Source organism: Manis pentadactyla, chromosome 10, assembly GCF_030020395.1.
Source record: "Manis pentadactyla isolate mManPen7 chromosome 10, mManPen7.hap1, whole genome shotgun sequence".
Taxonomy (NCBI): Eukaryota; Metazoa; Chordata; class Mammalia; order Pholidota; family Manidae; genus Manis; species Manis pentadactyla.
This window is the reverse complement of record NC_080028.1, coordinates 109,943,373-110,015,461: the sequence shown is the minus strand read 5'-3', so window position 1 is coordinate 110,015,461 and position 72,089 is coordinate 109,943,373. Positions and strand designations below refer to the sequence as shown.

Genomic DNA, 72,089 nt, shown 5'->3' with positions numbered 1-72,089 from the left:
TAAGATTTACTTTCCTTGGCCTGCACTTACAATTAGCTGTGTCTTGCACCCACCAATAAATGCGAGCGTAAGTAACGTGGGTCATTTCTAAACATAAGCTTTTAGTGCCTATGCGTGGCTCTCCACATCCCCTTCTACCTGTCAAGGTTATTGGCCACACTCCAGGCAAGGGAATCTCTGAAGGTTCACATCCCTGAATGCAGGCTGCATGCAGCAGAGCTTACAGTCAACCTGTGGCAGACACAGCGTTAGCGGGAAATAAATATTTGTTGTCTTAGGCTGGGAAAGTTAATAGACTGTTACGGCAACAAAACCTGGTCTTATCTTAGATGACTTGGAAACTGACAGCTTGTAGTGGAGCATTGCTGTATTAAAAAATAAATAAAAACACTAAATTATTTGGCACTGGATTAAGGAATGAGAGGTAGATGGCAAAGAAAACATTGTTAGAGCATGGAAAGATGAAAATCTGTTTTATACAGCGAGAAGCCATTTGGCACAAGGTAAAGAAAACAAAGACCTATAGCAAATATGAGAATTGTGACCAGAAAAGAGCAGACCAATCGGTACACGGAGCTGACGGAAGTCAAATAGGAAAGAAGGCATCGATGTTTTTGAGAGATTTGTACTGCAAAAGTACCACCAGCCTGGACTAAAAATGATAACGACTATTCTAGACTTCAGACAACCATCCGTCCCAATCCATGAGCAGGCAGCTCGGCAATAAAGCTGCTTGTCCCCCTAAAAGACACAACCTCTGATGCACACTTCAGTTACGACCAAAGAGAATAATGGAAAAAGGAAGGGTCTCTTGCAGGTAGAAGCTAGGAGCCATCAGGGCGAATGGATGATGGAGGGAGCCCAGTCAGGCTTCGATCTAGGAACAATCCCTACAGCCATACAAGGGGATCTTTTCCTGTTACCCAGTTCCTGTGTACATTGCATGTGTGAAAGGTAATATTTTAGTTCATAAGTCTCCAGATCAAAAGAAGCCATATCTAGGCTGATAGAGACCATTAGGCATTACCTCATTCCTGATGAAAAGACCATCACACATCACCCAGAGACCCTGGACTTTGAGTCAGCTTTTGTTAGGCCATTGGAATTTTGAGTAGTCTCCCTTGGAGAGAGGACAATTATATTTTGAATGTAGAAAGAAGAGGGAACCAAATATTTGGTGACCAGAAATTAGTTCTTGGGTGATCACTAGGGTGTTTGCAAATATTCCAGACCTTTCTATTTCCAGGATAAAGGTAGGATTGTTCTTAATTTTTAGAAGGTAGAGGCTATAGATATCTATTCTGCTATCTAAGTAGAAATTACATATACCATCTTTGTGACAATGCATTAAGAGCCAGAATACGATCTCCTTGTTTCCCTCCTCTAGTAGCAACCACTAAATAATTTTCCAAATGGGTGACACCCTGAAAGCCTGTATCCCTATATGAGGAAATCCTCAGCTGACCTAAGGTAGAGTAAGCCAAAAATAAGATTCACTGTTGTAAACCACTAAGAATTTGGGGTTGTTACCACAGCAAAACCCTGTATATCCTGACAGATATAATGTGATTGGTTTTCTGAGTAAACCAGGGAAACGGGTGAGTTCTGCACTGCATGGTACAGTGCCAAACAGAGCTGTCCTGTGAGGACAAGGAGAGAGATGTCTTCTGGGTTACATTCAGGATATATGCATCCATATCCATGTATATTCATTGTTTTCTTTTTGTGCTATGAATTTTCAGTTTTTATATCAGAGTTATGCCAGTCTTAAAAATGGGTAGAACTATGCTTTGGTATTATTTCTCCCTTAATTACTTTAAATTCACCTATGAAACCATTTTGATCAGAGGGATTTCACTAGCAAGGGAAAGATACTCAAGTTAAACAAGCTTTGGTAGAAAAACAAATTTAAAGAAAATTATTGCTTCACATGTAGGAAGAACAGGAGCAGCACTAGGGATGCAATGTTGGAATCTTTCTCTTTTCTTTCTTTCTCTCATGGAAACATGCCTGTGTCTGAATTCTGTGTCCGCAGGTGTGTGCCTGTCTCTCTCAGTCTCCATCTCCCAGTCAGAGGTTCTAACTATGTCCATCAGGTGTCACAACACCCCTGCCCCCATCCCTTGCTTTCTCTCCTTCTACCTTTCTCTATCTCTCTCTCTTTCTTGTATCTTATTGCAGTTGGGCTTAATTTATGTGGGAGATGGTAGCTGTGGCCATACCCAGTTATAGGTTTACATCATCCCCATTCAGCAAACCAAAAGAGAGGTTTTCCCACAGATATGAAATTAAAATGACAGATCAGAACTCTGATTGCCTCTGTTTGGGTCACATGCCCCACCCCGGATCAGTATATATGAGGATATATGTCAATGTGGTTCAACATGATGGGTTTACGTCTGTGGCAAGAATCAGTGTACTGAGATTTCCTGCTATCATAGTATCATATAATTGAGATGGGGCAGGATCCATCCCCAAAGGGAGGGGTGATACTGACTGATATAAGAAAAAGACAGAGAAAGACATAGGGAGAGCTGTAATTGTTAGGCAAATAAGCATAGTAGATATCTATTCCCCCCAAAATGGGCTTCACTCTGGAGGGGACTAAATCCTTGGTGACCTTGTGTAACCCCCTTCATAGTCATTGGTCTATTCAGGTTCTCCTGACTTTGCTTGAGTCCATTTTGATAATTTACATTTTTTTAGAAAATCACCCATTTTATCTAGATTTTCAAATTTATTGGCAAAAAGTTGAACAGGCTTTCCCTCATAAAGCCCATCAAAATGAAAGTCAATGGCATAATGCCAAGGGCAATTCTGTAAGAGCAATCCTCTGGGGAACTAAACCAAAAGTATTTCAGGCTATAGTTCTCTCTTGATTTGGTTTAACCCAGGAATAAAATTGAGTGCATCTAGAGATAGATGAACTGCATATCCTTCAGGCAATCCTCCATATATATTACTTTCCACACCTGAGCTTTTGATAGGTCCTGGATAGCAGATATTCCTAGGTTATAACCTCTGACAAGAACTTGGAATACAACTTATTTTACAAGGCTCAATTTTGTATGTTTCCTTGGTCCCTCAAAATGGAGAGGGTTGACATTCACCTAGGAAACTTGAGACATCTAAACAGGACATATGTCTGAAGTGAAGACTCCTCAGGATCACACACAGGTAGGTCCAAGAACAAGTACTCATGGGTAGGGCCAACCTTTTCTCAGAACAACTAAACAGCTGAATAAAACACAGGACAGAATGACACACATGCCAAGGATGGAGGACTGTAGGGGCAGAGAAGAAAGATTATCATGCAAGTTTCATCAAGAAAATGGCCATGGAGATGGACATAGTAAGTGAGGGATTTCAACAGGCAGAAGGTAAACAGAAGGGCAAGAGAACTTCATGAGCATGTCTTATGAAACATATTTCTTTAAAGTTTAGGGAATGGATGAAAGGATGAAAAAAAGTCTGGATAAAAAGCTGAACCAGAAGGAGAGGGCTCAAGATGGCGGTGTGAGTAGGGTGGCAGAAATCTCCTCCCAAAACCATATATATTTTTGAAAATACAACAAATGCAACTATTCCTAAAAGAGATACCAGAAGATACAGTACACCAGCCAGGCTACATCGACATCTGCGAGAACTCAGCATCTCATGAAAAGGGTAAGACACAAAGCTGTGACCCAGCAGGACCCGAGCACTCCCCCCACCCCAGCTAACCAGCAGGAGGAAAAGAATCAGAGTGGGGAGGGAGTGGAAGCACAGGACTGCTAAATAACCAGCCCTAGTAATCTGCACCAGGAGCACAGACACACACTGCATGGTGTACTGGATATTAGAGAAATGGAAAAGTAAAATTCGAGATGGATACTGCAAGTGGGTCCCCACAGCCTGCTCCTCAGGGGCAAAAGAAAAGCAGGCGCTTTTTAAAAGTCTTAAAGGGACAAGGGCTCAACAGCTGAACAAAACCATCCCAGCACACTCAGCACAGCAGACTGGGAATCTTCAGGAACTTCAGGCTCCCTAACCACCTGACAGGTAATGCAGTCCCAAAGCCCCTTATAGTGATAAGCAGCCTGCCTTCATTCCCCCCAGCCAGTGCTGCAAGCAAACCAGCTGACCCACCATAGCTGCGGAGCAGCCGGAGAACAGCCCCACCCACAGCAACCACACAGAGTCTCCTCCCAGCGCACAGCTAACCGGGATAGACAGAGGAATCCAGGGCAAGGTCAAGAAGGCACGAAGGGTCGCCATTCTCACAGGAGAACACACCCGGCGTGGCTGCGACCTCCTGCAGTGCACTAGGCTATCCCGAGGGCCACCCTGCCCATGGAAGCTCAGGAAATTAACCCAGAGATTGCTCCCAGTGTGCAGGCAGATGGTACAGGCAGCAGAAAAAGGCAAGGTGACCAGCAAGCAGGAAGGGACTTTGTTTTCCCAGCTGACACATGTACCACCTGCCTGCAACCACTTCTATCACCATGAAAAGGCAGAAGAATCTGGTCCACTCAAAAATCACTCAGACAACCCCAGAGAGAGGGCATGGTGAGATAGATATAACCAATCTTCCTGAAAAAGGATTCAAAATAAAAGTCATAACCATGCTGATGGACCTGCAGAGAAATATGCAAGAGCTAAGGATGAAGTCTGGAGGGAGATAGCAGAAATAAAACAATCAATAGAAGGTCTTAAAAGCAGACTGGATGAGGTGCAAGAGACTGTTAATGGAATAGAAATCAGAAAACAGGAATACAGAGAAGCTGATGCAGACAGAGATAAAAGGATCTCTAGGAATGAAAGAATATTAAGAGAACTGTGTGACCAATTGAAACGGAACAATATCCACATTACAGGGGTACCAGAAGAAGAAGAGAGAGAAAAAGGGATAAAAAGTGTCTTTGAAGAAATAAATGCTGAAAACTTCCGCAAGCTAGGGAAGGAAATAGTCTCTCAGACCATGGAAGCCCACAGATCTCCCAACAAAAGGGACCCAAGAAGGACAATACCAAGATATATAATATTTAAAAAGGCAAAGTCAAAGACAAGGACAGAGTATTAAAGGCAGCCCAAGAGAAAAAAAAGATCACCTACAAAGGAAAACCTATCAGGTGATCATCAGATTTCTCAACAGAAACCTTACAGGCCAGAAGAGAATAGCATGATATATTTAATGCAATGAAACAGAAGGGCCTTGAACCAAGAATACTGTATCCAGCATGATTATCATTAAATTTGAAGGAGGGATTAAACAATTTCCAGACAAGCAAAATTTGAGGGAATTTACCTCCCACAAACCACCTCTACAGGATATTTCTAAGGGAATGCTCTAGATGGAAGCACTCCTAAAGCTAAATAGATGTCACCAGACAAAATAAAATCACAGCAAAAAGCAGAACAGCCAAATACTAACTGAAGACCAAAAATAAAATCAACTATTCACAAAAGCAGTCAAAGGAAGCACAAAAGAGTACAGAATAAAATACCTAACATATAAAGAGTCGAGGGGGAAGAATAAGAAGGGAGAGAAGTAAAGAGGCATCAGACTGTGTTTATAATAGCTGAATAAGAGAGTTAAGTTAGATAGTTAGATAGTAAAGAAGAGAACCTTGAACCTTTGGTAACCATGAATCCAAAGCCTGCAATGGCAATAAGTACATACCTATCGATAATCACCCTAAATGTAAATGGACTGAATGCACCAATCAAAAGACAGAGAGTAATAGAATGGATGAAAAAGCAAGACCCATCTATATGCTGCTTACAAGAGATTCACCTTAAACCCAAAGATATACACAGACTAGACGTGAAGGTATGGAAAAAGATATTTTATTCAAAAAATAAGAAGAAAAAAGCAGGGGTTGCAGCACTTGTATCAGACAAAATAGACTTCAAAACAAAGAAAGTAACAAGAGATAAAGAAGGACATTACATAATGATAAAGGGCTCAGTCCAACAAGAGGATATAACCATTATAAATATATATACACCCAACAGAGGAGCACCAACATATGTGAAACAAATATTAACAGAATTAAAGGAGGAAACAGAATGCATTGCATTCATTTTAGGAGACTTAAACACACCAATCACTCCAAAGGACAGATCAACCAGACAGAAAATAAGTAAGGACACAGAGGCACTGAACAACACACTAGAACAGATGGACCTAACAGACATCTACAGAACTCTACACCCAAAAGCAGCAGGATACACATTCTTCTCAAGTGCACATGGAACATTTACCAGAATAGACCACATACTAGGCCACAAAAAGAGCCTCAGTAAATTCCAAAAGATTGAAATTCTACGAACCAACTTCTCAGACCACAAAGGTATAAAACTAGAAATAAATTGTACAAAGATAACAAAGACTCACAAACACATGGAAGCTTAACAACATGCTCCTAAATAATCAATGGATCCATGACCAAACTAAAATAGAGGTAAAGCACTATACGTAGACAAATGACAACAACAGCACAAAGCCCCAACTTCTGTGGGATGCAGTGAAGGCAGTTCTAAGAGGAAAGTATATAGTAATCCAGGCCTATTTAAAGAAGGAAGAACAATCCCAAATGAATAGTCTAAAATCAAAATTATTGAATCTATAAAAAGAAGAACAAATGAGGCCCAAAGTCAGCAGAAGGACAGACATAATAAAGATCAGAGAAGATATAAATAAAATTGAGAAGAATAAAACAACAGAAAAAAATCAATGAAACCAAGAGCTGGTTCTTCGAGAAAATAAACAAAATAGATAGACCCCTAGCCAGACTCATTAAGAGAAAAAGAATCTATACACATCAAAAGAATCAGAAACGAGAAAGGAAAAATCATGACAGACCCCACAGAAATACAAAGAATTATTAGAGAATACTATGAAAATCTATATGCTAGCAAGTTGGATAACCTAGAAGAAATGGACAACTTCCTAGAAAAATACAACCTTCCAAGACTGACCAAGGAAGAAACAGAAAATTTAAACAGACCAATTACCAGCAAAGAAATTGAATCAGTAATCAAAAAACTACCCAAGAACAAAACTCCCAGGACAGATGGATTCACTGCTAATTTTATCACATATAGAGAAGACATAATACACATTCTCCTGAAAGTTTTCCAAGAAATAGAAGAGGAGGGAATACTTCCAAACTCATTCTATGAAGCCAGCATCACTCTAATACCAAAACCAGGCAAAGACCCCACCAAAAAAGAAAATTACAGACCAATATCCCTGATGAATGTAGATGCAAAAATAATCAACAAAATATTAGCAAACCGAATTCAAAAATACATCAAGAGGATCATACACCATGACCAAGTGGGATTCATCTCAGGAATGCAAGGATTGTACAACATTTGAAAACCCATCAACATCATCCACTACATCAACAAAAAGAGGGACAAAAACTACATGATCATCTCCATAGATGCTGAAAAAGCATTTGACAAAATTCAACATCCATTCATGATAAAAACTCTCAACAAAATGGGTATAGAGGGCAAGTACCTCAATATAATAAAGGCCATATATGACAAACCCATAGCCAACATCATACTGAACAGCGAGAAGCTGTAAGTTTTTTGCCTAAGATCGGGAACAAAACAGGGATGCCCACTCTCCCCACTGTTATTCAACATAGTACTGGAGGTCCTAGCCACAGCAATTAGACAAAACAAAGAGATACAAGGAATACAGATTGGTAAAGAAGTCAAACTGTCACTATTTGCAGATGACATGATATTGTACATAAAAAACCCTAAAGACTCCACTCCAAAACTACTAGAACTAATATCAGAATTCAGCATAGTTGAAGGATACAAAATTAGTACACAGAAATCTTCTGCTTTCCTACAGTGGAACAGAATAGAGAGTCCAGATATTAACCAAACATATGTGATCAATTAATATACGATAAAGGAGCCATGGATATACAATGGGGAAATGGCAGCCTCTTCAACAGCTGGTGTTGGCAAAACTGGACAGCTACATGCAAGAGAATGAAACGGGATCATTGTCTAACCCCATACACAAAAGTAAATTCATAATGGATCAGAGACCTGAATGTAAGTCATGAAACCATAAAACTCTTAGAAAAAAACATAGGCAAAAATCTCTTGGACATAAACATGAGCGACTTCTTCATGAACATATCTCCCTGGGGCAAGGGAAGCAAAAGTAAAAATGAATAAGTAGGACTATATTAAGCTGAAAAGCTTCTGTACAGCAAAGGACACCATCAATAGAACAAAAAGACATCCTACAGTATGGGAGAATATATTCATAAATGACAGATTTGATAAAGGGTTGGCATCCAAAATATATAAAGAGCTAACACACCTGAACAAACAAAAAGCAGATAATCCAATTAAAAAATGGGCAGAGGATCTGAACCGACACTTCTCCAAGGAAGAAACTCAGATGGCCAACAGGCACATGAAAAGATGCTCCACATCGCTAATGGTCAGAGAAATGCAAATTAAAACCACAATGAGATATCACCTCACACCAGTAAGGATGGCCACCATCCAAAAGACAAACAACAACAAATATTGGCAAGGATGTGGAGAAAGGGGAACCCTCCTACACTGCTGGTAGGAATGTAAATTAGTTCAACCTTTGTAGAAAGCAGTATGGAGGTTCCTCAAAAAACTAAAAATAGAAATACCATTTCACACAGGAATTCCACTCCTAGGAATTTATCCTAAGAATGCAGTAGCCCAGTTTGAAAAAGACATATGCACCCCTATGTTTATTGCAGCACTATTTACAATAGCCAAGAAATGGAAGCAACATAAGTGTCCATCAGTAGATGAATGGATAAAGAAGAGGTGGTACATATACACAATGGAATATTATTCAGCCGTAAGAAGAAAACAAATCCTACCTTTTGCAACAACGTGGATGGGGGCTAGAGGGTATTATGCTCAGTGAAATAAGCCAGGCAGAGAAAGACAAGTACCAAATGATTTCACTCATGTGTGGAGTATAAGAACAAAGAAAAAACTGAAGGAACAAAACAGCAGCAGAATCAGAGAACCCAAGAATGGGCTAACAGTTACCAAAGGATAAGGGACTGGGAAGGATGGGTGGGAAGGGAGGGATAAGGGCAGGGAAAAAGAAAGGGGGCCTTACAATTAGCATGTATAATGTGGGGGGGGGGCACCGAGAAGGCTGTGCAACACAGTGAAGACAAGTAGTGATTCTACAGCTTCTTACTACACTGATGGACAGTGACTGTAATGGGGATTGTGGGGGGGACTTGGTGAAGGGGGGAGCCTAGTAAACATAATGTTCCTCATGCAATTGTAGATTAATGATACCAAAATAAAATAAATAAAAATTTTTTGAATTATTTTACTTTTAACCTTGCTTAGTCCCTATGTTTCAGATGTATCTCTTATAAACTCAAAATTGATTTATACTTTTATATCTAACAATCTATCTTTAAACTGATGAGTTCAGCTGATTTATAGATATTGTTACTTGGACTTGTTTTTATCATCTTGTTTGTGCTTTTTCCTTTGTTGTTTGTATGTTTCTTTATTCTTTCTTCAGGCAAATTATTGGTTTGCTTTAATTTTTTAAAATTTGAGATAAAGTTTTAGGATAAAAAGTGTTCTTAGGATTTTAGGATAAAATACATGTAACATAAATTAGCCATTTTAACCATTTTTAAGTGTACAATTCAGGAGCATTAATTATGTTCCCAACGTTGTACAACTATCACCATTATCTATTTCCAAAACTTCATCATCTCAAAAAAGCACTCTATAACCGCTGAGCAGTAACTCCATCATTCTTCCCGTCCTCCAGCCCCAGGTAGCCTAATCTACTTTCTGTCTTCGTGAATTTGCCTACTCTCCATATTTCATGTAGGTGGAATCATGCAATCTTTGTCCTTTTGTGTTTGGTTTATTCCACATAGCATAAATTCTCAAGGTTCATCCACACTGTAGCACGATCAGAACTTGATTCAATTTTATGGCTGAATAATATCCCACTGTCTGTGTTTACCCCATAATAAGCCAAAGATCTGTACACCTACAAGTGGAATTGTGGTTTGAACTCTTATTTGCTTATTTTCTTCTACTGGTTGGAGATTACAGACTCTGTTTCTGCTCTTTATTGGTTATATTTTAAATAATATCTGGAATTCACAATAACTAATGAAGTCTGCAGCTAATATTGTAAGCCCCTCAGAACAAAACAAGTTTAGAAACTTTATAGATTTTCTCTGTCCTTTTTAACCCAACAAAGTATTTATTATCATTATTATAATTATTATTACTGGTATGCTGATATGCTTAAGTAACAACTACTAAAAGAGTATTAATAGAGTGTATAACTTAAAAAACAGGAGCATAAAAAAGTGAAATCTAGATTTTTTAATGAAAAATTTTCAGTTTTTAAAATTAGCCACTAATTAAAAATAAATAAAAGTTTTTATTTCTCAAAAAAAACTTTCAGTACTGTACAGAGCAAACAAAATATCAATCTGGCAAATTTCAGCTCAAGTTTGAAATTGGTGGTATAAGTTGACATTGTCATTACATCTAACTCTGATTTGCTCATACCTATGTACTGACACAATATGCTATATCACTTACCCTAACTATACTAATGAGTTTCTGAACTACGTTGTCTCAAGTGCCCTAAGGTCCTTCCTCTATCCCCTTTTCAGCAGCCCAGGAAGGCTGAATCAGCATCAGCGCCCAATCCTCAAGTGCCTACTACATGGCAGCCTGGTTCCAGGCACAGGGAACACAGTGCTTGGTATGCAGGCAATGAATACTTCAACCCGAATGGGCGTTTCTCCAAAGACAACATCCAAGTGGGCAATAAGCACTTATAAGTCTGCTCAGTATCACTAATCATTAGGAAAATGCAAATCAAAACCATAAAACACCAGCTCACACCCCTTAGGATAGCTACTATCAGAAAACCAAAAAACAACAAGGGTTGGCAAGAATGGGGAGAAATTGGAATCCTTGTGCACTGTTGGTGGGAACGAAAAATCGTGCAGCCACTGTGGAAAACAGTGAGTATGGTGATTCCTCAAAAAAATTGAAATAAAACTACCATGCGACCCAGCAATTCACTTTTGGGTGCATGCTCAAAAGAACTGAAATCAGTCTTGAAAGAATATTTGTATACCCATGTTGAGAGCAGCATTTTTTAAAGTAGTAAATTATAGAAGCTACCCTAGTGTCCACAGATAGATGAGTTGATAAACAAATTGTGGTGTCAATACATACAAAGGAATATTGTTCAGCCATAAAAATGAATGAAATTTTGACACATGAATCCAGTGTGGCAGTGTAACTGGTTTCTCTCAAGAGAATGTGAGTAGAAGTGATGTGTGCCTATCCACTGTCTGCTTCCCCTTCCACTAGCTAGAAACAGAGGACTCAGGGACTGCCGAAAGAGACTGCAGAGCCACGAAGGGAAGGAGCCTGGGTCCCCGAGTGCCCACTACAGGAAAGCCACCTCCCACGTAGGAGCACCATTATCAGGTTGTTACATGAGTGGGAGAGAAACTTCTGCTTTGTTATGCCATCGAAATTGTAAAGTTTCTCTGTTATCGAAGTTAACATTACCCTAACTAATGTGCTCCTGAACGAAGTGAAGGAGAGAGCTCTGCAGCTCTCTGGATGAAACACACTGCAGGCAGAGAGAATATGAAATGCATGACCCTTGAACAGGAGAGTAGCAAGTCCAAGATTAGCAAGGAGCCAAGTGTGGCTGAAGCACACGAACAAGGAGAAGAGTTGAAGGTGATAAGATCAGAGCTGTGAAAAAGAGGACAGATCCTAAGACCTGGTAGACCATTTCAAGGACTCTGGCTCTTACTTTGAATGAGTTGGAAGACCATTGGAATATCTGGAGAAGAAGGAGATACTGCCATTTTAATATGGATCACTGTAGCTGGTGCTTAGGAACAAATTACAGAAGGACAACAAATAGACCAATTTTGAGATGATTGAAACAGTCCAGGGCAAGGATGAGGGAGGTGGAACCTGGAGGCTGTGCTGGGGGTGGTAAGCAATGTTTGGATTCCGGATGTATCTTCAAGGCTGTGCCAAAGGCTCCTTGTCTGAAACTCAGGCATAAATGATATCTATGCTTCTGGGTGGCTTCAGTCAGAGAACTATATATATGCATCAATAAATTGGCTCCCACATATCATAAAGTGCTCAGTGTCCTTTATAGCAAAAAGGGCTCTGCTAATGCATAACAGTACTATTATTTCATCACAGGCATTAATAATTAATGCATAAAAAGTAAATGAAGTCAACTGATATCTTCTGAATGCCTCCTGAGTTACTCAGCCCATAAAAGCTTTTCATTGAGATTCAATGCTTTTAAAGCATATTTGCCTTCGACTCCATCTTTAATATTAACCAGGACATTGCCGTTGGCCTGACAGACAAGATTGCTGTGTTCTTTCAAACAGCCAACAGTGATTGTCCCAACACACAAACAAAGAAACAGGCTACAACTTTCAACAGGAAAACCATCAAGATGTCAGTTTCACAGCCAAGAAATTCAGGGAAGCTCACCTCATGCACTATACAGAGACTTCCTTCTCTAGCTTTCTAACAGCATTTTAAGCAAGAGAATCATTAGAAAATGGTGAGACCGAAATTACTTGCTTGCTATTGTGCAAATTTTAATTCATCTCTTCCGTTTACTTTTCTAACTTCAGCCCTGTATTTATAAGATACGGTCTCCACCACTAGCAATGTTGTCTGCTTTCTTCTCTACAATATGTCTCAGTTATGTTTCAGTTAAGTTTGTAATTTTTTACTCCTTTAGCAGAGTCACTGGAAAAAAGGTGAATGATTTACATAATTGTATTGTTCTTCAACTGGCAACTTTGCTTGGTTTTTGTTGACACTGATTAACATGGAATCTTTTGAAACTTTTAATTATTTTTTAAAGAATCACAAGATTATAAAAAGTTTGGGAAAAGAAGAAACACAATTACCCTAAGTGGATGGATGCTCTAGCATCATGCCACTATAATTGCAAACATCAATAAATTATTTAACAACCATGAGACAAGTAAAGAAATCAGTAAGGTGGGAAAACAAATTTCTGGAGGAATTTCAGTAAGCTTAAGAAAGAAGTGGCTGCCTGGGAACATAATTGAACAATAAGAAACCAAGTAAACTGGGTGTTGAAAACAGAAAGAAACCTTCCTTGAGTCAAAAAGATAGGCAGAATTTATTTTCATCAGCCAAAAAAATGTTGAATAACTGAAATAAAGAGGAATTAGACACACACACACACACACACACACACACACACAAAACCCACAGGCTATTAGACCAGTTTACAAAATACGTGTAGGCCAAAGAGAGGATAAATAAATGCAACCAAATATTAGTTATTATTTGCAAAAAACAAAACACATAAGGAATAGGAAAACATAATTACTTTACTTAAACTACATAAAGTATAAAATAAAATAAAGGGAACTATGTTCTTTTATGGATAAAAGCCTACAACTTTTCAAAATAACACTGAACAGAAGAAACATATTTTTTGGTATTCACATTCGCAATCATTCTTGAAGGGAATTTTATAACAGAGAGTATCTGGAGAAAAGAGAAAGAAAACTTAAACTAAGTGTGTCATTAAAATGTAGACCAAATGAGAGTGTCCTAATTTGTAGGGATTTAGCTCCCTGTGCTAAATGTATCATTCTTTATATGTTGTGCAGCTGAATATAAGAACAAAACAAAAGCCTCTGTCCATCTACCTGAGAAGTGGCAGTTTCTGTGGCAGGCATGCTCTAGGAAACCACTGCAGACTTTATTCAGGCCTACTAAACCTTTGACAAGAGTAATCACCCAGGGATCCCCAGCAATCCTATTAAATTAGTCACATAAACCACTGTTTTCCACACTTCTTTCTGAATCCTTGTCCTTTTATCAGGAGATGCTTTCTCTTCCTACCCTGTAGGAACACAGATTACCTCCCATTCATGCCTCTCTCCTGGAAGAAGAAACAGCTCCTGTCCCCAGTCGTACTTCATTCCACTCGCATCTGCCCCACTCAGCTATGCCTGCCCTGAGTTCTTCTTCTTGGAGCCTTGTACCTTCAGGCACCTGTTCTCTCCAGCCACAGGGACACACACTTCTCTGAGTATGGGAAGGCCATCAGTGAATGACCAAGAAGTGACCATCTACCTTTGAAACTAGAGTAGAGTGGAACATCTTGGAGATAAGTCCAAACACATCATCTCAGCCATTGGTGTAGGAGAGAATTTATATCACCATGACTACCACCCAGATTTGGCCACTGGCCAGGGCTCCATGACTGAATGCTTAGGGAAGGGGTGAGAAGTGAAAAATCCCAGAATTCACTGGGGAGGCAGGGTGAGTTTCTGAACAAGGCTAGAAAATCTAGTATGCTGTAAAAAGTATTAGAGAAATAATGTTTTGTACTTTAAGGTTAATCTCATTTTCACCCCAGGTATGGGCTGAGGAAAGGTGTTTTAATGTGCTACATGGATGATTACTCTTTACAGTAAAGTTCACATTTTAACAAGGACTTCCTACAGACAATACCTTAACCTTTGTAGGTGAACATTTTCCCTGACTGGTTAGTGAAGGCCTGAGCTAATACATCTCTATTTGGGTTCAATACTCTACTTTTCTATTTTCTCTAAGATACAACACCCTGCATATGATGGGGTGGCTCAGGGTCAGGTAAACGTAATATTTGTGGCATTTAAACTTAAGTTTCCAGTCCCTTAGCTGCTAACACCAAACTCTCCTTTTCACCACTCCTAACCCCAAACTGCTCTTCTCCCTGCACAATGAAAACACTTTCATGTGGGCCTCCAAAGTATTATAATAAATAAATGCTATTAAAATAATACTATTAGGTATGAAAAATGACATTCAGCCATTTAATTTTGAGCTTAGAAAAGTAAAGGTCATAAGGGTCAGATTATGGCCTCATATTTTTAGCATTCTCATTATTAATGTATGTAGGTACATATGTGTATGTACATAATGTAATGGAATGAGTAGCAGTTTCACCAAATATGGAAATAAAATATTTATTTTAGCACTATTCTTACATATCCACACTAAGTGATTAGGACTTGGTAGCAAATAGTTTTAAGAGGATATCCTAAATGACCAATAAGGATTTAGAATGACAGAATTGGCAGGTTCTTTAGAGGTCTTGCAAATCAGCCCTACTACTTTTTTTTTTTTGGTATCATTAATCGACAATTACATGAGGAACATTATGTTTACTAGGCACCCCCCTTCACCAAGTCCCCCCCCACAAACCCCATTTCAGTCACTGTCCATCAGCGTAGTAAGATGCTGTAGAATCACTACTTGTCTTCACTGTGTTGCACAGCCCTCCCGGTGCGCCCCCCACATTATACATGCTAATCATAATACCCCCTCTCTTTTTCCCCCTCCTTATCCCTCCCTTCCCACCCATCCTTCCCAGCCCCTTTCCCTTTGGTAACTGTTAGCCCATTCTTGGGTTCTGTGATTCTGCTGCTGTTTTGTTCCTTCAGTTTTTCTTTGTTCTTATACTCCACAGATGAGTGAAATCATTTGGTACTTGTCTTTCTCCGCCTGGCTTATTTCACTGAGCATAATACCCTCTAGCCCCATCCACGTTGTTGCAAATGGTAGGATTTGTTTTCTTCTTAAGGCTGAATAATATTCCATTGTGTATATGTATCACATCTTCTTTATCCATTCATCTACTGATGGACACTTAGGTTGCTTCCTTTTCTTGGCTATTGTAAATAGTGCTGCAATAAACATAGGGGTGGATCTGTCTTTTTCAGAGTGATCAGCCCTACTACTTTTAAAAGAAAGCCAAGGCCTGGGTAGGCAAAACCTTTGCCACCCTCCAGGTTCATGGCCAAGCCTGGTCTAGAACCTTGGTCTCTCTACTCCTCAAAGTGAACTCCTTCCTTTCTGGGTAAGGCTCTGAAGATTAAGAGGGATTTTGTCCACCATTTTCTCCAGAATCTCAGTTCAAGGTGGTGATTCAGTTCCTATTTTTACATCCTGCCCACTGTGGTCTCTCCAAAAACCCATGCCCAAAGCTGCAGCATAAATGCTGCACCATGTGAGGGATGCCCATTACCATGTTATTTCTGGAAACACCAGCCAGTCCAGACTGTGTCCTATCTGGTGTGGTCCGGAGTGTCTGTCCAGCACGATCCCCTCCCCACACCCTTGCCTCCACCATGCATACACAAGGACACATATGCACACATACACATACGTGTGCACCAAATGCTCTTTTCATTTAGTCAGAACACAAATCACATGATCATTAGGGAAACCGACCTTGCTCCATAGAGCTAAGGATGACAAAGAGCCTGTAAAGATAAAGAATGAATTCTTTCTGCTCCCTATGGGACATGTAATACAATTTAGGCACCTCCCTTTGAACAGCTGGACATCTGGATGATGTTTGAGGTGGGAGCTGTGACTGCCCTATGAACACCATCCTTTTGTTGCTGTTGTTAAGGCTATGAGCAGGAGCCAATCACTGACTCATTATCCTTCTGACATTGCTTGTGGTCAGCCAAGAATAAATTTTCTGCATTCTCTAAACTTGCTAGCAGCTAGAGAAACAAACTGATCGCATTCCCAGACCCATGAATGGCTAAAGACAAAAGCCACTTTAAATAGCAGCCTTCAGTTTAGGAAGAACTGTTAAACTGATCCACTCAAAGCAACTTGAGAATTTCCAGGATGTGAAGCCAAGGTCCCTGTTAGCCATGTGGTGAAAAATTAGTTTCTAATTCCCTTGTGTCACTGTACTTTCTGAAGACAGATGCTATCCCTGTATTTGCAGTAGTGGAAGAACAGGAAAATGTCTGAGGAAGATTATATATTAACTGGACAATTCAGCCTGTCTGACATGAATTGCATTTCACGACAGTGGACTCTTTCTGTAAAGTGTGATAAACCTTGGGATTTGGAATCCTAAAAGGGTAAAAGACTATTTGGAAGTTGGAGTTAAGTCTTTTGCACAGAGGCATGTCAGATAGCATCTGTGTATATTCTCCTGATCAGAGCCTTGCTGCTCCTCCTTCAGTCGTATCTCCACACCACCCACCGGATTTTCCTTCCGACAACCAGCAACAGTCTCAAACAAGTGAAACACAGCCCCTTGAAATCCCCGCACCTACTCCAGAGAGTAACACCCCACCCCACCCCCAGCTCTTCCTGTCTTCATTGATGGGACCTGAGGATCCATTTCTGGAACACTGAGTCAGAAGCATCCAAAGGAATCAACTGATAAGCATACAGTTGGCACAAGGATGAGGAGGAGGCACAGCTCTGAAAAAGTGCTTAGCGCCCAAGGCCAATTCCAGATCAACAATCTAGAAATCTCTGGTTCAGGTACTGACATTTTAACAAATCTCTCCAGCTGATTCTAAAGTATAGACAGAGTTGAGAACCACAAGCCAGCACAGTGCTGAGCCCTGTGGACTGTTGCAGTATGGGTAATATGATACTGTTCCGAAGTCAGTGCCCTTCCAGGCAGAGATCACTGAGATAAAACTGCAAAATACTTCAATCAGCATGAAACCTGGCATGGCAGTTCTAAAATATGGCCTCCAATTCTTTGACATTTCTCCCATTGAAAGGCAGAGGTATGTCCTCTCCTTTTGCATGTGTATGGATCTCTGACTGCTTTATCCAAAAAATATGGTAGAATTGGTACTATCTTAGTTCTGAGGCTACATGATAAAAAGGCAATGAAATTCCAACTTTGTGGTCCGGATCACTCATTTTGGAGCCCTGAGCCCCCGTTAAAGTTCAACTACCTTAGCCGTTGTACTGTAAGGAAGACCAGGCTACACAGAGTATTCACATGCTTGACTCTCCTCTTAATGCCCCACCTGAGTTCCCAGCCACCATCAGTGTCCACTGAGTAACTGAGCGATAGACAAATTATTTACAAATTTTGGTACTTGAAAGCATCAATGTAAATAATGGTGTTAGAATAATGTCTGAATTTGCCCACCACTCACTCATTTTCCAGTTTTCCTGAAACTAGTGTTTAAGTGTCTGAAACTACATATAGTGTTTCTTGTTTTGAATAGTGGTTTCATTTGAATTGAAAAAGACAGGAAAAATACTCTGAAAATGCTAGGGAAAGGTCTGTGACATAAAACTGCCTAACTTCAAAGAAACAACTACTATCATTTTGAAATATCAGAGAAATGAATGGACTTCAATAATTTGGATGTGGGTCTGGAAAGCTGAATGGTGGTCCCAGAAATGTACATGCACGTCCTAATCCCTGGAACTGGTGAATGTGACCTTATTCGGAAAGTCTCCTTGCAGATGTAACTAAGTTAAGGATCTTGAGATTAAATTATCCTGGATTATACAGGTGGAACCTAGATTCAGTAACAAGTGTCCTTATAAGAGACACACAGGACAGATTTATTCATCAAGGATTGTTTATAGCCACCAGAAGCTGGCAGAAGTGAAGACAAGGCTCTCCTCTAGAGCCCCAGAGGGAGTATCTCTGCTGACACCTTGATTTTTGACCTGGGGCCTCCAGAACTGTGAGAAATCTGTTGTTCTAAACTAACTAGCTTGTGGTAATTTGTTACAGCAGCCACAGGAAAAATAGTTGGAAAAAAAAATGTCCTTGTCCAAATTTTCTCCTTCTGCATAAATGCAAAACTTAATAAATTGAAATTTTATTCTTTAAACTTATCTCCTTATGCTTCTACCTACCAGATGGATTTGTTTTTCAGTTCAAAATATTATCTCTAATACCAAAAAGGCAAATTCCTATTTCTACTATTTTTTGTTTAATATTTTATGTTTAATATTTCCATGCTTGTCTTTTTAAGGTATGGGCTAGCAGTGATTGTAAGGCAATTTATCAGCAATCTGTACAGAGTACAAAGTGAAGGACTTGACTGAATATTCAGAATTCTGCAGTAAGTTGGTTTAAAATATGTATATATTTGGGAGGCAAGGGGTTGGAAAGTGGCATACATGGTATAGAAGGGATAATAAAGAGAATGATATCCTTACTGTAACACATATGGCTTGTGAAGAAATCTCTGTAGACATGCTTTCAAGAAGGCTGTCTCAAATACGAGCAGCGGGACACCCTACAAGACGGCTTAGCAGAACTCTTCAAAAGCTTGGAGGGCTTCAAAAACCAGGGACATGTGAGAAATTGCTGCAGCCGTGAGGAGACATGAAGCCAGGGTGTAAAGTGCTATCCTGGAAAAGAAAAAGGACATTCGGCAAAGTTTAAGGACATGTGAATTAAGTAATGACTTCAGTCAAGAATAAGATATCAATATCGGTTCATTGATTTTAACAAAAGTACTACACAAACATAAGAGGTTATTAAACATGAAACTAGGTGCCAGATATATGGGAACTCTGTCCTATCTTCGCAATTTTTCTGTAAACTTAAAACTGTTGTGAACAGTAACGTCTAACACACACACACACACACACACATATACCTCTATCAATATTTATTTTAAGAAACTAAAATTGAAGGAAGTGAAACATGTAATACAAAATAGTAATGTTGAGGAACTTTTCTCGACTGCTTTCCGGCATGCGGCCCACATTGAGAAGAATGATTCTTAAAGGCGTCCCCACCCCCTCATCACCGGCGACGTTCTGAGAAGGGGCCGCCGCCGAGAACCCCCGGGACCGGGAGAGAAGGGCGGCCCCGCCCAGGTTCCCAGGCCAGCGGCGCGCAGTCTGTTCGAGCCCAAGGTCGCACGGGGGTCCGGCAACAAGCCCGGGCAGCTCCTCTCCCGCGCAGGCCGCCCCCGAGCGCGCCCCTCCCCCGGCGGCCGCGAGGGCCCGAGAGCGGCGCTTCCTGCACAACAAAGGAGCCACCGCCCCGCGCCGCGCCGCCCGGCTTCCCGCGTCCGCCCGCGCCCGCGCCACGCCGGGAACAGGCTGGCGGGCCGACGTGCCCAGGTACCCGGAAGGGGGCGGGCCGATGCGGCGGCCCCTGGGCGGGTGCGGGCGAAACGCGCGGCCCGGAGCGCCAAGGCCCCGAGGGGGGCGGCCCGGCCGTACCACCGCGCGATTGGTCGGGCCGCCCCCGGCCGCCGCTGATTGGCGGGTTCTCAAATTCGGTCTCGAGGCGCCAGGAGGTGTCCTAGCGGGGAGCGCGGGGAGCGCTGGCGGGAGCGCGGCGGGCGGGGCGCGGGCGCTGCGCGGACGCCGCGGGTCCCGGCGGGCGCTGGACTCGGAACGGGCTCCGCGCGCCTCGCTTTCCCCGCGCGATGTTGCCGCCCGGCCGCTGATCGCCTCGCCTCGCGGACAGCGCGCCGGCGGGGGTCGTGGAGGTCCCCGTGGAGGCAGGTCGCCTACGACGCCGAGCGGGAGTGAGTAGCGTGCGGCCGCCGCGCTGGCGAGGAGGCGGGGGCTGCGGGCAGGGGGCCCGTCCCTCCTGGCTGCCAGCCTGCCGGCCCTCGTCCTACCGGCCGGCGGGGAACCGGGGCCCACTGGGGCCGGGCGCGCGTGGGGCGTCCTGGTTCCAGCCCCGCGTCCGGCTCCACGACTGCGGGAGTCGTTGGAGAGCTTGTCGGTGGGGGCTGCTTCAAGTGCCCAGTGGGTTTGCTCTAGCGATCAGGTTTCCTGCCCGATTCAACGCACCCTCAAACCCGGATTCCTGCCAGTTGTTTGCGCCAAAATTAACTGACCTAGGAGACCCTGTACTTTCTGACAGATTTGCCCTCCACCTTCCGGACTTGGTAACTTTATTTTGCCTTGTCGCTTTCCATAAAATAATACTATTTTGTCGATTTTTTTTCTTCCCAGGTTTTCAGTAATTACTAAGCACCTAAACTTTTAAGTGTTTGTGTTCATTCATGTGCGTTTTAGAGTTGGGGGTGGCTACAGTCCTGGAAATTCCCGGGATGAGTTTAGGGAGGGGAAGTTCATGTTCAAGAGCAAGTAATAAATAGATATTTTTGTTGGAGAAGAAAATGTCCCATTGTAAAATCATTTTCTGATGTAATTGTTCATTACAGATGGAGGTAAATTGTTTAACTCTAAAAGACCTGATCAACCCCAGGCAGCCCAGACTGGATTTTGCGATTGAAGATGGGGAAAATGCACAAAAGGTAAGTACACTCAAATGCCTTAAGCTCTAACATGTTTTGAATGGTGATGTCTAATTCAGTTAAGTGTTCCAACATGCTACTTGTATTTGTCTTAGAAACATAGTAATTAATTTTGATGAACACTGTAGAAATATACTTTGTCTTTTTTAATGGAGGCATCCAAACTATTACTGTTGAGTTTCTCAGTCATTGTGCAGTGGAAACACGCTAGGTGAAATGTTGGAACCAATTTATATGAGTCAAAGATAAGCTGGACACTGCAATCAAAAGTTTGTAATACTTAGAGTTGTCAAGGTAGAATTAGCTAATGCTATGCAGGAATGTTAAGCCTCATTTCTCAGGAAATTAGACTCTTTTTGCTGGAAATGCTGGATTATTAAAGTGCGGTGAAATGTTCTTCATACCAGTGAACCACCTCCTAGAGGTGTTGCGTTCACCAAGATGATATATGGGAGCATATGAGGAGGTAAGTGACTGAGCCCACCCAGGTACCTGAGTATTGTCCAGGGGCTCCTGCTGGTTTTACACTGAGCCATTCCCTCCTTTTTTGCATTCCAGGAAATTTATAAAACCGTGGTGGTATCATAGCAGTATCTAAACTATCCCCACACCTACACCAGCACAGTGGCACTCACCTGGCAGGGCCCTACAGAAAATGTATAAATAGCTCATTAGTAGTGAACGCTAAGCATTTTTAGGCAGAGTCAAATAGATATAACAAACACAGGTGTAGAAACTTTGCATATAAATCTGGGCATAGCAGCTTCCGTGGGCACTGAACTTCTCTTGGTTCCTGGTCTTATTTTTAGGCTTAGTGTGGACAAAGAAACTGTCTGGTTGCAACACACCTGTTGTATGGGCCTTTGGAGAGTCATGGATGACCATTCATTTTGGATAGGGGATGGGTATGCAGTGGTATACGTTCTCTTATAGGGTTTTTTTCCCCCTGACATTTGGTGTTGTTTTTTGTTTTTGTTTTTGTTTTTGTTTTTAAGGATAAGATGTATACCAAAACATTATTGTTTTAAATAGGACTTTTTAAAAAATTACCTAAAACATATGAAAATGGAAATGCCCAGACTTAAGATGTATATTCAGTTTTAGCTTTGGGAGTTACAGAGCAAAACTTGTTTTCCTTTATGATTTGGACAGGACAGCTTTCAAAGAATGCGCATACATTTATATAAAGCCTAAGTTAGTGTCCGCTTCTGACCTTTTGGGTCAATGATTTTTTTATCAAGTGCCTTCAACCAGGGCACTTCTGCCCTAGTTAGTGTCAGCAAGTGCTCCGTCCAGCTGAACTTTGGCATTGTGCCGGGAGTGGAGAAAAACTCAAATGACTCAGAAGAGATGGGAAAGTGGTTCAGTTGTTTGAAGTAGAATGTGTGAGCAGGGGCTCTTTCAGCTCACAGAGAAGGCAAGGAATGAGAACAGAGCGCCTCTGCCCAGAAACCCCGAGCCCCTACCGGCTCTTTCTCACGTGGCTGTGGGAACAGAAGGGAAGGACAGAGGACATCTAGGGCTGGTGAGGACATGGGGTTTGGATTCAAGAGATCTGGGTTTGATTTCCTGCTGTGCCACTCCTGTTACATAACCCCTGACAAATGTTTGTGTTCCAGATGCTGGGGGTACGATGGTTTAATAAGTCCTCTACCCTCTGTAAGCCTGTTTTTTTCTTTCACAAACTGGAGCTAATAAGCAGCACATCCCCCTTTGGGTGTTTGCAAAGCACCCAGCTGCACATTACTGTTCTCTGTACTTGGGAGCTGACAGCCCAGAGGCAAATAGGATGCGGGCCCTGCCCTGGTTACCTGAGAGACCTTCAGGGACTCAGATATTAACCTAACCAACTGTATCTAAATTTGGCAGGTGCTTTAATAGGAGCGAAAGCAAAATAGGGGAGGAAGAAATTTGTGGGGAGTCTGGGCAGAGTTGGGACGTTTCACAGGGGAGGTGACATCTGGGCTAAGTGAGCCAAAGGACCTTGAAAGGAGAAACAACATGCCGTGTGGGCATTCAGGAAACATTCAAGACACCCAGAGGGGCCAGAGGCTAGTGGGGCGGAGCTGTTGCCTCTTGAAACCCTCTAAGGGATGCCTGATACAGTATTCTGTGGTCTGTTGGCATTAGAGGATTTATCTTTCTTGACCATCTGCACATGTGTCAAGAACTAGAAGTACTATATAAAGCATGCATCATCTTACTGCTCATGGAGAACTTTTCTTTAGAACATTTCTTTAAAAGTTGTAAGTTTTCAACTTCATTACCCAGATTCACTGTGCCCGATTGCGGGTTCCTAAGCAAGACTCCTCCTAAGTTGTTTTGGGGATGGTGGAAGTAGAAAATGGACCGTTTGGGACAAGGAGGTGAGCAGTAAGGATTGAGCTGTTCCAAGGGCTTTGTGAAGGAGACGACAGTTGATCTAGGGCTTGAAGAATGACTCCTAAGACTCAGACAGGGAGACGGAGGAAACCAGGGAAGAAGTAGAAGCGAGCATGGTGCGTTTGGGAACAATGCCTAGATTCAGTGGGTATAGGTTTTCTTTGAAGACCATTCATCTCTTTTTAAGAAAGGTGAGTTCAATGTGAAATATATATTTGTAACTGTAGTTACAGCCAAATAAACACATACAGGAGGCAGTGGGTTGCCTGATACTGGAATAATGAAAGGTCCTAGCCAGATACAAACTTGGGAATTCTGAACATACAGGTTGATTTTAAGGCCATGGGCATGAGACTGGGTGAACTATCCCACAGAGAACAAATAGGCAGGAGAAGAGGGCTGAGCTTTGTGAGAGTAGAAAAAGGGGAACCAATGAAGGAGACTGAGAAGGAACAGTTAAAGAAGTGGGAAGAGAACCAAGGGAGAAAGTGTCAAGGGTTTTATAGAGCAAAACACAGTCAAGAGCAGTGACTGTAATGGGGTATGTAGGGGGGACTTGATGATGGGTGGAGTCTAGTAAACATAATGTTCCTCATGTAACTGTAGATTAATGATACCAAAAGAAAAAAAATTTTTTTAATTAAAAAAAAATACATAGTCAAGAGCCATAACCATGGCAGTGGGGGCAAGTGAGATATCTTGCCACTGATTTGGCAACTGAGAGGTGACCTCAGTGATCGCTGTGAGTCAGAGCAGACTGGTGGTTTGAGGAACCCCTGGGAGATGCTCAGGGAATGCCCATCTGTTCTAGAAAGTGTACCTGAAGGGAAGGGGAGTCATCCGTCAGCTAGAGGAGAGCTTCCTGACCAGTCATGCAATGAGCCATAAGGATGGGTTGGGTTTCAGTAAGCAAAGCTTAGCTGATGGCATCAGTGACAAAGTGATGGTGTGAGCAGCAGCTCAGATGTGATAAAGTGCAGGACAGGTTTGAAGTAAAGCAGGAGTATGCATGAGATGGACGTGGGAAAGTGGGTAGCAAAATATTGCCTAGGGCCTTGACCAGTCTGATGAGGGTACACACAGTTTGAGGTAACAATACAGTGATCAAAGCTATGACTGAGACAGAAACAGGACTAGCACCAAGAACTTACCTGCAAGTCCCTCCTATGGCAGCCTCCCCCACAGAGGTAATGCTGGTGTAATTGATAACGATGAACATCTGTATAGAGACCAGCTGCCTTCCCCTCCATTATCTAACTGTCTCATCCTCTGCAATGCTGTACCTTATCCCCGCTTCCCCAGGAGAGCTGAGAGCCTGTTGTCTGGTTGTCTCTAATGGAGAACAGATTTCCAGGGTGTTGCGGCTGAGATTTCCTGGAAGCAGATCTGACACAGACTTGGTGTGCAGGTGGTTTACAGGGGAGAGCTCTGGGGTTCAGTGCCTGTGGACGGGAAGGCAGCAGAACTGGACGGAGGGAGAGGGGAGCTGCCACAGCCTCAGCCGGAATCAGAGTTTACCCTGGCTGGGGAGGGGTGTGAAGGGCCACTCTAGAATGACTCCACAGGGTGGTGCTGACTCAGCATGACTTCTACCAGCCATTGAGGACAGTACAGGCCTCCTGGGGAGGCGTAATCCCAGCAAGTACTCTTCAACGAAGGCAGTCCAGTTAAGGGCTTCCTGTTGGCATTACTTCCAGCAGTGGGAGGCATGAGTCTTTCACTCCTAGAGAGATCTGGGTGCATCCCAATGTCCACCACACAGCTGGGGAGCCTTGCAGATAGATACTGTAGTCGGAACCCCTATTTTATTGGTAGGGAAACTTGGGCCAGACAGGATGAATAGTTTGTCCAATATCAAAAAGGTGAGACAAAACCCAGCTTTCTGCATTCTCTTTGCCATCCCCTTCCTGCTGCCTTATTCATTGTCAGGACTGAAGTACACACAGATGAATAGAGCACAGTGTAGACTGCAGTAGTTGATTTTTTTGCCTAAGACCCCAGAAAACAATTTGCTTAGCCTTTTTTTTCCTTTTGATGTAGAAAAACCATAACCTACCAGGTAACCTAACTCCCCTCCCTACCCTTTACCATGGGGATACCTTTTGGAATAACTAGATAATCAAGGCACAGTGTTCTTTGAGCACCTGTAAGGGGAAAGGCCTTGTGTCAAACTGTGAGAAATAAGACATGTGGAATTTGCTCCCTGATCTCCAGAAGTACATGATCTCATTAATGAGACAAGATAGATACCCAGGAAGTTAAACAGCAATATGATGTGCTATATTATATTAGCTCTGAGTGCCAGAAGAATGGTAATAAAGAATGGGAAAGAAGGGCGAAGGTAACAGCTCAGTTTTATTGAGTACTCAGGAATTATAGACCAGGAACTATTCTCATAACTCTTGAGGTTGCTGTTTTTATGAACTTCATTTTCAGTTGAGAGAATTAAAATACAGCTAGGAGAAGCAACTTGCTGATAAATAGCAGAGGAAGGTAAGCCAGCCTAGAGCCTGCATGCAGAGCTCCTTCCTGTACCGCCTCTCTGAAGGTGCTAGTGGAGATCAGTGGCCTGTGGGATGCCTTTTAATGGAGCTGAGAGAAAGGTAACTTCCTTCTCATGTACACCCAGAACAAGCTCATTTCTAGATGCAGAATTTGAGATCCTTCTACTGTCAGCTATTTCTTGCATACCAATGACTTCTGTCCTGAGTGAAGGTTGTATGTGACCTCGAGCAAGTGATTTAACCTCTCTGTGCCTCTGTTTCTTCGTCTGTAGATGGGAAAAATAATAGTACTTGATTCCCCAGATTGGGTCAGGAGTTAACATAGGTAAAGTACATAAGGAAGGGCATGGGACCTAGTAAACGCTCAGTACTTTCCCTGGAGCTTGCCTGTGTTACAGGCTTTAACAGAATCACACACAAGTAGGGACTTGTTAAGAGGTTGAGTAGACGCATTGCTCCAGGCTGGATGCTAACCGCAGCTGTGGCATCAAAGACGGTCTCCCACACCCCATGCCCTTCCTTCCTCTTCCCTAGGCCACAGTCTCATCACTGTGGGCTGGGAGCTTCTTCTGACCCAAGGAACAAGAGCTGACCTGCTAACACCAACTCCAGTTTCTCCCAGACAATCTTTTTTTCCCTCTTCACATGTTACTAACTGATGGGAAAGCATTTTTTTTTTAAGCCATTGATCAGCCAGAGGCCAAGAACACACTGGCTGTAAGAGTGATACATGTACAGGAAAGCGAATGACACATTTAACTCATCCACCTTCCAATTATGTGAGGTACTATTGCCTGGAAGTGAATTCTGCTACAGAAAGCAGAATCTCTGTTTTCAAATGGTAAAACCTTATATTAGGGGAAAGAAATTTATTTTAATTACTTGATAGTTTCAAATATGTATACTTAGTTATTTTTCATAATGGACTAATGAACACAATGACCCCATCATTAATCTTTTCTTAGAATTATCTAACAGTCTACCCAAAGTGTGGGGGCAGGTACTAGTCCACACAGTATTACTAAGCTGCAAAAAAATTAAGAACTTGAGTGTTAAAGCCTTAGGAACCCCTCTAGCAATTTGATATTATTCCCAGTGACATCTACGCCCATGATCAGTGGTCTCGTCCTGTTGAGCAGCCTGTAGGTCAGTTTGAGTGGCACATGCCAGTGGAGTGTCATGCATGATGGGAGTAAGTGCTATTAAGTAAGATCACATTGGTATGTGCAGTTTGGAAATAAAAAACCTCAGTCCTTCACCATGGGTAGTTTGAGAAGCACTGCTGTAGAGGAATAACATTAGACAGCTCTTGAAGTTGGTTTGAAATGTGGCGTTTTCTTAGATGCTTTTCCATTAATCATTCCTGAAAATTGCAAATTGCTGTATTAGCACTGGTGAACATTCAACTACAAAAGCATAATTGCACCTCATTAGTTCAAACTAACTAATTAATCTGTTAGTTAATCTGACACTTAGAATCAATATGGACTCAACCCACATTTGCCCTTATTATCATCCCCAACGATTATAAGCATCCACCACTAACAGAGATATCCTTATGACCTCTTTCACAGAGATGTCATGGAAAATATGTTTAATAAGAATGGTAGATTATCATCAGTTTCTAATTGGAGCCGCTCCAGTTTCCATGAATTCTTCTATTTTCATTAATCCTGTCCTGATGTTTTCCAGCCCTGAATATGTGGTCTCTTTGTATATTCATGTCTTAGTGAATAATGGGAATGAAGTGTAATCTTAGCTGATACCTGCCTTTTCTCATTACTGCTAAAAGGTCTCCTTTTTTAAAATAGGAAAATATATTTGTTGATCGCTCAAGGATGGCCCCAAAGACTCCAATAAAAAGTGAACCAATTGATTTATCAAAGCACAAAATCTTCACTCCAGAACGAAATCCCATTACTCCAGTTAAGCTTGTCGACAGGCAGCAGGCAGAACCGTGGACGCCGACAGCTAACCTGAAGATTCTCATCAGTGCCGCCAGCCCGGACATCAGAGACCGGGAGAAGAAAAAGGGGCTCTTCAGACCCATTGAAAACAAGGATGGTGCTTTTACAGATTCCCTGCAGGTAAGCAGGCTGTGCCTCCAGGGGTCTTACAGAATTTTAAAATTTTTGCTTGATTATTAACAAGTCAGAATTCTCAGTTTTTCAGTGACTAGTCAGCCAAAAGCAGTAATAAACTTAAACTTATTATCTTGTTACTTATAGCGGAAATGGAATTCTCACTGTATCTCATTGTTCATAACAAATGCTTCCGTTTCTTCTATATGATATTCCCTTGACCAGTACACATTTTAAGATAGTTTTTTAAGCAAGACTGTTCAATAATTTTGATTTAGTGAAAGAATTTGGATCTTTTTAATGCTGCTGTGAACGGTAATTTTGCTCTGATTTTAGGTAATCTTAGTCGAAATATTTTTTGCTCGGGAAATTTCATTTTCTTGTGTATGTTAATTTCATTGGTTTTGACTTTAAAGTTAAGTCATCTTTAAGTTACCTGTCATGTGGGGAATAAAAGCTATTGAATAAGGAGCATATCAATACCTTTTTTTAATAAGTCAATATGTTTCACTCTCTCCTCAAATTTTTTCCCAGACCTGCTAAGAAAAGGTACAGATTTGTGTGTTATTTCTCTTCCATTTTTCCTTTCAGTGGATTTTTTTCAAAATGAAGAAACTGGGAAGGGAGGAAAAAAGATGTCCCAAATTACAACTTGAAATTAGCAGAACAAAATGAATTAAATCTGCTGTATACTTCATTGCAGTGATAAAACTAACATTCTTTCATGTAACCAAATACAAATCAGGCAATACCTGGAGAGCCACTGCCTTAGAGAAACTCCTGTGTACGTACACCAAGAGACATGAACAAAGAATATCATGGAAGCCTAGTTCCTATTAGCCCAAACTGGATATAGCCAAATGGCTATAAACAGGAAAATGTGTAAATAAATCATTGTGTATTCATGCAGTGGAGTATCATATGCAATGAAAATGAGAGAACTACAGCTGTATGCAAGTATATGGAAGAACTTCTTAATTGAAAAAAACAAGTCCCAGAAGAGTACTGTATAGTTTCAATTTTACAAAAGCTTAATGAAAAATAAAATCTAAGCTATAATGCACATATGTTAGATGTGACATGTATTATAGAGTGATTTTTTAAATGGCAAGGAAATAAACACAAAGTTAGGAGGCAGGTTACTCTGCAGGATGGGCAGATGTAAATTAATATTCTGGTTTTGGGTTGAGAGGTAGATTCATGAGTATTAATAGTACATATATGAAAAGTATATTTTATAGTATCATATTCAATCAAAAGGTACTAAAGAACTAATTTTAAAAAGAAGATAATCCTCAGTAATTTTTAAGAATACAAAGGGATCCTGTGACGAGCAAGTTTGAGAACTACTGTTCTTGGGTGCAAGCCTAGCTGTGGAACTGCTGGGTCATCGGATATGCAAGTACTCACAGGACAGTGCAAACTGCCTTCCCAAGTTTTCCCATCCACCTTTAAGGTATAAACACTTACTCATCCGCATCTTCTCTGACACTTGAAATTGCCAAATGCATAAATGTCTGCCAGTCTGGTGAGTGTACAGCTGTCTGTCCCTGTGGCCCTCATTTGCTTTTCCTTGGTCACGAATAAGGTTAAGCTTCTTTCCACATGTTTACTGGGCACCGTGTTTTTTTCTCTTCTGTGAAGTGCCCGTTCATGTTCTTTGCTGATTTTTATTGGGTTTTTCTTTTTCATACTGATTTGTAGGAGTTTATTGTATATTCTAGAAACTAATCCTTTATCAGTTATATGGGTTACATTTCAATTTGGGGCTTGTCTTTTTCTTTTATGTTGCTTCTTGTAATCAGTTGACCCGGCACCATTTATATAGTCCTTCCTCTTCCCCTGAGTTCCTCTGTCTTATGTCAAAGTCCCATTTATGTGTGCATCTGTTGCTGGGGTCTTTTCTATTCCACCAGCCAATTTGCCCATCCCTACACCAATAGCATGTTGTATAGCAGTTAAAGCAAGACCCCCAATTTATTTTCCCTCAGAACGGATATTCTATCTTTCCCTTTTTCTCTTCCTACACACTTTAAATTGGATTTTAATTGGAATTGCATTGCGTGTAGATTAATGTAAGAAGAATTAACTTCTTTATGGTAGTGAGTCTTCCTATCCATGAAGATAGTATAATTTTTCTAAGTCAGTATAATTCTCTTAAGTTTTAACATTTTACACAGATACATTTTGCTTGATTTGCCCTAAAAAAAAACGTAATCATTCCTGTTGCTATTGTGATCTTTCACATAACTTTTCTGTTACTTTTGTATAGAAATGCAGCTGATTTTTTAATATATTGTCTTTTTAGCTACCTTGCTAAATCCTCTCATTTTCAGTAATTTGAGATTTAAAAAAATTTTTTTAATGTAAACAGTTATGTCTTCTGCTGAATGAAAATTGTATGTACTCTTTTCCAGTCCCTGTCCTCAGTTTGTTTTTCTTGTTCCCCTGCACTGGCTAGTATCTCCAACAGGATATAAAAGAGGAGCAGTGAAAATAGACATCCTTATCATTTTCCTGATTTTTAAGGGAGTGTTTCCAGGATTTTCCCATTAAGACGGGTTTGCTGTTGGGTTTTTATGGATACACTTTATTAAAGAAGTTCTCCATTCCCAGTTTTCTAAGGGCATTTTTGAAAATTATTAATGGGTGTTAAATTTATCAAATGCTTTTTCTGAAGCTATGGAGATAATCATATCACTTTTCGCCTGGAATATGTCCACTTTTACGTTTGCTTTCTCGGGACTTAAACTGAAGCCTTTCAAATGTGGGTTGATGAAACAAGGATGCTAGTTTAGGACTTATAATTAGAAAGAATAAGATTTGGCTGCCCTTGTTCAGTGCCATCAACCCTTGTATAAAATTAAACAGTTTGGTGACATAATACAGGCCAGTGCATCTCAAGCTATCACGTTACCAGGAATCACCCAGGACTTTATGAAAAGATGGATTCTGATACATCAGTGTGGGATGAGGCTTGAGAGTCCGCATCTCTTAACAACTCCTGGTGGTGCTGATCTACAGGTCCAATGAGCACACTAGGAACAAGAGTGTACCAACCTATAAATGACTGCATTTTTCATTTTTTAAGTTTTTAACCAGTAGATTCATCTTTAAGTTGCAAAGGGTAAAAAATTCAGAGAAAGCAATCAGTAAAGCTTTAAGAAAATTAAGCTAGGAAATGTATTTTAACCAGAATCTAGGATGGTATGAACTGGCAGGTCCCCCGTTTGCCACCACTGCTCATTAGGGTGTTAACCATGTCATCTGCCCCCTCCCTTGTGTCTTCCCTTTGTAGCTTGATGTTGGGGATAGTGCCGTGGACGAATTTGAAAAGCGAAGGCCAAGCAGAAAACAGAAAAGTTTAGGACTCCTATGCCAGAAGTTTCTAGCTCGCTATCCGAGTTATCCCTTGTTAACTGAGAAAACTACCATCTCCCTTGATGAAGTTGCTGTCAGTCTTGGTACGTATCATCAGATCATCCAGAGGCCTGTCTCCAGTCAAAGTGGGTAACTACTTTCCGCGGGCAGACTGAAGGCATAAGGTAGCCTCTTTTATTAAGTAGAGAATGGGCCCCCACAAAAGTTGGGGACAGAGGGGCAAGTAGAGCTTCCTTCTGTCATCAAGTTTCTCATTGTTATGTACAGGATTCCAGGGAAACTTCTAGTCCTGAGGGTCAAACAAAAATTTGGGACTCACATTAAAAATTAATATCTCATATTTTAATTTCATCTTATTTCACACAGTTGCAAAAAGTTCCTAGAAATATCCTGCTGTTTATTTTTAATAGTGTTTCTAAGAGTTCAGAACTGCTGTTATTTCTGAGATAAGGCAAGATTTGAAAGCAAGAGCATGATGTTGGAAGCCCTATAGCATGATATTCACAGCAGGCCTGCCGAGCTAGAAGCACATCTAGACATTACTAAAACAGCTAAATCTTCTAACGAAGAATTCATGTATGTGCACAGCATAAGTGTATATAATAGCTCTAAATACGTAGACAGCCGCCACTGCATAGAGGCCCCTAGGGGGCATGGGTTGCAGTTGGGTTGATGATGAGCATGTTGTTGACAATCTTAAATAAGCAGAAGTGATTTGCAGGTGTGAGGTGTCCTCTTAAAGAATGGGGTTTTACATACAGAAGAAAAAGGGGAAAAGTCCCGAAGAAAACTGAATAAACTTTATGATAGATTATATATTTACTTTGTTGATTAGTTCTATGTCTTTTACATGAGGAACATTATGTTTACTAGACTCCCCCCTTCACCAAGTCCCCCCCCACAAGCCCCATTACAGTCACTGTCCATCAGCATAGTAAGATGCTATAGAATCACTACTTGTCTTTTCTGTGTTGCACTGCCCTCCCCGTGCCTCCCCCCACATTACACATGCTAATCATAATGCCCCCTTTCTTTCCCACCCCCACCTTATCCCTCCCTTCCCACCCATCCTCCCCAGTCCCTTTCCCTTTGGTAACTGTTAGTCCATTCTTGGGTTCTGTGATTCTGCTGCTGTTTTGTTCCTACAGTTTTTTACTTTGTTCTTATGCTCCACAGATGAGTGAAATCATTTGGTACTTGTCTTTCTCCACCTGGATTATTTCACTGAGCATAATACCCTCTAGCTCCATCCATGTTTTTGCAAATGGTAGGATTTGTTTTCTTCTTATGGCTGAATAATACCCATTGTATATATGTAGCACATCTTCTTTATCCATTCATCTACTTATGGACACTTAGGTTGCTTCCATTTCTTGGCTATTGTAAATAGAGCAATAAACATAGGGGTGCATCTGTCTTTTTCAAACTGGGCTGCTGTATTCTTAGGGAAATTCCTACAAGTGGAATTCCTGGGGCAAATGGTAAGTCTATTTTGAGCTTTTTGAGGACCCTCCATACTGCTTTCCAAATGGTTGAACTAATTTACATTCCCACCAGCAGTGTAGGAGGGTTCCCCTTTCTCCACAACCTCGCCAACATTTGTTGTTGTTTGTCTTTTGGATGGTGGCCATCCTTACTGGTGTGAGATCATATCTCATTGTGGTTTTAATTTGCATTTTTCTGATGACTAGTGATGTGGAGCATCTTTTCATGTGTCTGTTGGCCATCTGAATTTCTTCTTTGGAGAACTGTCTGTTCAGCTCCTCTGCCCATTTTTTAATTGGATTATTCGCTTTTTGTTTGTTGAGGTGCGTGAGCTCTTTATATATTTTGGATGTCAACCCTTTATCAGATCTGTCATTTATGAATATATTCTCCCGTACTGTAGGGTACCTTTTTGTTCTATTGATGGTGTCCTTTGCTGTACAGAAGCTTTTCAGCTTGATATAGTCCCACTTGTTCATTTTTGCTTTTGTTTCCCTTGCCTGGGGAGATATGTTCATGAAGAAGCCGCTCATGCTTATGTCCAAAAGATTTTTGCCTATGTTTTTTTCTAAGAGTTTTATGGTTTCATGACTTACATTCAGGTCTTTGATCAAATTTACTTTTGTGTATGGGGTTAGAAAATGATCCAGTTTCATTCTCTTACATGTAGCTGTCCAGTTTTGCCAACACTAGCTGTTGAAGAGGCTGTCATTTCCCCATTGTATATCCATGGCTCCTTTATCATCTATTAATTGACCATATATGTTTGGGTTAATGTCTGGAGTCTCTGTTCTGTTCCACTGTTCTGTGGGTTTGTTCTTATGCCAGTACCAAATTGTTTTGATTACTGTGGCTTTGTAGTAGAGCTTGAAGTTGGGAAGCGAGATCCCACCCACTTTATTCTTTCTTCTCAGGATTGCTTTGGCTATTCAGGGTCTTTGGTGGTTCCATATGAATTTTTGAACTATTTGTTCCAGTTCATTGAAGAATGCTGCTGGTAATTTGATAGGGATTGCATTGAATCTATAGATTGCTTTGGGCAGGATGGCCATTTTGACAATATTAATTCTTCCTAGCCAAGAGCGTGGGATGAGTTTCTATTTGTTAGTGTCTTCTTTAATTTCTCTTAATTAAAGTGTCTTGTAGTTTTCAAGGTATAGGTCTTTCACTTCCTTGGTTAGGTTTATTCCTAGGTATTTTATTGATTAGTTCTATTTCTTTACATAGCCCAGAGAAATGTGCTCCAGTAAAGTGACTGTCAGTCTGAATTATTCAAACTGATGGCTAGAAAAATTTTAGTTGCTGGGAACTGAAATAGTAAGGAGGCAATGGGCTGTGATAAGTCCAAGGACTGGTTTTGGGTCCAACAGGGCTAGATTTGAAACCCAGGTCTTCGGTTTATAGGCTATGAGAGAGAGCTTTAAAAAGTTAGTTAGTATTTTCTTGTCTATAACAGGGACTATAGAGCTACCTTGCAGAAACGTAGCCAAGCTGAGGATAATGTCAGTAATATGCCTAACTCAGGGCTTGGCTTGGGTAATTCTTACTGTTTGTGGAACAGTTTCTACCTAGCTCTTACTGGATGTCTGTCCACCTTCCCCAAGCTGTCCTGAGAGCCTCTGTAGCTAGGAGGAAGAAGTGGAGTGTTCGACTGGGGATCTGTTTTGGAACCCAGAAGTAAAACACAGTATCATCATCAGTGGCAGTGAAACAAGAAGGGGAAAGTGAGCCAGCTGGGTCATGACTCAGTGTAGACCAACTTGAGGCACAGGGTCCTGTCAACTAGTCTTACAGAATGAGGGTTAAAACAACAGATCATATAGCTGGAGTTCACGAAGCCAGCTTCCTCTATACACAGCTTCCATCAAGGGGCCTTGCACCAGTGTCAATGCAGAGGACAAAAGATGAGGTATTGCAAAGCTATGTTACAGGTTCCAGGGAGAATGGAGAAGTGGATTCCTACTCTCATGAGCTGCAGATCACTCTGCAGATCCCCATGGTATGACTGCTTGCAGCAGAACTCCAGAGATTTTTTGCAGTAGCTTCCTAATGCCTCATGATCACTCAGACCAGCAAAATGAACTTGCCATCTCTCCTCTTGTGAGGTCTAAAAATGGGAGTCCTCCCCAGGAGCTATTTCAGTGGTGACCATACTTTGAGGCTAAGTCTAAACTCCCTGCTACATCCCTGCTCACGAGCTGTAAGGCCATATTTTAACCAAGAATATGCAGAGCATTCAAATCACAGATTGTTTCTCAGACTCTGATCCCATGCATAGTTAACATAGATGCTATAGGTAAGAGGTTAAAGAACTGGGAGTAACCTTAGTAAATGGGAAACAGCACAGCCTAAGGAACTATTTTGCTGGGCTAAGATACACTTCAGTCCATCAGGAACTGAGGGAAGCAGAGCAACAGTTAATACACCCTTGCGGGCGTAACCAACACCATGACAGTATTAATAGGAGTGCCTTGATACAAAAGAAAAAGAAGGCTGAGTGCCAGGGAGAACCTTCCCTGGCAGAGTAAATCCCAGAGTGACCTGCAGATCTTGAAATGTGAAATGGGACATTTTAGTGCACCAACCAGTGGACAGGTAAGCTCTGTCTAGATTGAAAAGGTGTGTGATTATCCATGCAAGCAGCTGCCAACCTGGCTTTTGCCAGCATTGCCTACCAAGCACCATTGTGCATAATAAGCACTGTCTTACTCTCCAAGTGGTCAGAATCTCCTTTATTTTCCCTTCCTGGGATGTCTAGCCACTAGGTAGTGCTTAACAGCTTGTATCTAATACGAAGTAACAAAACAGTGGGGCATATGGCTGGCCCTGGGGTATCTTGGTTGTGCTCACATGACATTTCTAATGGGAAGGTTTATAGAATATTACACTCTTAACAAAAATGTATTAATATATGAAAACAGACTGGAATAAAGAAGCGGGCGGATCTAGAAAAGGGCCGCTGCCAGCACCTTCCATCAGGCATCTGGCAGTGAAGCCTGAGCTTCTGAGGGTGAAGAGCCTTTTAGGGCCGTGAGCTGAAATGTTCTGATAGACTGTGAAACATCTTTCCATGCATGTGATAGGAGTTCCTCTCAGCTCCAAAGTTCTCATTATAATTTGGTCTGTTTCTTGTGTTAAGCCTTTGAAGTGCCCAAAGCTACATTCAGTGAGTCTGCCCTGCTTATGGAACAGCTTCTGGCAAGTGAGCAGAAGAGGGCATGTTTGTAGCTGTACCAGTTTTCTGGGAGATGCCTGGAGGCTTTTGTTATGGATACAAAGATGAGAGCAGAGGGGGCCGGTCGCTCCCAAAATCCTCCTACACAACAAGATGAATCACAAGATATTTTTAAGATCTGTTTTTACTATGACCTCTCATGCTAATAGGGAGTTCAGGTTCTCCAGTGATGGGCAGAAAATATTTACAAAATAATACATAAACAGTAGACAAAACTAATACCTGCTGGAGACCTTTTATGTTTGTGGTCACATTTAATCCTTATCATCTTAGGAGATAAATACTCAGGACAGAAATGTTAAGGAACTTCCGAGGATCACTCGTGTAGTAAGACATAGAACAGGGATTCAAATCCAAGCAGTCTGAACCCGGATTCCCCACACTTAACCACTGTAAATATTTTTGGTAAATTTGATAGCTCATAACCCTAGCTGTCGGGGGAGTGTTGGGAAAGTGCATGGGGAGCTGATGAACATCATGGCCAGCCTGTGTTACACATGAAGGCTTTCCATGCTTCACCATTGGGCTGTTTGGCAGAATATGGTAAATGGGAACACCGAGTGGTTAATAGTTGTGACGAGCAAAAGGAGACTCAGATGTTGTTCCATGCCTGGCTGTAGCTTCCTTCAGAACCTAAGATGCCCAAGCTCTTGGCTTGTGAGTTTCCAGTGCAAAATAGGAAACAAAATACTTATCTTCTGTTTTCCTTACTGAGTCATTAAGAGTTAACAAGGTAACTCCTTCATGTCATTTTTAAAACTCCAGGAAAAGAGTATTGTCCAAACAAGCTATCCATTATGGATATTTTATAGTCTGCATAATTAGAAAGACAAGTCAGGGTGGACCACCCAGTGTCCATTAGACACCCCTTAGACATCAGCTGCCTGCCTGTTTTCACGTGCTGCAATGCTGGTGCAGTTTACCTAACAGGTCCAAAGGAAAGACATACTAGTGTTCATGTGATAGAGATGGAACTGTCATGCATCTCTAGGTGGGTGTTTTATCCTTGACCTTGCTGAGGGTTGGATTTCAAAAAACACATTAATTTCTGTTGCTTGTGTTCTTACTCGTTTGTGGTCTGAGCATCCAGCTTCCTGGGCATTAATTACACTGGACATCAGGCAAAGTAGTTGACAGACACAGTCCAGGCCCTCAAGGGGTTTATATTCAGAAATGCTTGATATGTTATGACATATCATGAAGGATATGATAAATGCAAAAATAATGATGGCTGGCTTCTGCTTTTCGAGCAGGTGTTGAAAGAAGACGCATCTACGACATCGTAAACGTGCTGGAGTCACTGCATTTGGTCAGCCGGGTGGCCAAGAATCAGTACGGCTGGCATGGATGGCATAGCCTGCCAAAGACCCTGAGGGCCCTCCAGAGGCTGGGAGAGGAGCAGAAATACGGAGAACAGATGGCTCACCTCCAACAGAAAGAGCTGGGTGTCATGGAGTATAAATTTGGGGAACGGAGAAAAGATGGCTCTCCAGATGCCCAAGATCAACAGTTACTGGATTTCTCTGAGCCCGACTGCCCTTCCTGTGAGTCCGTTGTGACCATGTGAGCAAAGGCAGAAAGAGCCGTGGTTTCCCCTAAAGAGGTTCACTGCTGGGATGGCAAGTGCCGGACTGGCAACCCTGGAGGGACACGTCCCCTTACTCTCTCTACCAAAGGAAGGGAGACAGATGGCTGCCCAACTGGGCTTCCCACTCAGCCTCACTCAAAGGCAGTCTAGTGGTGGTTCACCTGGTGTCTGGTGTGTCTGGACTGTAGATCACTGACAGCGCTCCCATTTCAGATTGACAGCTCCATGCTGGTTTCCATTTGTGAGCCTCTAAGGAAAGAAGCTATCTTTTCAAAGGATTAAGTCCTTAAAATTATGTTTTGGAGTAGATTACTTAGAAAAGAACCCTGTTAGCAGAAAATGTTGATAAGATGGAGAGACAACCCCTGCTTTCATTTAGTGCAGTTTTTTTTTTCAGTTACGTCTCCATTTTCTTCCCCTCCCAACTCGTATTTAACCTCTTCCTGTTTTAACCAAGGATCATCATTATCCCCTCACTTCCTGTTGCTTGAATGATTAAGTGCAAGTACCACTCATATTTTACTTGCAAATATAAAAAACAGAAACAAAGGTGGGCCTGGTTTTCATTAGATTCACTGCCTCGTGCCTGTTAGCTCCACCGCGTGAGCCAGTTCTCATCCTCATATCCAAGGGAGACAGCCATCTGTCAGGGATGATGTGCCTGCCATCTGACGGCGCACATATGATCAGTGTCTCCTATATATTTATAGTTTATTTCTCCATCTATTTCTGAACAGTGATGAAGAAGTGGGTGCCCACTATGTTAAGGCTATATTCTGTATATTGTGGGTACAGAGAAATAAAAACGGAATCCTTACCTTTGAGAGAAAAATCGATGTTTTGGAAACTTTCTGATCCCACCCTATCATTTATCCTACATTCATCTCTTTAAAAGTTGCTTCATGAAAACCACCTCACCTCATGGATTCTGTTCTATGAAGTATGAATATAAAGCATTAAAAGTAGTTTAAAATACGCACTTCAGAGTTTTACCTACTGTAAATTTTATACGCCACAAGAAAACCTGTTTTATTTCTCTCCAAGCCATCTTGTGATGTGTGTCCGGTAGGCTTCTGCCTGTCACCAGAGTGATCTTTCCGTCTGCTCGCACAGTTAAATAGTTCTGGCAAACTCTAAGGACATCTTTCTTGTGGTAAATTGTGTGTTTTGGTGCTTTTGTTTCATTCTCTGTAGCATCTGCAAACAGCAGAAAAGACAAGTCTCTGAGAATCATGAGCCAGAAGTTTGTCATGCTCTTCCTCGTCTCCAAAACCAAGGTCGTCACTCTGGATGTGGCTGCCAGGATATTGATAGAACAACGCCCAGATACCCCGGACCATAGTAAATTTAAAAGTAAGCACCTTTACCTAAATCCACTTACTGATGGAAAAGGGTGGCATATCATGTGTTGATATTTCCTGCCTCTGAGATTAAAAGAATCCTGGTTTTTGAGAAGTGCGCCCCTTCCTGCACTCACATGATTGTTGGTGCTCTGAGAGGTGAGTTAGACACATACTGGAATTCCCAGTAAAGTGCAGTCAGATGCCTGTCCCTCAGCGTGCATGGACGGTGGAAACAGAATGCCATCCCACAAGTGCAGGTCAGGGAGGGTATAAGATACTTTGCATTTCTCTTTAGTATCTATTTAGTAGCTTCGTCCAAGACAGAATGTCTGAGTTTTCTTTCCCTGTTTTTCCTCGCTCCTTGCATACTCCTCTGATAGATGGAGATGAAAGTTGTCCACAGGAAAGAACCAGAGGAATGGTTCTGTCAGGGTAGGTGGGGCTGGTGGGATGTAGTTGCTGGACAAGGAGAGCTTCTGAGGGTCATACCCACTGCACCTTCCTTTTAGCCCAAGCCTGAGTCCTGAGCCAGTGCCCCCCACTGCCAGGAGCCCTGGGAAGCCATGAGCTCAACATCCTCCAGCTTTTTCTGTTACCACCTGGAAATACAGCCACCCTGGAGGAGAAATGACTAGATAAAATCAAGCTCTGTCAGGACTGGGAAGGAAGTGGTAGCAGGGATGAATGCTTGACATTTCTGGGCGATAATCAAAGCTCCTTTGCTTGATCTTAGCCCCCAAGCTGGCTGGGTTTACTGCCTGTATATCAGTATCTTGACTAGATACTACTTTGTGGGTGTAGTCCTGCCAGTGGACTGTCTTACCACCCCTTCTGCATTTCCCCTCCAGTAGCTGCATTTTCTAAGCCACGCAGGACTCAGGGAGTGCCCGTCCCACCCCTCCCCACTGAGAAGCCGCCTGTCTAGCACAGTTGTACCTCATAAACTTGAGACCTGCACACCCACATGCCCAGGAGTGCAGCCTCACAGGGGCTCTGGGGAATCTCTGTCATTTTCATGAGCCATCTGCCTGATGGGGCTGCGGCCACCTCCGCCTGCTGGGAGAAACTCAGGGCCAGCTTTTGATATGCCACATAGCAGAATTGCATTTACAAGGCCTCTAATTACAGCCTGTTTTCCTCCCCGGGTGGTCCTGCCATCACGGTGCACCCAGCTGCCTGCTTGTCACACCAGGTGCCTCTTGTGGAAGGTGAAGTTGTGGAAATGGAAGGACACGCTAACCTTCCTTTAGTATGTGTCTTTAGACAGATCAGATTCACAAATCCCAGGAGGTTTCATGACAGAGCTGCTGGGCTCTTCATCCCACCCAGTGCTCTCCACGTGGCATTTATACATAGGTGGCTGAGAAAAGTGACCTGTCACATAAACTAAAATCTGGTGTCACAGACAGCGTAACCATAACTGTGCTTTACATATTCAAGCAAAGGTACGACGCCTCTACGACATAGCCAATGTTCTGACCAGCTTGGCTCTGATAAAGAAGGTGCACGTCACAGAAGAGCGCGGCCGGAAACCAGCCTTCAAATGGATCGGGCCTGTCGACTTCAGCTCCACTGGTGAGGCTGTGTGGTTTTGCTAGGGACTGATTTTATTTATAATCTCCGATTCCTTTTCCAAATCATACATCTACTACACAGTGAAATTTATCTTTGTTTCCCATAACCCACATGACATTCAAAATTAGACTTAGTGACGTCACTCCTGGAGCAACAAACATCAGCCCACGGTCAGCTCACACACACAACAGGAAGGGAAATCCTGAGAGCTTATACTGTAGGAGTTTCTGTGACTCTTAAATTACATCTCTTCAGCATATATTTTATTCCAACGTTCCTGAAGTTTGGAATAAATTGTGCTCAAGGATTAAACACTTATGGACTCTGGTTGCTTCTGCATTAGCAGAATAAAGCATTATTTTTCTCTGAAATTCCAGATAATATAAAAATGACATCAATTTCTATCACAAAACTAATATGTGGTAAGATGGCTTCTAAATATAGAATTGATGTAATGAACACCTTTTTTGTAATTTATTTAAAAGGTTAGGAATGTTGTAATTTTTGCTCGAGTAAAAGAGGATATTATCTTCTACTTACTTCACAGGTAATATTTGAGCAATTGGGGACTGAATCCTGCTGCACTCGCTGCCTTACATATATGGCTGTGCTGCCTGGAAAAGAGCCATTAAAGCTATTTTAAATTACCCTTCCAATTTTGGTATTGGTGGTATAAATTCCTACCACTTAATCCAGACTTATAAAGGATACAGTGCTCTACCTCACTTGTAACACACTGTTCACTCTGGATCTAGATGAAACCTCTTAAAATCAGGTATAACTAATTCAGCTCAGCCAGTATTTACTGCATGTGGGCTGTTGGCAGTTACTGTATTAATGGCACGAGAGAATTAAAGGTGCGAATGACACAGTCCCTGCCTACATGAAGTACGTCACTTTGCCATTTTACACTCCTCTGCCTTTGGGTTCTTGACTTTTCGCCTGTGAAGCCCTCTCCTCTGCAGCATGAAAGTATTCTACTCAGCCTTCAAGATCTGGCTCACATCCAACCCCCCTGTGACATGCTCCCTGACCCCCCAAAGCAGAGCATCTCATCCAACCGTTATGACTTGGTGTTGTGCTCTGGCCCTGGTGGTGGTGCCATTGCGCTATTGCCTCTGTTCTCCACATTTGAGGCCAGACTCCGTCCTTATTCATCCATGGTTACTGCTAGCCTGGAGCATTGCCTTATGTTAGCTGATTAATGAGCTTCTATAAAGGTGTATAATTAGCACACTTGAAAATTAGACAACAATTAGGCACTGCACATGATAGTACTGGCTCTGTAGGCATTCAGAGAAGACATGGGTTAGGTTCTGCTGGACCCAGGTTTTAGAGGGACAGAGAGTTTTTAGTTGAAGGAAGAGACACCTATGAACAAGCTGGTTTGTATTGGTGAGATCAACCACCCTGATTTGGGTGGAAGGCACAGGGTAGTGAATAATGAGAAAATGTAATCAATTGGTACCACATTTCAGAAGGTCTCAAAGGTTAAGCCAAGAAATTTATACTAGATGCAGCAGGCATGAGACACCAGGGATCTTGAGATAGATTAAAAAAGAAGAGGATCACAAAGATGATAGTATCATTGCAGAAGATAAGATAACGGGAAATGAGCTGGTGTTGAGAAGTCAGGAAATTCATGGATTTCCATAGCCAGTGGACAGCAACTGGGAAAACTGGTCTGATAAGGGGGAAGAGGGCCTGGAACCAGGTCAGGAACCTCCGAGCGGATATACTTCTCTACCCTTCAGATACCTGCACCTCCTTCTGCATTCCTTCATTCCATTACTGACCATACCATCATTATCAGCCCATCAAGTCTGAAATGTCACATTACCTTTGATTCCTTCATCCAGTCTTCACTCCCTGGTTAGCAGTTCCTCACTGTAAGACCCTATAAAGGTCTCTTCACCCTTCTGTCTTCCCACCACCAGCCTTGTCTTCCTTTTAACAGCCTTACTGAGGTATCATGACATACAGTAAGTGGCAAGTGGTTAAAGTTACAGTTTGGCAAGTGTTGCTTTGTATGCCCCTGTGAAAAATCACTACCCTCAAGATACTGAACCCATCACTCTCCAGTCTCCTCCTGGCCCCTTGTAGTTCTTCCCCCCTTCCCCCCATCCCCAGGGCAACCACTGGTCTGCTTGCTTTCTCTCTGCATTTGTATTTTCTACAACTTTTTATATGTGAATAACACAGTCTTTGCTCATTACTCACAGATTCCATATTTGCAAATTTATCTACTCACTAAAATTTTTTGTAACCAAAGTCAATACTGAGCATTTTCTCAGTTACTCAGGCATGGAAAGAGTGGCAGAAACTGAGTTGCCAACACCCCTGTTCCCAGCTGAGGCCAAGCATGGCGACTCTACCTTCTTGTGTCTCACACTTTCTTTCTGAATCTCATGCTATAAACAAATGTCCTTTTCGTGGTCTTTTTAATGCCATGTTTTCACATTTTTGTGCTTTGTGTTGGTGATTTCGCTGTTTAAAATGGTTCTCAAATGTCACACTGAAGTGCTGTCTGGGACCTTAAGTACAAGAAGGCAGGATATGCCTTACAGAGAAAGTGCATATGTTAGAGGAGTTTCATTTAGGTGTGAGTTCTGGTGCTCTTGGCTAGGAATTCAGCAGTAGTGGATCAACAGTTTAAATAAGGTGTCCTTAAACAGAAACACACATGAAACAGGGTTATTCATCAGTTGACCAGAATGTTGTACCCGTAGGATTGCAGGAGCCTAGCCCTCATTTCCTCTAGGGACAGAGGCTCCTATTTGCTGATTCAGTGTTCACAGTGACTTTATGGAACTAACTGCCACAAACAGCAAGATCCAACTGTAGTGTGCATACTCTTTAAATCAGGCTTCTTTCGCTCAGCCTAATTATTTTGAGATGAATCATGTAGATAGTTTATTCCTTCTTATTGCTGAGGAGTATTCCACTGTGGATAGTCTTTTTAATCTAGTCGACAATTTCTGCTTTTAAATTGGGTTGTTTAGACCATTTACTTTAATGTGATTACTGACATATTTGAATTTTGGTCTATCATCTCACTATTTTCAATTTTTCCCATCTGCTCAGAGTTTCTTTTTACTTTTTCGCTCTTCTTTTTGGGTTTATTAACTATGTTTTATGCTCCTTCTTTGGCTTTTATGCTCCCTATATTGACTTATTAGCTATAGCTCTGTGTTGTGTTATTTTGATGGCTCCTTTAGAGTTTACAGCATGCACCTTATAATTTATCACAAGCTACCTTAAAATGTTATTATACTACTTGTGTAAGAACCTTACAGTTGCATACTTTCATTTCTTCCTGCCTGGCCTTTATGCTGTTGCTACCAAACATTTATTGCTCTCTGTATTATGAATTCCACCATGCACTGTTACTGTTTTTGCTTTAAACAGTTGATTGCCTTTTAAGGAGACTTTAGTAAGTGCAAAGGATTGATATTTACCCAGATAGTCACCGTTTCTGGTGCCTGTCGTTCCTTTTTGTAGGTGCAAGTTCCCATCTAACATCATTTTCCTGTGCTTGGTGAACTTTAGCCTTTCTTGTAGTGCAGGTCTGCTAGCGGTAAATCCTCCAACTGTTTTATGTCTGAAAACATCTGTATTTTGCCTTTTTTTCCCCCAGGTTTGCAATACTGATATACATCACTGTGTAAGTTTAAGGTACGCAGCATAATGGTTTGACTTTCATTGTGAAATGATAACTGCAGTAAGTTTAGTCAGCATCCCTCCTCTCATAGAGATATAATAAAAGAGCAAAAAAAGAAACATTTCCTTATGAAGAGAACTCTCAGGATTCACTCTCAACTTCCCCATAGGCCACACGGCGGCATTAGCCACATCTGCATGCTGTACCTCACATCCCAGGTACTTCTCTTGTGACTGAAGTTTGTGTCTTTTGACTACCTCTCTCCTCTATTTTTGAAAGATACTTTCTCTGCATAAAGGATTCTTGTTAAAGGTTTTTGTTTTGTTTTTTTTCCCAGCACTTGATCCACTGTGGCTTCACTGTCTTCTAATTTGCATTGTTCTGACAAGAAATCTACCATTTGCTGTTCTTCCATATGCAGCGTGTCTTTTTTCTCTGGTTTGAAGGTTTTCTTTATGACCAGTTTGAAGTGATTTGATTAGTGCATGTGCCTTGGCATACTTTTCTTCATGTTTCTTGTACTTGAGTTGGTTGAGTTTCTTGGATCTATGGATTTAAAGTTTTCACCAAGTGAAAACTATCAGTCGTCATTTCTTTGAATACTTTTTTCTGTCCCCTCCTCTCCTGTCCTTTAGTGTTCCCAGTTACACTTATATTTGGCTGCTTGAAGATGTCCCACAGTTCACTGTTTTGTTTTCTTTTCAGTCTCTATTCTCTCTCATTTTGGATGGTTTCTGTTACTGTGTCTTCAAGTTCACTGTTTTCTTCTGCAACATCTTAGCTGCCATTAATCCCATTCATTGTATTTTTATCTCCAATGTTGTAGTTTTTCTCACTAGGAGTTCAATTTGTGCCTTTATATTTTCAGTGTCTCTGCTTACCATGCTCAGTCTTTCCTATAGTTTCTTGATTTATGGAATAATGTGCTATCTACTAATTGTATCATCTGTGTCACTTCTAAGCCCATTTGAATTGAGTTTCCTCCTTACTATGTGTTATATTTCCCTGCTTCTTTGTGTACCTGGTAATTTTTAGTTGTATGCCAGACACTGAGAATTATGTATTATTATTAGGTCCTAAATATTTCTGTATTGAAAATGTTCTCCAGCTTTGTTACGGGATGCTGAAATTACTGGAAACAATGATCTTGTTGGGTCTTGCTTGTAAGCTCTGGTAGGTAGAACTCTCTACCAGCCTTTAGTCTTGAGTACATTGTCCCCACCGCTGAGGAAACACCCTTTTAACCATTCTAACCATTAACCCGTGAACTACAAGGTTTTTCCACGTCATGGCAACAGATGCTATTCTATTCCCAGCCCTGTATGAGCTGCAGACACTTGACTCCTTCTACTCATTTTGATCCTGGCCTTGGGTAGGTTTCTCACATGTATGAGTACTCCACTGAGTACACAAGGGAGCCCTTTGTGGCTCGCCAGTGTTCTTTCTGTGTGGCTCTCCTCTCCAGTATTTTGCCCTTCAAACTCTAGCTGCCTGGGCTTTACTGGACTCCCAGCCCCGTGCTCAGCCTGCGGAGATTCCAGGCTCTGCCTGGGCCCCTTGCTCCCAGGACACGGAAATGTTCTCCAGGTACTAAGCTGGGGCCACCACAGAGCTCACCTCACTTAATTCTTGTCTCTAAGGGGTCACTGTCCTTCATGTCCTGATGTGCAATATCTTAAGAGCCATTATTTTACATATTTTATCCAATATTTTGTTTTAAGAAGGAAGGTAAATATGACCTGTGTTACTGTCTTGACCCATTATATTTTTGGTTCTATAATTTCTGATTTTCTAAAAGAACATTTACTGGATTTTTGTTATAAGAAAAAAACATAAGGTGGTTTACTTTTTCAATTCTTATGTGTTTTAGAAAATTAAGTCTAGCTGGGCCTTTCAGCTTATTTAGCTAATCATTAAAATGTGCATGCTTTGAATTTAGGAAAAAAACAGCACAGATGAACAGGATAGAAATGACTGTCTGAGCAACAGGGACTATTTCTATAGAAATTAAGCCTGGTTCTAAATAGGGAGTTCTGTCCTGATTTCACACAGGCTCCTTTAAGCATAAAATGGGCCTCGAAGGCCCAGCATTCTGTTATCCTCACTGTTCTGCAGCATTGGGACCATGAGGTTTCTGCTAACCTTATTCTTTTGGTCACTTAGTAACTCGGCCTCCTACTGCATAAGAAAGAAATAATAAAGTGTAACAGAGAATAGAGATTCTTGTACTTTATTGCCCTAGAGCTGTGGCATAGAGGCCCATCTCAATTAAGGTTATTATCTCTAAACATGCATGTTGGGCTGAGCAGGGCTGGGTTTTCCTTTGATGTCTCTGCCCAAAGACACCATCTGAAATGTCAGGTCCATTCTAATTTGGGGTAAAGAACATCTTGCTTTACTTTTGTTGCAGTTTAGGTAATTTTAGAATATTGGATTCAGTCTCACTTTATATTCATCTACTAATGCTTAAAAAATAATAGTACATCAAAAAAAATTGGGGTTTGAGACAAGGCTCATAAAAATTCCTTTGATTGTCTTAGTTTTTAATTTATAGACTAGCTCCATTACAATTACAGGCTCTCAAAACTATGTCTTAAAAAGCTGTATAACAATACCGCCAATTCTCTCATTTATTTAGATGAAGAACTAGTGGATGTTACTGCATCTGTCTTACCAGAATTGCAAAGGGAAACATATGGCCATATTCAGTTCTGTGCAAACCAGAGGCTGGCTCAACACGATGCCTTTAATGCAGCTCATGCTTCTGAGAGGATCCCGAGGAACGTAAACTCAGAACCCAGCAGCCCATATGGAGAAGAGCAAGGTAACTGCCTTTTCTAAATCCGTGGAACCCATCAATCGCCATGCTATTGTAACCCCACCCAGGCACTGGCATTTTAAAACAGCTCTTGAGGCCCTGCCTGTTTTCTCACTTACCTGAAGTGGAATGGTTGTTAGAAATAAAGAGTTGCAGACTTCACGGGGAACAGCATGTCCCCCTGCCTGAAACTGATCCTAGTGTGCCTTGAAGATCAATTGGTTTGCCAAGGTTAGTCTGTGATGTATCTTAGAAATTCTTCAGACTTACAAAGCAATGCTTACAAAACAAATCAATACTTTGTTTTGTTTTCTTGCTAATAATTGAAAAGACATGAATTCACCATTAACAGCTAGCTTCTGAAAATTGCTCGCTTTGAATCAAAACCAGAATGGATTTGAGATAGTACTATGATCCCTGAGTGGTGAATAATTAACTCTGTTGTATATAATTGGTGGCTATATTTGCAGGCCTTCATTTTTCTTTTCAGGATCAGGTGGCTACTCCTTAGAAATTGGAAGTCTGGCAGCTGTTTACCCACAGAAGATAGAAGACAGTTCACAGTAAGTGGTCTTTAAGAACTCTGAGCATATTCTTTTCTGTTTCCTAGTGTCAACTTTGACCAAATTGAAATGCCACCCATCGATAGGTAAACTTCAGCAAACTTGTTTATAAGTCAGCCATTTGTTAAGAATTGTATAAGTTTCCCCTTTGTGCCCAACACTGTGAAGGAGGTAACATCAGAGACACAAAAAGTATGAAAACCTTATCTCCTAAGCTATGAAAATTTATAGGGGAAGAAGAAGACAAATACACTGAAAAAGACAGCTCAGTACTAACAGCACCACAACGCTGCATGATAACCCGTGAATCACTCTGTCGTCATCACGGCTAGCTTTGTCTGTGGACAACCAGACACTGTTCCAAAAGTTTTATGTATATTAACTTATCTAATCGTAACAGCAGTCTTTTGAGGATGGTATCCCTATTTTACAGAGAGAAAACTGAAACCCAGAGAAGTTAAGTAACCTACCCCAGGTCACAGTGAAAATAAGTGACAGAGCTGGGATTCAAACCCAAACCTCCTGACTCAAAGTCTGGGTCTGATTTTGAAGGAAGTTATATATTATCAGAGGAATCAAAGGAAAAGCTAAAGAGGTTTAAAAAAAAAAACCAAGAGAGGTTTTTAATGGCAAATGTGGGAAGAAGCAGATTGCGAGGTGGATGGATGGGGTGGGGAGAGCCATAAGCTGATTAATTTGGCCATGATTTGTCCGAATAAGAATGTAAAAGGAAATATCATTCCTAAGGAGGGCTTAGGGTGTTGGAGCAAGCAGGGCAAGTTGGCAACACTCTGTGAAAGCCAAGTGAAAGAATCTGGGTTTACCAGACAGATGGTAAAGGGCCAGGATGGGTTCACTGGAGACCTCGCAGCTGCGTGAGGCAGGATGGGAGCAGATGACAGCAGCGCGTGTGAGTCACTCTGGCCTGCCGGGGCTCAGGCCTGAGCTGAGCCAGACAGACACGGGAATAAACGGAAATAGTGTAAGACAGTGAGTCGGCAAGACCCACCCGAGGGACAGAGGCACTGCAGGGTGCCTGCGTTTCAGACGGTGCTGCTACTGTGGAGAGAGGGAGGTTGAAGGTGGAGAGGTGGGACAGGGCGCACTACTCTCCGGGCACATGGCATTCCACAGAGCTGAGTGCCAGCGATTACTCCTCCAGGGGGGCTGAGACGCAGACTTGCCCCTGCAGCCATTGTGTTCCACTCTGTGTACCTGCAGTCAACTCTTCCCAGGGCCCAAGAGCTCACGAGCAATAGCGCTATCAATACCATACTAACTAACACTTTTGAACACTTTCTATTGTTACTAGATGTTAAAGTAGACTTTTCTTGTTATCTCAATTTCTGCTGAGACCCCCCAAAGCCAGACGAGTAGGTGAAAAGAGAGGCCACATCCTAAAGAGAAATGTAAGAGTATATATCAATTTGGGCACCAGACTGTCTCTGAGCTTCAGTTTTCCTCCCCAGTAAACAGAGGAAATGAGAATTGCTTCCATTACTATAATAATATAAATCATTATAATATTAGGCTCATCATTATAGTATCCACGGTAAGCATATGCTGGTAAGAGGTATGTACTGGGTAACCGGTACCTATCAGATGTGGAAGAGGCAGAGGAGGAGCATTAGCTTTAACCTGAGGTGCCCCTGAGAGCTCGTCCCCGCCACCTCTCAGCTCCTCATCAGCCCTAACCGTCCATCCGGGTTACGTGGCTGTCTGCCTCTGGGGTCAGCTACCATGTGCTCGGGGAGTGGACCTTGACATCAGCCTGAGCAGTGTTCTCTCCAGCTTCCGGAAGTCTCCCTTCAGGAAAGCAGAGTTAAGAGCCACTCCAGCGTGGTAACTGGGTGATCTCCATTGTGTTTCTTTTCATCACAGGGGGGAGACCTTTGCCAGCAAGAGAATGACACCTCTGCCACACAGCCTGGGCCCCACTACCCCTTTCCCCACCCCCTCTGTTGACTCAGAATATTACGTTAGCCCTTTTGCCCACCACGTATTCTCTGTGGCTCAGACGGACTCGCAGGCCTTCTCCCAGCAGAGTGGTCTGGAGGGACAAGCAGGTGTGTCGGCCGCTTCTGTGGCCTCAGACGAGGAGAGCCTCACGCCGGCCCTGCAGCCCTTGGTATATGTGCCCTCCACCTCGCTGTTCATGCTGTGCAGGAGCCTGCAAGAGAGGCCGGCCCCAGGGTCAGAGAGGGACAGCGGAAGCTTGGAAGTCACAGCAGCACAGCCGTCATCCCCACCCTCAGTCCAGAAGCGCCTCGGCGAGGAGAGGAAGCCCCACGAGGAGGAGCCAGTCACTAAAAGACAAAGTAGGGACAGAGACAGCCCTCTGTCCCTCGTCATACCCAAGGTAAGGGAGTTCGGGTGGACGGGCTCTGGCGTTCCCGCAGCCCAGAGCTGCTGCTTAACAAAGGTGCATAGATAGGAATAAGCTACTGACTGCGGAATATGAGGAGTGTCGAACTCCACTTGTATGAAGCTGAGGGCTGGTTCTCCCAGAAAATCTTGCCATCAAGTATTACTGTAAGAAAAGTAAGCAATTTTTATAAAAGTCACACTTTGCATAAAACTCTGAAAAGTATAAAGAAAAAACACTACCCATAACCACACCACATGGAGGCCATCACTGCTAACATGTACACAATCCTCCCAGTCATTTTGCTGTCCTTAAATAATCGTCTTAATCCAGGAGGCACCTCACTTGAGAGGCAGGACATGAGTGCTGTGGGCCTCAGTGCCTGCCAGTTCTCTGCTCAGAGATCCCACTTCCTTAGCTATGAAAGGAAAAGAACGAAAAGAGGAGCTGCCCGTGTCTCCCACTTGGTAGCCATTCAGAGGTTAATGGGATGTGACCATGAAACTCGCAGAAGCAGAAGCATTGTCATTACGGCCGTTTGCAGTTCAGCTAGGCATGCTTCACAGACATCAGTCCATTCATCTCAGACCCTTTCTCTATTCCCTTCGCTTGCCAGAATGAGTTTTTCTAGTTTTGTACCTAGCCTGAGATTGCAGAACAGAAGGGAAAGACCGATGGTCTATGTCTCAGCCACTAAGGTGGCTTTGGGCTGGTGCCGCAATCCTTATTAGGCCCCTAAACGATTGTGACATCAACACCCTTTATATGTTAGTGGCTCAGAAGTTTATTTCACAATCTGAATACCATGGCCAGTTCTCTATTATGTAAAATCTCCATCATCTCTGTGCTTAAGAGTCAGAAGCCTACAGAAGTACATGATGTGACATCGATTTTCAGACCATTCCTCTAAATATGACTGATACACAAAAATCAGTGTGGCACACAGCCACATGTGACCTTTCTGCTCATGTTAGCTCTTTTGAGAAAGCTGTTAAGATTTACTACTGGGGTTTTGACTTGCTTTTCTGGTTCCTGGTTTGGCTGTGCTTAGAAACCCTCAGATCCCACCGACACTGCCTCTCCCAAGACCATGGGTAATGGGAAGTCCGTGCACCTTGGTGATGCTCACATGAGTGGCCGGCTCCCTGCTCCAAAGGAGGTTTCGGGAAAGGCCACAGCAGATGGCCTCGTTTCTTCTGACTGGGGAAATCCTTCAAGAAATCCTGAGATTGAAAAGTCTTCAAAAGACGGAGAAGGCATCAAAGATCCTTCTTTGCTGCAGTACCTCTATGTGCCGTCGCCAGCTGGTAAGGGATGGCGTCGTGTCTCAGAGTCCCTTAGACAAGGCAGATCATAAACTGGATCTTAAAAAGTTTTTGTCCGCATCCCCTGACCAGAGTGGGCCCTTGAGCTGCTGTGTAGAGCCTCTGAGCCGCTGTGGCCCCTTGTTTCTCCATCTGGGAGGTAATGGTGGAGGCTGCTTTCACTCTCATCTGCCTCAAGGATAATGGGAAAATAATTTGGGTGGGGCTTGTTTGTTTTTAATGCATGAAACTTTATTTGGTAAAAAACACAATGAATTCAAAAGGTGATTCTGTTTTTATGATCCAGCTGAACCTAGCATTGGCTCGGTTTAATAATATGAACCTGTTGGCAACTGTGTTGCTATAGCTCACTGATCTCTTGAATATCCAGAAATACGGGGGCATGTCATTGTGGGTCCAGGCCTGGAGTGAGGAGGCTGGATGTTCAAACCACTTACTACCTGTGTGAAATTAAGACTCAGCCTCCTTGCTGGTGTAACAACAATTATAATAGCAATAATAGCACCTGCTTTATGTGGATGCTCTGAAAATTGAATTAAATTTAATAATACATCTAAAGCACTTAGAATAATAGTGCCTGACACTTAGTAAGACTCAGTAAATGCTGTTACTATCTTGAAATAAAGCAGAAATATAATAGATACCTAATTTTTAAGATACGCAATGTGTACATGAAGCTGCTCTTACTGCAACAAGACTTAAATCAACTTTTTCCAGTTCCTTTTCATTTGACAGGTTAGGTAGGTACTTACTACTCACTTATCTAGAAAACACTCTTTATTCTTTTAACAAATATTTTTGAGGGCTTAATCTAAGCATGATATGAGTGTTGTGGATACACCAACCAGCAAAAACCAGACTCACTCCTACTGACAGAAAGTGAGAGCCCAGCGCAGGGACTGGTGGTTTCTTCTGGGGTGGGGACCCTTTGACACTGTGGTGAGGCCCACAGATTCCTCCTCAGAATGTTTACAGAATGCATAGAACTAAATACATAGGATTGCAAAGGAAGCCAATGATACTGAAATTCAGGTAGAGAAATAAGTGTTTTAATTATAGTGACATAAAGATCTGACAGCGAGCCTAGTAAACTCATAATTTCGAAGTCTCTGTGAGCTCAGCAGGCTGTGAAGAAGTCTGCCGTAGCTGTAATGTGTGAACAGATCTGCTCTCTACTCAAAACAGTCAGGATGCTATTGATAACATTATAATTTGTTGCCTGTGATCTGAAGGGAGGAAATAAAAATTCCAGCTGGAAATGCTTCAGATTAGACATGACTTCTCTTCCAAGTTGACTTTCCTCCTCAATTTGGGTTCAGTGTAGCTCACATTCATCAAACCCTCTAAGGAGCCACCAAATTATCCCACAGGTGAACGTGGAATTTCAGGAGTGGCTGCTGCTATGGAGCAGCAGCGTGGGGGTGGGAGAGCATGGAGAGGGGCTTGACCTGGCTGGCTGGGATGATTGTTGGGGCTCCCGGGGGAAGGGGCCATGAGGAACATGAGCTGGAATGAGATCTTCATGTGTGTTGACATGCACCTTGTTCTGCTCTGTTTCAGGATTAAATGGTTTCGGTGTGCTCCTGCCGGGCGGTCAGACCCCCCATGCCATGGGGCCGTCTTCGGGCCAGCCGCCGGCCCTTGGTGTTCCTTGCATGGTCTTGCCGTCCCCAGCACTGGGCCCCTTCCCTGTCCTCTATTCTCGCACAATGCCTGGGCCAGTTTCTGCTGCCCACACCGCTCTCCCAAACACAGGACCTGTGAATTTTGGCTTGCCTGGCCTCAGATCAGCAGCTCATCTCCTCATCAGCCCTGCAGCCATGGTTAATCCAAAATCATCTCCACTCCCCTCTGCAGACCCTCAGCTACAGGGTTCATGCTCACTTAACCTGAGTCCCGTAATGTCAAGATCACACACTGTCATCCAGCCCGAATCCCTCGCTTATGGGGCACATCCGGTCTCTGCAGTAAAATTACAGCAGGTGAGTTCTCAAGTTTATTTCACTTTGGCACAACCAGGCTTGTCACTCTGACGGGGCATGCCTCCAGCTTAGCTTCTATTTTAGTCACATGACTGGGACAGGCTGTAGGTCAGGCTCTATGCAAGTTCTGCTACAGACCCAGAATTGTCTGATCATTTTGTAAAGCACAGAGACTTATGGTGGAATCTCCTTTGCTTTGGAGGCAAAAATATTCCTTGGTTGTCAATCTGTTAATTAAAATTAGAGGCACTTAATTCAGGCATGGTTCAGGGGGATTTTTGCTGAATGCCAAATATTCAGATGATTTCTCCAACTTTCGTTGCATTAGGTCAATAAAGGAGACCACCCTGAAATTTAATTGTATAGGTATTGAAAGAGTCAAGGGAAACGAAAGTCTTGATACTAATGCAAAGATTTCTAGCATCTGTCTTTTCTTAAAATGTAATGTTTAGGAAGCAATGGATATATATATATAGATATATATTCATATAAAATATATAAAACCTATAATCAGTATAATCAGTACTGTATTTCTCCCCCATTTGTAGTTCAGTAAATATTTGTTGAATTCGTATTATGCATTAGGCATTATATTCAGAGTGATTCTTTTCTTTCCCAGAAAAAGTTACATTGGGCCCTAAAATGTTTTAGACAAGTTACTCAAAGGCTCAGGGTTTGCTAGACATTGAAAAATAAACATCTTTGTTTTTAAACAAGGTGATCATACCATATCATATGCTTTTTGATCACTAGGCAGTGAGGACATAACAGTAAACAGGACCATGGTCCCTTCCCTTTTAGAGAACATTAAAGGGATAAATACTTAACATTTAACAGGAGAGGATAAATATCAGCAAGTAAACAAGAGCCGAGACCCATACACTTACTATCTGCCTAACATGGCCTAATGTGCTTTATAAATATTACCTCTTAATTCTTACAGCCATGGCTAGTTGTACTTTTCCATCCCCGGTGTGTGGGTGTAGAAACTGAGGACAGACGTGTCAATTTGCCAGGTCACCCAGCTAGTCCCGGCACAGCCCAGACCCTGGCCCAGGGGCCAGCGCCACACTTTTAACCTCTTTGCTGGGCTGCCTTTCTGCATGCAAAATGAGTGAGAAGTCATTCCCTGTTGTGTTGAGTGTTGCAAAGGGGACGAACGGGTGGGAGTGATGGAAAAGCAAAGGGGGGGCCATAATGACCCAGGGAAAGAGGCCGCCTCTGGCTCAGCGTCAGAACGATTTGACTTCACTTGTGTTTGTATTCACTCTTGGTGTCTTTTCTAGTCACCAGTTCCAGTGACCCCAAAGAGCTTCCAACACACACATCATGAGACGTTTTTCAAGACACCTGGCAGCCTCAGAGACCCCGGCCTTAGAAGAGAAAGGAGTCAGTCACGGAACGCCAGCTCAGCGCAGAGGAGACTCGAGATCCCGAGCAGCGGGTCTGACTGACCCGACGCCTTGCCAGCTGGGATCGGACCGCCTGCCTTTCCCCGCGTTTCAGGGGCTGCCCTAACGTGAAGGGAAAGCAGAATGCAAACCGCCCAGCTTCACACATCCTTCCTCTCTCTCATCCACTGGTTCTGTTAACTTCCCATCATCATGAATCATCTATTTTCCTGAAAGTAACTGTTATTAATTGTGCATTTAATACCAGTTAGAGTCCAGACTCTGCACGGTGTCACAGTGAAAGCACCGATTGACTTTGTGGTTTTGATTCAAGAATCATCTTATTGCTGGAAATCGACCAGAACAGGCTGCTGGAGCCTTGTGGCTTTCTAAAGGAGGGGCCTGTCTAGCACTTAACGAGGGTGAACGTTCTTGACACGTATTTCCACTCACTCTGAGTAGATCTGTGGTGGAGAGAGACTTGCTTTCTGCAGTTTAAAAAAGCTACTGCTTCCTTAGGCTTTGTCAGGAAGCCTGCTTCAGTTGTGAATCCTATGGTATTATTTATTTTGTTCCTGAAGTGGGATTTAGTGCAAAAAGTTTACAACTACAGCAAAACACATGTTTTTCAGGGTATGACGACTTGAATGTTTATACTTTTTTCCTATAACTTGCCCTGCGCTTACTTTACGACCTAGTAATAATGTGGATAAGTGTATGTACATGACAGAACGTCAAAACCAAAACAACTGTGAATGGCACACCTTGCTCCAATGAACTCGCTGGCCCTCTCTGGGCATGCAAACTAAGGTGACCTCCAGGTCCCCACAGCTGCTTCTCAGACAACTGTGTGAATAGTGAGGTTCTCCAGTCCCTTTGTGAAAATCCTACCATGTCAGTTTCCTTCACTACGTGCCCCTGAGGTGTTTTATTTAAACATTAATGGTAGAGTATCAGGTGTGGATGCCTTCTAACAATTGCTGTTTACTTGACTGAATCAGGATGGTAGAAAGTACTCATATGGAAAATTGGAGCCTGGATGGGACCTTTCAGTAGAGTTCTGAAGAGTACATGATGTAGAAATTGATAAAGGACGATAGGTGATACTTTGATTTTTTTCTTCTGCTTGTTTTCTTTGTATTCAGAAGAGTAAGAGGAAAAGTGGACACATTACGTTCAGTATCCAAGAGTATTCAAACCAGTTATTTTTCAGAGAACTTATGGAAAACAAAAATGGTGAGTGCAGGGGTTCACTGTTCTGGCATGAATACAATTCTGGAAACTGTTCTGCAGATCCCTTTGTTAAACCATATTATTACCTTAGGGTTTCATTAAGTAGCCAAACTAGATCTTTGTGTTCTTAGATTTATTAATATTTACCTCATTTTTGTCTCTTCAGAGTAAATATCTTTTTCCCTCCTTGCCACCCTTCTTTTCTTCCTCCTCCCTTTCTTCATTTCTTTCACTCTTTTTTTTAAACTTCTATCTTAGGTTCGGAATCTTGGTGTAGGGTTTTGTCTTATTTTTATTTTTGGACCCAATATAATGTTATATGAAAGAATAAAAATTAATTTAAGAGACTCTGGGAGTCTGAGTAAAGATGCTTTATATTAACTACAGGATAATATTAGCCTTATTACCCCCACAATATTTTTAAAACTTGAGGTAGGTAGCCAGATTAAATAAATTTGTTATGTAAAATTTTTATCAACACTAAACTTTTAAAGTTTACAGGATGGGTTTTTTTTTATCTTTTTCACAGTCTTCTCCAAAGTTCAACAGATAAAAACGTGGCCCTAGTTGTCAACAACTGCATGTTAATGATTACCCTGAACTAATATGATGGGTTCCCTGTTGAGACAAATAAAATGTGCCTTTTCGGGTCGATTGTTACAGGACATGCAGTGTATGAATCTCCGCAGGGTCCATGCATTTTAAATACACCATACTTAAGAACGTCCACAAAATATTTTCGCTTGAGAAGTCTGCATTTAGATGAAAACACAAACTGATTTTCCCCTCACTTTTCTGGGATACTCCCCCCTTATTTAACCCCTTTGCTATCTTGTTAATTCTGTTTATGATACGACCTCGTAAGCCTCGGAGAATTCACGGTTCTTGAGGGATGTTAGGAAGCAACTCCCAAAATGAGAATTTTATGACTCTGTAACCCAAATTAGCAATAGCAAACAACAAACCCCTTTTGTATTCAGCACCTGCTTTTTAATGTGGCTTCGTGACATGCAAAAATCCAGTGCAATGCTTGTTTCTGGACGGAAAGTGAGTCTGTTTCCTCCAGAGCAACTACCAGTTATACTGTGGCTGATCTAGACTTGGTACTTGGGGAAGTGAAGACGCAATGGCAATTTTGAGTCTACCCTTGTATAATTTAGTGAAAGAAAATAAAATTGTTTGTGATCCTGCTAAGGAAACGCAGCTCTGAGTTGGCACGGAGTAAGGCGTGTGCCCTGTGCAGTCCAGGGTTTGTGAAACCCTTTCGTTCTGGTACAAGAGTTGGGGGTATAACTTTTATACTTGAATCGACCTACCAAGTTTACATTTCTCAATATCTTTTTGTAAGGTGCTATTTCTGTATTTAAATACCTTTTTTTGTTTTTTCAGTGTAAAGCTGCTTTCTGCTTACCTTGTTGCACTGCTAGTTTTATGTCGGTATTTTATTGCTGCTTACTGCTTTTTTCTTCATATTACTTAGCTCTGCTCTTTTTTCTAGTGGCTATATTATCTATAGCTGTCTGCTTGTAACTTTACTGCAGGTAAACTGATGTTCTCCTTTTAGGAAACTATTAAGCTTTAAAAAGTAGCAATAAAAGTTGATTCATTTAAGAAGTGTTGGTTGTGTGTGGGCTTTCTGTGTGTAAAAGTTTCAGTAAGACCATTTCTAGCTGCAGCACAGCCCCCCAGGCCCTCATAAAGCCCAGTCAGACCTTTCTGCTGAGGCCTCCTGCTGGCCTTCCCATACGCCAGGACTCACCGTGTCAGAATTCCGTGGGAGCCTGAGAGGACTGAGAGAGGCGCCCAAGCTGCTGGGTCCCACTGAGTCAGCACCTCTCTAGGTTTGGAGCTTCCGATGCTCAACTGCAGGAACCAGGTGAGTGCAGACCTCCCCGACTTCTGACCGCGGCCAGGATAGGTGTCTCTCAGGCTAGCCAAATTCCATTGTTCACACTCACCGTTAAACTAACCTCCAAGGATAATCTGATTTTCCCTAGCTCATCTCTCCGAGTCATTCACACTACATGGTCCGTAGCCCCCAGCTAACTCGGGAGGCACAAGGGACAGCGGCAGCCTCGTGACCCTGGTATCAAGCCCCACGCTTGGTCCTTGGGGAAAGGCCCCAGAGTGGTGACAGGACCTGCAGGGCTTGGCCCTTTTGGCAGTCAGCTGGATCTAGCCTGTGCCTCCCTCATCCTACTGGGACCTCTTGCTTCCAAACATCACTCCCTGGCCCAGTCTCTGTTCCTCTCACAAGACATTCATCAAATAACCCAGGATAAATTTGCTTCTACACACACACCAGGAGGATTTTACTGGCTTACATTCAGAGGCATATTACACCTTAACAGGCACTTACCAGTAACTTCTCATGCCCGCCTCGGTTATCTGTAATGGTGTAAGCAGTGTATTGAACAAGCAAGACCCGGGGCAATCCCAAAGCACCTTCGTGTTGTCTCCCAGTGTCCCTTTAAGCCTGGCAACCCATCCCACCCTTGTATGAATATTAGGTCCGACCTGACTTCTCCAGGTACTATAAATAACAGAAGTTCTGTGTTCATTTTAAGTTACAAAGACAGTCTCAATTATGCAGAATGAATATTTACCACTTCTGCACCTGGAGCTCACTGGAGAGAGGGGGGCTTGGACCTCTGTCTCTGGTGAGCACTTCTCCCTCAGCGTGCTTGCCTAGAGTTCTAGCCCCAGCAAGGTCCGGCACGGCCGTGGGACAGGAGAGGCCAGCAGGGCCTTGACTGCTCACCAGGCCCAGCCATAAACAGGCTTCTCTTGCTGTGGGGCGCACAGGTGTACGAGCCGTTTCCGCGGACAGGTCATCCAAGGCCTCACCTTGGGATCATCTGCCTGAACTTCTGGTGAGGCAGCCGAAGTGTTTTCCTCCAGCTGCTGTTCTCCCTCTGTCTCTGGTTTTCCTGCAGTCGGCTCCACACAGACTCCTGAGCAAGATTTCGCACTGTCCTTGGCTGGCTTCGTCTGCCATTGGACCACCTCCAGTGACCTTGTTCTGGTCTTGGAGAGAAAGCCCAGCCAACTCCCAGCAGCCGCTCCCTCCCTCCAGAGCCAAGCCTGCCCACCCACCCACATCCCCCAGATCCCCAAGGCCAGCTTCCGACACCAGAACACATCTCCAGCTGCAGGCAACACCAGCATTACTCCCCGCAGGGGCCCCAGGGAGGCAGAGGCGAGGAACCACAGCATAGCTCTCCGAAGATGTCTCCACAAAATCCATGTCTAGTGCCATTTGCTCAACCCTTTCAAGGCCTTGTGGATGCAGGGATTCAATAGTTAGGTAACCGGTTTGCAAAACCTCTATTAATTCACTATCATTTGATGCTGCAGCCAAACTCACCATTTAATATCCTATTAAAATAGTTACAAGCTTCCATTGTCCAAGATTTGCATTTTCCTAAATGATTATTATGACACAATATACTCAGAGCAGTAATTGTCATAGCTAATGATTTGTTTTTAATGCTAAGGCCAGCTGATTAGTTTTGGTTTTCTTCTTAATGGTTCTATCATATCACCTGTTTGTAAACAGCCCACTGATAGTCCTCAATTTGACTGACTCAATCTATACAGGCATCTAGTATTTCCAACTGTGCCCTGAAGAACTCAACTGTTAGTAGATAGAGAGTAAGAATAAACCAAAAGTGGGTAATTCTGGTAAAGAGAAATTAAACACTTTTTTTTTTTACTATAGGACTTATTAGACCTAAATTTACCAGAGGAAATATATATGCAAATTTTTAAAAACTGGTTTAATAGCAGGACCTTTCTTTTTCTTAGAATATCTACTAAGACTAGGGTTCAGCAGAAGGTACTTTGGGAACCAATGAATTAACCACTAACCAACCATCTAAAAGTTTCTTTAGTCTTCACTGAAAAGGAAAGGATCAATATTAGTATCTTAAGGTCAAAGGCCATAGATGATTTATACCTCTATTCACAGTGTTTGCCACAAAATGTGTACCCAGTAAAAAAATTGAGGGGAAAAATATTGGGTGGATAAATTGCCACAAAAAAAGAAAAAACAACCTAGAAGGCTCTTTCATTGCATGGGTTGAGGTACATAATAGTTACTTAGCAAGTAATTGTAGTACAAACTGTTTTCTGGTTTTTGTTTTAGTTTAGAAGAATGACCTCCACTGGACTAGCAATGCTTGTAAAACAAACCGAATCATGACAATACAGCTTTTAAGCTTGCTGGGGTGCCCCAGGCGGCGTTTTCCTGGCTCTTTTAGATGGCTTTCCGATTCGGTCGCAGCCTGGCCCCAACTGGCCACTGCAGCTGTGCTAGATATTGGCCCTCAGAGTTTGTTTCCACTCCCCTCCTGAGTTCATCACAGGGTCTGGGAGCCTGGGAACTGCTTTTCCAGATCCCGTCACTGCCAGGTTCCAGCTATGATTGGTCAGTTACATACACACAGGCAGATTTGTAGAAAGCGAGGAAGCTGGGGCCGTTCTTCCTCTTACAGTAGGAGCGACTCACGCACGGACCGCAGCCCACTGCGTCTTTGCAGCAGCCGTACTTGCCGTACTTTGTTGTACTGTCTAGTCCAAGACTATGTACCGCCTGAGACACTGGCAGAGATTTCATGCTGTTCCCAAGCACCAGGAGGAAACAGAATCCCCCCAACCTCTGGATAAGGGGGACTATTAACCCCTCTGTTAAATTCCTGCATTAATAATCCCTGTATTAAAACCTTCCTGCTAGAAATACCTAGAGTGTTTTCCAGTTTCTCCACAGAACCCAGCAGTCTCCCCCGCTGCCCTTCCCTCCTTCCCCGCCAACCTTCTGTCAATCACTCTGCTCTCAGGGCTCACAGTCTTTTCATTTATGCACTATGCCTTTACACCAGCCACCGTCTTTCCCAAAACGCCTTCCTCCCACCCCCAGTTCTCTCTGTAGCAGGCAACTCATGTGCATCTTCCAAAATCCAGTTCAAATGTCCCCCACTCCCCTCAGGAAGAGTAAGCTGGCTTCCCTACCCCACAGTGCGATCCTCCAAAATAGGAATTAATATTTTCTCATCTAGGGCCTACCACTGTGCTCAACATGGTCAGCCAAGCTGAGGAATACACAACAGTGCACCCTGAGTTACCACGGTAGCTGTCACTTAATAAGCGACAGCAACTTGAAAATAGTTAGTGTGATAAATAGCAGGTTCTCACCAGAATCAAACATTTTTTGATTCTCACCAGAATGAAACCATGCATAGCCCTACCCCACCAGTCATGCTAATTATTTATTAACTGAATAAACATTTACTGTTACTATGCAAATTGAAGTAGTCTTGAGGAGGGTCATTCTGCCTTTTTTCACTCCGTAGTAATGGTAGAGAAATATAGAAATGCAGTACACAAAGGAAGCTTGGAAATTATCTCATTCACTCCCCTATTTTACAGAGAGGAAATAGAAGCAAGAGAGTTAAGCAGTTTGCCCTGGATTACACAGCTGAGACCAGAACACAAGGCTCCCAATATCCCAGTCCAGCACACTTGTCCCTAAGCCCTGCCACTTATCAAGTTAAGGCAAATTCTTTTTAACAAAAAATGGAAGGAGTCCTCCATACAAGCCTACCCAGTTTTTAGTGTGCATGAATTTTATAGACCACAGTGGATAAAATGAGAGTTCCTGTGGCCAGGATTCTCATGTGGCCCTGGTTGACTAGCTCACTGCACACCTGTGGGCAATACATGGCTGTTGACTCTATAAAAAGAGCTCCACCCAGTGCTCTGGGCGCAACACGGTGGCAGGGCTGCAAGGCTACAGGAGAGCAGAGATGAGACTGGAGTGGTGGCAGTAGCGAGGACAGATACTGAGAGGGCTGCAGGAACAGAAAGGCCCAGAGGCAGAGACCGGCTTTCTGCATGCAGACTCGCTTTGAGTGAATGGGATTTTAGTGTCTGACCTGCCACCGTGGGAATAAAGTTGGGTATAACCCTTTCACTCCAAGAACGTTCCATTGTCATCTTTCAGTCTCATTGGATCCATAGTGAACTTGTCCGGGGCTGAAACCCATTGGCAAGACAACCACAAACTTGGGTGTGCAGAAAGTTGCGATTTAATCACCCAGGCAATCCTCTCTTTGCACAGCAAGCTGAAACCGTGCAAAGCAGTGTCAACATTTGAACTGGGTTTTAGAAGATGCACATGAGATGACTGAGTAGAGAAGAGGAAATGGGGGGCAAGAGGAGGGTACATCAGGTGGAGAGACGGCTGCTGCCAAGGCACTGATGTGTGATCACGATCATTCTGTGATCTTTAAAAATCTTTATCAGAACATTAAAAACTCATTATATTACTGACTATACATATTTGGGGAAATTAAAAAAATAAGAACACTAGTAATTATTTACTATATAATTTGAAATAGTAAAAACAGTATTGAAACAGTAAAAATTGGGAATTAAAGTGTTTTATTTATTTCAGAAAAACCTATCAAGAATAATTTGAACAGGTCTTACCTTCTCATCCTATAAATTGTAAGTATTGATAATCCTTTTTATATCTTAATGAATTGTTATCTCCTTTTTAAGTTTGGGTCAGCTTCCAAATTGTATTCTTTACACTTTCAATTCCATGAAACAACCCCAAAATTCATTTAATGTGCAGTTCTTGCAGGCATCACTTTCTCTGGGGCATCTTCATCCCTTTCACCAGTTTTCTCACTTTGCTAAGCTCACCTCACCAAGTTCCTCCAGCTGCCTATCTAGAGACTGTAATAGCAGCAGTGTCACCATCTACATTATATGTTGTTTCTTCCTGACTGTATTTATGCTTGATTCAAATTTCACTTCCAATATTATCACTTCTTGTTTCTTTGCCCACCTTTCATCTTTGGTAGCCCATTCTCTTTGGAGCACTCATTTTATTAAAATGTCATGTGCTCTTATCATTGGAAAGCAAAGGGGCAACAACTACATGCTTTGCTCTCAGCCTGAACAGGCAGACTTTGGGCGTGAGCAACAGACTTTGAAGGGAGTGACATGATTGGATCGGTCGTGACGGGCATCTGTTTTTTACCTAGTGACTTGTGGACTGGAAGAGCAAAGTTTGTACTTCATGCAATTATACGCAGGTAATACATCGTAGCAACCGAAATTTTAACCATGTGACTGGGGGACCAGTGTTACTTAACTAAACCATGGTAACTGACAGAGAACCATGTAAAGCACAGACTGCTTGTATATATTCTGTTATTCTGTGATTGAAATTAATTTCTGCCACAAGGTAGAAATGAGGACTTAAAATAGAAATTCTTTTCAGTCAGTTTAGAATAGGATCAGTCAGTCAGCTCCCCTGCCCCACACACACTCTCCGCCCCTTCCCAGAAGCCGTACTTTGAGCAGCAAGTATTTAAACACATATTTTCGACAAGTTTCACCAACAAAGGGCCTGTGGGCTTACAGCTGTAGAGGCACAGAGGCAGGACAATGATTCTGGCTGATTCTCACCCCAGTCCCTTCTGCTCACCTTACTCCATGTCAGTTTTATCCACAGGCTGCAGCATTTACACTTCCACACAAGCCAAGTGCAAAGAAAAGAAAAAACAACTCTTTGGAAGTTCTTCCAGAGGAGTTAGAAAGGGCTTTCTCAGAACTCCCCAAAAAACTCTCCTCAGTTCTTATTGTCCCAAACCACATTGCACATCCATTTCTAGACCAATTTAATGGCAAAGGACATAGGATTGCCTTTACTCCATGTAGACCTAGCCCTGAAACTGAAGCACAAGGACTCTACAGGGGAGGGGTTGACGCCTGACCAAAATCTGGGAGCTGTTGGAATACGGAAAGCAGGAAATGGGTTCTGGCCAGCAATAGCGCTTCCACTACAGCGCGACCCCTCTCCCTGTAGTCACATGGGGTGGGGCAAACTGGTTCTCAGTCCTTATTGGTTCAAATTCACATCAGCTGAGATGCACATTTTTCCTTCTGCTCTCTGGTCCCTATTTTTCCTTTTGGCATCACTGTGACTTCCTTGGACACCAAGTCCACCCCCCTGGTAAACCCCGCTGAGCCGTTCTCATCCGAGCACCAGATGCCTCAGAGTCTGTGGCTCTCAGTCCCACATTCGCTGTACCACTTGCAGACACAAGGAACCCTTGCTACTTTCCTAGGACGATGATCTTTCAACTGTTTTGTACAACTCATGGGGCCAGGGAAGTCTCATGCGGCTTCTCACTGCCAGGATGGTGTCAGGAAAGACTGGGCCACAGTCTCACTCCCTGCTAAGGAGCTGCTGTTTGTAAGGCTTCAGCTTGGTGTGCAAAAGCAGTTCACTCTTTCAGCCAGGCAAGGCCACGCTGGTAAAGCGTTTCAATCATTTTGAGAGCATAAATCTCAGACAAACTCATGTTGTAAACACAGAGACACATTTAAAGTTGTTTATCATTCTATTTTTGTAACAACAAAAAGCTATAAACAAGTCTCCAACAACATGGATAAGTTGTGATCTGTACATATCACACAGTCCTATCGAAGACCTTAAAGGAAATAACTAGATCTATCATGCATCAACATGGATACATCTAAAATATGCAATGCTGTGTGGAAAAGTTAGTTGTAAAAATATATGTACATTTTACATTATGTACAATGTCTATTTTAAAGCACTTTTGTAATATACATATAAAAGATTAGACACAAGAATATACAGCGTCAGAATAGGGTTACTTCTAGAAAGGTAGGGGTTTAAAAAGGGAATGAGAGGAAATTGGCAGAATGCTTAACTTCACTACAATATTTTGTTTCTTTTTTAACAGAAAGATCTGAAGTCAGTGTGGAAAATGTTCAGAGTCGGCAATTCTGGGATGAAATACTTGTGTCTTTGTTATAATTATCTCTGTATTTTCTGCACACTGGGAGTATTTTGTACCTTTAAAATTAAAATAAATATTTTAATATAATTTTAGAAAGTGATTACCATCTGTTTATTATAAATCAATGGTTCCTAGATTTGGGGTTGTCATGGGTCAACATGTTATAATATCAGTCAGAATATCTGCTGCCTCTTCCTGGAGGAAGTTTGTAACATCCTGACCACGTTGGATTCAGCAGAAGCCATAGGCTAACTTTTTCTAAGGAAACGTGGATGGAAGTGACGCATGTCCCTTCATATTAGAAGTTTAAGAGACTTCTCTTGGCTTTGTATGTCTGTTTTGCCCTCTGCCAAGAAACCACCCGTCCCAGAGAAGGGCAGCTCTCTTCCTGTCTTAAGCAAAGAGCAGAGATGTAGCCAACCTCCAATGAACATGTAGCATGAACAGAAGTAAAATTTGTTCTCAAATCACTAAAATCTGGGGTTACTACCTCAGCCTAATGTAGGCTATCCTAACTGGCACAATTTAAAAAGCATAATAAACGAGGGACCAAACAGCATGGGCTTTTCAAGATCATGGTTAACATCTTACACCATGTTTTTTTCTTTTTTTAATGCAGAAGACATAGCAAAATAAGGAAGAATTATTTAAATTCAGTAAAATTGACATTTGAAAACTCAACTAAATCCACCTCAGCTTCTACTGCCACAGCCCAGATTGGCATGAGACTTACAAAAAGCTTCGTCATAGACTGGCTTTGGGAAAAAACAGTGATTTCAACCTGGGGCGTACAAAGAGTTCAAGGGTTACGTATATATTCAAATAAATGTAAAGGAATTAATTTTCTCTGTATATTAAAATTCCATTTATATTCACTTCTAAAACTGATCATCTTTGTAGTTTCTAAAACTGATAAACTCTATAGCCTTGGTCATCTCCGGCCAACGGCCAGTGGATAACTGTCCTGTCACATGATGTAGTGTTATTATAATACTCTGACCCCATCTCCCCTTTCTCTCTGCCCTTTCTCCATTAAAAAAAGAGCTTACATCCCACACACTATTATTATAGGTACACTATTTGGGGCATGGAAATCTATGGAACATCCTTCATAGGGACGATTTTAAACACTGGTATCTGTGTTGAGAAAGTAAATGATCCTAGTGATGATGTCAAATCCTTTTGCAAGTCAAGTAGCTTACGATTCTTCGGCCATCAGCACCATTAAAGTGCAGCTAGACCAGCTGTCCACTGATCATGTGTATATGTATACCTATAGCATATCTATCTATCTGTATCTATCTACATATATATTACTAGGTCACTCTTTTGGCAAGTAACTCAGAAATCATTCACAGAATTGAGTTATATTGTTGCCTAATAACATTTCTTCCAGTCCCAATTATGTATTTCTATGCACCAAGTATCTTAAGGCTCACGAAAAACTGATAAATGCGTAGTATTGATGCTGACCCTTCCCTCACTCTAGTAATAAACACTCATCATAGATAAGTGAACTAATTCTTTTGAAGCTCCATTTACCTCACTTTTTAATGTTTCACAATTATTAATATTTGTAATATATTTGTTTCCTAATCCATTGTGTACCAGAAAATATAGATAACTAAAGCCTTATAGTCACAGAAAACTTATGAAATTTAAATTCTAATTTATATACTTATTTTTGTTACAGAGAATATACATATAAATGTAATGTATATAGCATGATATGTATAATACTACGTACTTACAGGTAAGATATGTATCTGTAAAACAATAGGATGTAAGTCTCTTGAGGAAGTAGAATTCAAATATAAGTTAAGGAGTAAAAGAATTATGTGAAAACTACGCATTTAAATGAGCTTGCTCATGTGGTTTTTAAATGGCTAATGCTGTGTATCAAGTCCCTGTGTTATTTAGATTCCATTGTGTACGTTTAAAGGAGTAACAGCTGTTTTATTTTAAAATGTCAGTATTCACAAACAGAGATTACATTCCTAACAGCCTCTTAAGCTAACAATTAAAATTTTCACATACCAACTTAAAAATGGACCAGAATTTCTCAAAATTATTCTAAGGGGTGCATGAGCAAAGCCATCTGCAGACCCCAGTGGACCCCCGGAGAGGGACCCTCACCCCCAGGCCCCTTGAGCCACCTGAAGGCTCCCAGCGTTGTCCACACGGTGGCAGCAGTGTCTGAGCAGAAAGACGGATTTCCACAGCTAGATGACTGCTAAGTCTTTCCCACATTTCATGTGCAACCAATGTGTTAAATAAAGTTTACATATTGGATTAGGGCAATAAATGTCCACTGTGACTTACACTGCTGAAGTTCAAAGTATTTCATTACATTTTCTAGTCATGTAATAAATAAGCTATGGCTGTAAATACCAGAGCTGTATAAATCTCTTTTCACCTACCCGGAAATGACCCAGACAGCACATTCACATTTTACAGTCCTCTCTGCTTGTCTCTCCCCACTGCCCACCCACCCCCAGCTTCAGTTGCTAAGCAACGGGAAGAGCTTTGTTGCTCTTGAACACTAACCATTAACTGCTGTCATTTTCTCTAATGAGAATATGGCTATAACCCAAATTACCTCCTTTTCCTGAAAAACAGCAGGATGCTTATGACTTATGCTAATAGTAAGGCAAATCACATCCCAATAGACAAATGCAGGAAAAGGGAACCCAGGGCACTCGATCAACTCTGACACCATCCCCAAACGCTACTACCAAGGGGTCACTGCCTTATTAAAAAGAGCAGGAGATTCCCAGACACTTATTATATGCAAGGCACTGTGCTAGATGCTTTAGATATATTATAATTTATTGCTCAACTCTAGTTTTTGAAGGTTTTACACCTAGGACGGAGAAACGATAAGCTTTGGTGGGTGTAAGATCACGTTTTTTGAGGGAGGAAGGGCTACTGACAAAAGGGCAGAGGGAAAAGAAGACTTTGATAGGTAACCATTCACCTGTGATTCTTAAGCAAATCTTTTTTTTAATCTTAATTTTTACTTTAACTTTCCAGATTGGAAAACTAAGACGCACAGAAGTTCAATGACCTGCCTAAGCTCTAGAGCCAGCGAACGGCAAGGTTAGGTTCTCAGACTCTGACACCAGCATGGAACATTGCCTCTTGCTTATACTGGGTTCAGAATGTTGTAGAAATCACTATCTTAGCTCATTAATCCATTAAAAAGGTGTCCTTTGCCCAACATGTAAAAGTGTAAGGAGCATTTCTACATTAAACCCTGGTAGTCTCTTCCCTCTACATGACTGTTTGTGGTCTCTGCAACTGGAATTGGACTGACCTGAGGTTAAGCCTTGCTTTGCCAGTTGTATAACTTGAGAAAGTCACCTCCTCACTTTAGGCCTCAGTTTCTCCTTCACAAAGATAGTGTCTACCTCATAGAGATGCTTTGAAAATTAATGTGGTAAATAAATAAGGATATTTCAAACTGTTGCTACAAATGGATCCCCAAATGTGTGATGGCTCTAATATTATGCAAACTTTCTTCCCACCTTGTAGTTCAAGGCAGGCAGGCCTTGTCAGCAGCATCTCTCCCTCAGAGTGACAGGTCGATAGGAGCTCTGCTGCCCTCAACAAATGACTTTCAAGGTCACCCTGGGCATCATCTCCGTGCAGGTAAGCTGGAAGCATGTGTTAACTCCAAGGAAATGGAGTGGCAGAAGCATGTTTGCAAGGCTATTCAAAGTCAGACCTGGAAGTGGAACATGTCACTTCCACTCACATTCGACCAGCTGGAATGCAGACACCTAGATTTAGGTGCCTGCAAGAGGCTGGGATGTGTAATCTGGCCAAGTGCCCAAAAAGAAAAGGACCTAGAATTCGCAGAACACTTAGCAATCCCTGCCAAGGATCGTGTGCTGTGATTGTTTCTTACCACACACATAGTAAGAGTTCAGTAAGTGTTAGTTTCTTCCCTTCCTCCCTACCTCCTCTCTTTCTTGCTACTTTTCTTTCTCTATCATCCATTCCTCTATCCAGAAAATATTTTTCAAATCAGGTATAACTATTGATTATGGTTTGACAACTCTCCAATTGACATTAAAACAATAAAAAAGAGATGAGATAGATTTTTATAGCAAACAGCTTCTTGTCAAGGAATCTAAGCCTACTCCAAAAACATTAGCTTTATTAATTGTGACTATGATTTCCTCTTTTCTAAGTCAGCATTGGCTATAGAATACTTGATTTACTAAGCCACAAAATACAGAAAGATTCAAAAAAATACTGGATTCTCCGTATTTCACTTTGTAAATAGTCTAGGATATCGTAAATTCTCAGATCTGGAATGGCTTCTCAAGGTCAATTTGTCAAAGTTCCTCAGTTTAGAGGTGAGAAAAATAAGGTATAAAGTGAAGTGACATACCCCAAATCACACAGCAGGTCGATGGCTAGGCTAGGGCTCTTGACAGCCAGTCAAGATGAGAGGAAAAACGGATCCAAAGCCCCATCAGTGCTCAAGAAATGGCTGGAATTAACCGAAGAAGTATATGCAAAGTGCTTTGAGAACCCAGTGATGAAAAAGTCCTAATTTCCTCAAAGGATGAGGTTAAAAGGGCAATTTTATGTACAGTCAATATCATTCTTGCCAGAAGTCATTTGTCAAACTAGCTAAACAATTTCAAGCCAAGAAAAAGAAATCAGGAGAGTTAACTTTCAGTGGGGGAATAAAGTGAGGACTGGGGCAGGTCCAGACCTGGCAGGAGGAGGATTAGGAAAGACAGACCTGAATAAAGCAGGTTTTTGCACGGGGCAGGCACAGGGGCAGTGCTGGTGGCAGTGGGGATTCAGAGGCCAAGAACCAGCAGAAAGGCTTTGAACACTTAAGAAAGAGGATCGTTTTAACCTTTTAAACATATGGCAGTTTATATAGCAAAAAACCCTCCAAAGGCAGCTGTACAGAGGTCATCACACCATTTTAAAGACAAGCAAATTAATGCTGAGCTTGTGAAATGACTTGCTAAAGAAATAGTGCTAGGGCCTGAACCTGGTCTTTTGACCTCAAATCCACTAAGTTGTCAAAGACCAGATGCCACAGGAGAGAAGGCAGTAGGTTGCCCGAGGAACTTCATGCACTCATGATTTTACTGCTGCAGGCCGTGGTAGCTGGGTCTTAAATACGGCCCTCATTCTCCACCCTCCCTCATTTAGCCATGCTCATTGTAATGTGACTTAGCAGTTGATCTCCCTATCAGCTGGTAGAGGCCATTCTCACACCCCTTAAATCTGGATGGCCCTGTGATGTGCTCTGACTGACAGGATGAGCGGAAATGATGACATGTCAGTTTGAAGCCAGACCATAAGAGATCTCATGTGTTTCAGTTTTTCTACTTTGGACTCTTTCTTGCCTCCTCCATGAGAAAAATATCTGGGCTAGCCCACTGGGAAGGGAGAGACCATTTGGTGTACAACTGATATGTGCCAGCAGAGACCTTCTGAAACCAGGTAGCTCCCGACCAACCCACTAGTTCACAGTAAACACGTGAAGGAGCCCAGCCAACATCAGCCAAGCCCAGCCCAGGCCAGCAGACATACTGACTGCTGAGTCATAGTGGAATGAGTGTCTTAATCCATTACCTCATAGGACGATTAGTTAGTTACTCAGCAATTGCCAACTGATAGAAGGGAAGTCACATATTCAGAACTAGACTGAGGGTCAGGCTAGCCTGACAATCCATAAGGATTCACCCAAACATTACAGGAATGTTTTGGAAATGTGTGCCACCTACCTCTAGTTTCTACAGCTTTCTTTTGTTACAGGAAAAAATGTATATTGCTCCTTCTCCTGCCAGAGTAGAAAATAACATCGAGTGAAGGAAAAAAAAAATTACTTTCGCAGTCACCACCACACCCCCATTAAATAAATGCTGAATAAATATCTTCAAAAATTTAATTCAAAGAGCACCAAATAAAAAACATTAGATTGTCAGAGGAATCTTAATATTTTCATTTGCCTTCGCCTGCTTTGTATATATACAGATCATGGCATGAGATGCTCTTAGGGCAGTGTACTAATTGTTCTCATTTGCTTGGGAAATGTCGAAAGCAAATGACAAGAGGAGTACTTTTTTTAGCCCAGAAATGGAAAAGTTATTCAGGCTTTAAGAGGTAAGATCAGGTCGCAAATCTGAGGGCTGAAAAAGATATCTCATGCCCCCCAATCTACAAGCCTCCCCTTCTTCGGGAGCAGCTCATCCTGGTAACAGGCGAGCCTTTGGAAAGCCTGTTCCGGACACAAGCTCTGCTTCATTCTTGGTTGAGCTGGGAGCTGGGAGGATCAAGTTTCAAGAAAACCAGGCAAAGTCATCTACAAACTACGTGAGAATGGAAATTCCATATGGTTTCTGACTTATGAAAAGTAAAATGATATTTTTTTAAAGCTCTCTCTCCTCCATCCAAACCTGTTTTCTTGCCTGGTGGTTACTCTGTAAAATGGAGTATTTTAAAAGGTCTCCTTTGGAAATAAAGTTACTCACATCCACTTTTGGTCTGTGTCAGCATGTGTTCCCCGTGTTCTCAGGCGCGATTCCCTGAAGGCAGCCTCACGCCTCTTCGAACCCAGGGTGCGTGAAAAAGGAGAGTGATCTGACATTTGCATTCTAGATCTAGTTAATGTTGAAAATATTTAAATTGAGTGTAAGGAACTTAGTTCTCTTGTGCCAGAGGCCAGTTATCCCCCCAGTTAACTTTTTAGAAATTATTGCTCAGGGGTTGAACATGGGTTTAGATTCCAGTCTCAGCTCTGTTATTTACATGCTGTGTGACCTCAGTTTCCTCCTCTGCAAAATGGGGATAATATTAATGTTATAGAGTGGTTTTTAGGAAAGCAGCTTAGACACATGGTAATAAATAGTTAATATTTATTGAGCTAAGCACTGCACTAAACATGTGACCTCTCATTTAAACCTCGATGAGGAGGTGAGCCTCAGAGGTTTCATGCTTAGGCTATAGCTTGTAAATAGCAGAGCTCATATTTGAATTCAAATGTGTCTGATTTGAAAACTCCTCCACACTTTTCTTCTCCCCTTCTGCCATCTTGTTAGAGCTGAAAGACTCTAGGGAATGGCTGGGATAGAAGAAGGAAGGCAGGAGCTTGAATCTCAGAATTCTATGGAGAAGAATCACTTGCTAACTGTGCTCTGGCTGTCCAGTAAGACA

The 72,089-nt window shown here is 42.2% G+C and overlaps 1 protein-coding gene across 2 annotated transcripts; it reads left to right on the top strand.

The window, feature by feature from the left end:
* Positions 1–20,192: 20,192 nt before the first annotated feature.
* E2F7 (E2F transcription factor 7) lies at positions 20,193–57,669 on the top strand. Of its 2 annotated transcripts, none has more exons than XM_036877173.2 (13): positions 20,193–20,402; positions 21,051–21,143; positions 27,841–28,116; positions 31,409–31,574; positions 37,465–37,755; positions 38,994–39,152; positions 40,583–40,717; positions 47,017–47,202; positions 47,687–47,759; positions 49,926–50,118; positions 51,176–51,431; positions 53,010–53,431; positions 54,718–57,669. In XM_036877173.2, exons 2-13 carry the CDS (start codon positions 21,051–21,053, stop codon positions 54,883–54,885), a joined length of 2,418 nt encoding a protein of 805 aa, XP_036733068.2. In that variant the 5' UTR covers positions 20,193–20,402; the 3' UTR covers positions 54,886–57,669. The 2 variants fall into 2 exon arrangements, with proteins under 2 accessions (XP_036733068.2, XP_036733067.2); XM_036877172.2 differs by having other exon boundaries at positions 49,641–50,118.
* The last annotated feature ends 14,420 nt before the right edge of the window (positions 57,670–72,089 follow it).

What these genes read in the sequence shown, in the direction of transcription:
- E2F7 (XM_036877172.2), top strand. Translation starts at nt 21,051, where the DNA reads ATGGAGGTAAATTGTTTAACTCTAAAAGACCTGATCAACCCCAGGCAG. An exon ending in TGAAGTTGCTGTCAGTCTTG is followed by an intron (nt 31,575 to 37,464) that starts GTACGTATCATC and finishes CTTTTCGAGCAG; the next exon opens with GTGTTGAAAGAAGACGCATC. An exon ending in AAGATAGAAGACAGTTCACA is followed by an intron (nt 47,760 to 49,640) that starts GTAAGTGGTCTT and finishes TTTTCATCACAG; the next exon opens with GGGGGAGACCTTTGCCAGCA.